General features: G+C 35.9%; 1 pseudogene across 1 annotated transcript; it reads right to left on the bottom strand.

The window, feature by feature from the left end:
* Nucleotides 1–36,245: 36,245 nt before the first annotated feature.
* LOC143597910 (elongation factor 2-like) lies at nt 36,246–39,123 on the bottom strand (annotated as a pseudogene). The gene is made up of 2 exons (XR_013147011.1): nt 39,057–39,123; nt 36,246–38,727 (listed from the first exon to the last, which is right to left on the bottom strand). The product of XR_013147011.1 is annotated as an elongation factor 2-like (transcript).
* Nucleotides 39,124–72,089: the final 32,966 nt, after the last annotated feature.

Genomic DNA, 72,089 nt, shown 5'->3' with positions numbered 1-72,089 from the left:
TGAGAAAACTTTATGCAAAATATGACGTTTATACCAAATCCTTCCGTTACTGTGAGATAAGCCCCATGCCATACATATACTCATATTTTTGTGGAACATTGAGTGAGTCATATGCTTCGTGTGATTTAGAACTTGTCTTGAACATCCTTTTCAAGAGCTCACGAGGCGTTGCTTAAAAAGGAAGCAAATATATTTTCAAACATAAACCACAACCAAAACCTATTCTTATCAAAAACAAATGCCAAACAAACCCAAAACTCTATCCTACCACATTATCCTTTTACTTGTAGACCCTAAAGAACTTGAATGCGTTCTTCAAATTTCAAATTTCTTTGTTGTATACAATTCGCAAAATCTAGTTTGCTTCCAGAACTTAGGGAGAGAATATTATTCTTTAGCAATGATGTGAGGGGAAAGTGGCTCCAAGATGAACAAATGCTACCATTTTGTTGGATCTCCAAAAGCGCAATGAAAATCAAAAAGATATGAATGATGCTTAGGATACGGAAACTGGTCCCACTAAGGAAGATGTAGAAAAAGTCAAACTCAGTCTCAATATGAATATACCGAACTAATGAGGGTGGGGGGATATTAGGCTCAAAGCCGAACGATCCATTAGAGTTGGGAGTTATGTTTAGAATAGGATTGAGGAAGAACTTATTCACATCCTCGACAAAACTGGTCTTGACTATCTGACTTTAAAATAGTTACTAGCTTTGTTTATAAAAAAAATTGCAATCGGGAGAAATGAGCTAACCATTGAAGACATCTTAAGGCTCCCGACAATCAGTAGAAGTTGTATTTACCATCCTCATCCTCATTAACCTAAACCCTTGAACCACCACAAAATACCAAATCCCTACTCACACAAAACCAACCCATATTACCTTCTGATCTATACAACCCTTCACAAAGGTGGAGATTTAAACTTGTTTCATGCTTATTTATCACAGGTCACATTTTGGATAAGAGTGTTCACATACATACATCACATGTATTATTAGATATAAAACCGAGTGTGAGTGACGTTTTGCATAAATGGAAGCTCATAAAAACTAATCACCATTTTATATATTACTACATATATTCCTATGATTTAAGGTTGGTTATGTTGTTTCCATTTTCTTGGAACTCTATTGGAGTTGTTTAAGATATGGTCATAACTTGCTATTTTTAGATAATATTTATAAGTAGCTTGCTTGAGGACAAACAAGGTTCAAGTGTGGGGATGATTGATGCATATAAAATTATACATCTTTTGAGCATCAAATAAACTTTAAATACTAAAACATTTATCAAATAATATAGTTCAAAAAGCTACTTATCATGTTAAAATGTAGTTTTAGATAAATCCAAGCCTCAAACAAAGAAACGAACGAAAAGCCAAAGAAAAATCAAAGAAAACCCAAGAATATAGTGAAACATGCCCCCATGCCTCATCTAACATTGGTTATAGTCGGTTTAGTTGTTGATTGTTCTTTCCAGACTGATTCCTTGCAACAGAATCACATGAAGTATCTGAGATTCAAATTGGATGATGCCGTCAATAAGGGGGAGATGGTAGAGTATTGGATGCAGATGCTGAAGTTGCTAATCATGTTCAAGTAAAGATTCTGAAGATTTTGAAAGCATCAGTCTAATGGGGAGATTGTTGGGTCATAAATTGGTTAGACCGACGCATATCAAAAGGCCACTACATGATAAAGACTAAAGTAAAATAAACAAAGACGAGTTGAAGAATTGCATTATGGTTGTGTTGGTGTAATAGCGAAATCCCTATGGCTTTCGCTTGGTCGAGTAACACCAAAATCCCTATGGATTTTGGTGAGGCTAGTTCAGGCTTAGTTGGGTTTGGTCCTTGAGCTTCTTGTATGGTAACCCTATAGATAGTTAACGTTTAGTCATTAGTTAGGGTAAGAAGTGGTGTGGAGCATTTTGATAGCCACCATAATTCTAGAGAGCAAAGTAGATATGTAAAGAACTTATGTAGCCGACGTTTGGTGATAATAAACGTGTGCATTGAAGTTCATCTTGTTCGTATTATTCATTCATATTGTTCTTGAATCACCACGGTGTTTGATTTCCACAAAAATATCGTGTTCGAGTTGATATCATACTGTAGTGATCAAGATTCGTGACTTACAATTGGTATCAGAGTCTATAGACCAATTCTAGGCTCGGTTAAGGTGATATCATTGATTCAAGGGGCATTTTTTATTGATATTTGCTTGAAGTTTTTCAGGATATCGAAGAACAACTACTCTTCGTGTTCATCGGGGTTGGTTGAGATTGTTTTGGATTTGATATGACTAGATCATTGGTTTAAATTCAAATCCCCACATTTTCGGAATCTGATTTTACTTTCCAAGTATACCAAGTAAATTATTTGCGTGTTCTCGGCCACTTTTGGGCATTCTCGGTAAAATTTTCAACGTTCTCGGTTGATTTTAAGGGTTCTCGGTTTACAATATGGGTTCTCTGTGAAGGAATAGTAAGTCAGTGTTCTCGGTGGACATCGGTTCTCGGTCAACATTTAGGGGTTATCGGCCAACATCCGAAGATCTCGGTCAATTCTTGAGTTCTCAGTCAAGTTATCGGGTTCTCAGTTATTGTTATCTGTCAGAGTTCTTTGGTCAAGGTTCTCTAGTTGAAAGGATTCTCGGCTACATGGGCTTTAGTGACTGTGTTGATTTGGGCCTGGTTTTTTGGGCCTTAGTGACTTGGGATCACACAGTAATTTGTTTTGGGCCTAAGTAATTTGGGCTTATGCTTTATGGGATCAATTAAAGAGTACATCCACTAATTCTACATTATATCGGTAGAGTTTCCGGGTTCTCAGTGTTAACATATCGGTTGAAAGTTCGTTCTCATTTTACAAGGGCAACCTACTGCATCATAAACAACATTCTTTGCATCATAATAAATAACGTATGTTATCAATCTTGTATTAATAAGGTGGATTTGTATAAATCTCACAATAGTAATCTGATTAGATAAATGGAAGGAATAAAACATGAAAACTTCACTCTTAAGAAATTAGAGAAAGCTTTAAAAGAAAAACTTGAGGCACAGAAAAGGGATTTCTCAAACTTCAATCCGAATTTAGCATAAAATGTTGTCACCACTTAGATGCTAAATAGAAAATTGTTGAATTAACCGCAGAATTAGAATCTTCTAAGTTGGAGATTGCTAAGTTAACTAACAAGTTTGACAATGCTGAATTTAATTTTAAGAAATTCGATGTCTCTAGTGCTGTTGTTGAGTCCATGATTAAAAAAAATTAAAATGGAAAGAAAACAAGGGTGAGGGCATTGAGTACAGTATGGTCCCCCCTCCTTATAATGACAACTACATTGGACTTCCTCTTACCAAAGAAGAGGAAGAAATGGAAAAGTTTATGAAATATGGTAAACATGTTCAATCTGAAATGGTTGGATCCAGATCCCGAGAGGTAATTAACCTTGTTTTTAAATGTGTGAACAATTTTGATGCTTCTACTTCATGTGCAGATATGGTAAATGTTGTTACTTATTATAGTGAAGAGGTTCAGGCTAGTGAAAATGAATCTTATTCCAGCGTGTCATCAAACTCAGATGACAACACAACACAAAATTGTACTAATAATAATACACAGAGTCGTGGCAACAAAGGGAAGGCACATAAGAAATCAGCACAACAAGGACAGTCTCGTACTCATAAGCCCTCCAGATCCTCATGTGTTGATAAATCATTGGGTGCTATTTATATTAAGAGACAAACATGTTACCATTGTGGCTCACCGGGACATATAGCCAGAAGTTGTGTTTATCATCTATATGTTCCCTATTATAAACAAAATCAGAAGGCTACACTAAGGGGCAAGAAGATTGGAAAAACCTTTCCTAAGAAGAAACTCGAATCAATTTTAACTTCACGTCCTTCTCAACATGAGGCAAGCGCCTTCATTGACGTTAGAAGAAGGACGAAGGCGTGTTTCGTCTGTGGGAATGGCGGGCATTGGAAAAGGTGTGTCACTACCGTCCTGTAGATAGACAAGCTCCTTAGGTGAAAGGTAATAAGTTACAGTCGAATCCAGTGGTTAAACAAAATTCATATTTTATAAAACCACAAGTATCTGTACAATGGGTCACAAATACTCAAGGATTCAAATTTAATATGACAGGTTTACTCCAAGGTCCGTTCTTTCAGAAATCAAAGAGTGTTGAAAGTTCTAAGAATTCTAATTCAAAATGTTCCACTTCAAGGTCTGTTCTTTCAAATTTCACTAAACCAAAACAGACTTGGAAACTTAAAACTCAACAAACAAAACCTGTAATAAAAAATGATTCTATTAAAGATGGGAAAGATATGAGTTGGCAAGAGGTCACATATGTTGATTCTCAAGGGAACCCCAAGACGTTTATAACTTGGGTTCCTATGTCCAACTGATCCCGCTATGCGTGTAGGAACAAACACAAATTCAATGTTTATTAAATGGGTTGTTCCATGCACATGACAGGACAAATATCCATTATTTTAAGTCTTTAAACCATAAAATGAATTATTTGTTGCCTGGACGGGATTTTAGGGTGATAGAACGTTTTAATTTGCTCTCTAAGTGTGTAGGAACAAATCAGGAAATTCATTGCATATTAAATGTTTGTTCCAGATATTCAACTCACAAGGATGCGAAATCTCAAAAACCAAGCTTATTCTTAGGGAAGATTCACTCAAATGAGAAAATGTTGTTTTGAAGATAAAAGTTTTTTGATAATGGTTATAGTTGGTTTAGCTGTTGATTGTTCTTTCAAGACTGATTCCTTGCAACGGAAGCATATGAAGTAGCTGAGAATCAAATTGGATGATGTTGTCAATAAGAGGGAGATGGTAGAGTACTGGATGTAGATGTTGAAGTTCTTGATCTGTTCAAGTAAAGATTCTAAAGGTTTTGAAAGCATCAGTCTAAGGGGGAGATTTTTGGGTCATAAATTGGTTAGACTGACGCATATCAAAAGGCCACGACATGATCAAGCCTAAAGTAAAATAAACAAAGACGAGTTGAAGAATTGCATTATGGTTGTAATGGTGTAATACCAAAATCCCTATGGATTTCGGTTGGTCGAGTAACACCAAAATCCCTATGAATTTTGGTTAGGCTAGTTCAACCTTAGTTGGGCTTGGCCTTTGGGCTTCTTGTATGGTAACCCTATATATAGTTAATGTTTAGTCATTAGTTAGGGTAAAAAGTGGTGTGGAGCATTTTGATAGCGACCATAATTCTAGAGAGCAAAGTAGAAATGTAAAGAACTTATGTACCCGACAGTTGGTGATAATTTACGTGTGCATTGAAGTTCATCTTGTTCGTATTATTCATTCATATTGTTCTTGAATCACCACAGTGTTTGATTTCCGCACAAATATCATGTTCAAGTTGATATCATACTATAGTGTTCAAGATTCGGGATTTACAACAAGACACCAAAAACACGGGGCCATGCCTCATGAAGCACGCCCCCGTGGGAGTCATCATGTACGATCTGACAGAGCATTAAATGCGAGAGGACATATGGACACAGGGGCGTGCCTCCTTTTACATGGGGTCGTTTCTGATCACCCAAACTGCCTATAAATAGTGGAGCATGTTGCATTCAACAAGTGTCCTTAAATAGTGTTCTATATGGTTTCTCTTATAAAAACACCCACTTTACACTCATATTGAAGGTCTTGTTGAGAGTTTGAAGGCTTGGAGGTTATCATCACCATCATCCATCATCATTGAAGAAGGAAGATTCATCCACATTTGGTTAGATTGTTCCAGTTTGATCATGTGTTTGTTTTCTTCATCTCTTTTGATGTTCATAATGATGCTCATTATGAGCCACACTCCATTTATCATCTAATTTCTATGAAGAAGCTTTGTTTTACTTGATGATTATATTAAATATGTGATTTAATTTTGCAAAGTACATGGTTATTTTGCAATTATCCTTTGATGAAAAATGTTTTATCATTTTAACTCAATAAATCATGGTTGATGATTAACAATCATTCATAATTCACTCATGTTTTTGGAGACTATAAATGGTAAAAAGAATACTTTGATAACTCATTCAAGATAAAACATGGATCCTTATATTGTACTTAGAAATGATGAGATATAAGTTACGATCTATTTCTCTTGTTTTGATAATTCTAAAATAACATTGTTAACACGATTGCTTAGGTTATCATGCTAGTTAAAGATATCATATGTTAAAGGAATGTGTAATTATAACCTACTTAAATCAACCAAGGGGAGGTTGTGTGACTAAACTATAACCACCCGAAGTTGTTAGAATTGGTATTTGAGAAATCGACGTCAATCCAAATGTTTCTACTTTACTAAACTACTTGCCTACTTAAATTGTTATTCTCGTGGTAGTATGAGATTAAGAAAGGGTGGCCTTGAAAATATGCATGCTACTTTATTTTATGCCATAGAATATGTTCATTTAGAAATGAGGGGCAACTCTATCATATATTATTATGGCAAGTTTATCACATATTTACGTTAATAATCATCAAGGAGGAATGTAGTGGATTCTTGATCTTAGATGGTAACCTTAATATTATTGATTTACTCATTTAGAATTTCTCTTCTTGTCACCTATATATTATATATAAGTATTTTTATTAAAGTTTGAAAATCAACTCCAAAATGATTAAACTCTCCGATTGAAGTAAAACGAAGATTTATTATTAGAAACATTTGTGTCCACGGATCGATACTTTGTTCTTACCAATACTATTCTTTATATACGATACGTACACTTGCCTATTTTGTATGTGTTTAGTCTTACTAGAATCACTTTTATAAATTTAAAACAGGATCCTATGTGAAAGCTAAATTTCCAATCATCCAATTTTATAACCGCACCACACGCACATCAAGTTTTTGGCACCGTTGCTGGGGATATTTAATGTTTCTAAGAACGATCCAAGTTTTTGGCGCCATTTCCGGAGATATTTAATGTTTCTATGAACGATCCAAGTTTTAATATAATCGTTGTTTATAAATTGTACAAATTTCTAACTTTTTTTACTAACTATTAGATTAGATTTTTCGTATTTTAAGGCTAGCCTAACCTTTGGTTTAATTTTAAATAGTTTAAATTTGATTTAACCCTATGTATGTCCTCTACATTCGGACCTGAGCTTGTTTCTCCAATTTCTGAACCCGAACAACTTTTTCGCCTAAGAAAACGCAAACGGGTGAAAGAAGCCACTGAAACAATCAAAGATGAATTAGTAGAAACCACGAAATCGAAAGAAAATCAAACCGAATAAATGATGGAAACACAAAACAATGAACCAAACATGAGCCAATATGCCAAGCCAACCCTCGAAGGCTATGGAAATGGAGTGGCACCACCCGAAATCACTAAAAATTTCGAAATCAAATCAAGCAACATTCATATGGTGGAAAATTCAGCTCAGTTTCATAGTCTCATCGACAAAGACCCCTTTCTCATATGTATCTCGAATCTTACGAATCTGCGGAACCTTTAAAATTCAAAACTGTTCAGAAGATCATATCAAACTCAAACTCTTTCCTTTCTCTCTAAGGGGACAAGCCTTAGAATTGATAGAATCTCTTCCTTCTGATTCCTTCACCCACTGGGACCAGATGGTTGAATAGTTTCTACACAAATATTTTTCGCCTGATAAAACTACTAAAATCGAGCCAGTATTACCGGATTCCTGACCGATAATGATGAGACGTTACACGCAGCATGGGAGAGATACAGTCTTCTGAGATGTGGGCTTCATTCCATAATTTGGAAGTTGATTATGTGTTACTTCGGAATCAAATATCTTGTCTTCCATAAAAATCCTTTATTTCATTCTTAAGAAAAAAAGACGGTCCATTATATTCCGGACCGATGATGATGAGACGTTACACGCAGCATGGGAGAGATAAAGTCTACTGAGAAGATGCCCACATCATGGACTGAGTGTATGGTTACAAGTACAAATTTTCTTTGACGCACAATCCAGTCAAAACAAACAGGCCATCGACCAAGTCGCTGGTAGAGACCTGGGATCCAAATCACCTAACGAAGCATTTGAAATCATGGAGAAGGCAGCAAAGAAGAGTTTCACTTATAACCCACCATGATCTACACCAACATATAAAGGAATTCACCACGTCGATTCCAACACCCTTGTCACCGCACAGCTTGAAGCACTCTTTAAAAAAATCAAACAGCTTCAGGCCGAACTATCAAAAACCAATATCACCTGTGACGCCTATGGAGGAACACATAAGACCAGTGACTGCAAACAAGTCCTTATGGCCATGTAAGAAGTTGACTTCATCGCCCGTTAAAACAACGCTTTCAGTAACAACTTCAATCTAGGATGGAGAAACCACCCGAACTTTAGTTGGAAGGATGGAGGTAACACTAAAACCCTACCCAGATTCGAAAAGAGGCTGATGAATCAATCTTTCCAACCTAAACCTCAATTTCAAGAACAAAGTTCCAGTAGCCACCAAAATCCGAGCAAATCAAAAATTGAAAAAATGTTGATCCAAATCATGACCATGACAAATGAAGCAAAGAAGAAGGCTGACTTAAGAGCCATTGATATCAGCGGAGCATTGTTAAAGCATGAAGCTGATCTAAAAAGTCAACAAGCATCATTGCAGAATCTAAAAAATCGGATCGAGCAGATTGCCCGACAATTGTCTGAAAGACCAGCTGGCGCTCTTCCAAGCAACACTATAACAAACCCTAATGCATCAGCCAAAGCTGTTACATTGAGAAGTGGCACAACCACTGTTGCCTCACCAATTTCAGAACCAGTTTTGTAGAAGGAATTCCCTGATAAGCCACAGGAGAGACTGATTCCAACAGGCACCATATAACCTAAGGAACTAGTCCGAACTTATGTTCCACCTATTCCATACCCTGGATGGCTAAAATAGGAGAGATTGGAAGATCAATACGGGAAAGAAATTCCACATCAACATCCCTTTTTTCGAAGCCATCGCCCAGATGCCAAAATATGCAAAGTTTCTTAAAGAAGTGTTGACCAACAAAAGGAAGTTGGAGGAGCTCTCGCATGTCACCTTGAGTGAAGAATGCTCAGCTATCCTCCAAAAAACGTTGTTGCTAAAAATGACCGATCCAGAGAGCTTTACTATCCCTTGTCTCATAGGAAATTTGTCTATTAGCAATGCACTGGCTAACCTAGGAGCTAGTATTAATTTAAAGCCTTATGCGGTTTTTGCAAAACTAGGGATAGCAAAACCAAATCCCACCCGCATGAGCATTTAGTTAGCTGACAGATCCGTTAAATATCCTCGGGGCATTGTTGAAAACTTGCTTGTCAAAATTGACAAATTTGTTTTTCCAGTAGATTTTATAATTCTAGACATGGAGGAAGACAAAAGTGTACCTATAATAATGGAAAGACCCTTTTTAGCCACCACAAATGCTATTATTGATGTTTGCACTGGCAAGCTCACTCTCAGGGTCAATGGCGAGGCAATCACTTTTAACATAGTAAAATATATGCAACATCCGCAACATCACGATGACATGTTATACTATGTTGACATCATCGATTCTATCATGAGTTGCTATGTGCGAGATTCTTCCATCACTAACAAACTAGAAACAAAGTCTTAATCGAAACCATCACCAAACTCATTTTGGAAAATGAAAATCTCGATGCTAACAACAACAATAAAGAAGCATCAGAAGTAGTATTTGAGATCACCGAATGTAATGAAAAAACAAAACTATCAATCGAAGAACCACCAGCCTTGGAATTAAAAGAACTCCCAAGCCATCTCGAATACGCCTTTCTAGAAAAAGACTCTCAACTTTTAGTAATTATTTCATCTCACATTTCTGAAGAAGAGAAAGATGAACTTCTTAAGGTTCTAAAAAACCATAAGAAGGCTATCGCATGGAAGTTATTAGATATCAAGGGCATCAATCCTTCCTTTCGTACTCACAAAATCCTCATGAAAGAAGAATACAAACCCGTGGTCCAACATTAAAGACGTCTCAATCCCAACATGCAAGATGTGATGAATAAAAAAGTAATCAAACTCCTTGATGCCGAATTAATCAACCCAATTTCAGATTCACCTTGGGTTAGTCCAGTTCAAGTATTACCCAAGAAGGGAGGAATAATTGTAGTAATGAACGAGAAGGACAAGCTAATACCAATGAGGACCATCACAGGCTGGCAAGTTTGCATTGACTACTGGAAGCTTAATGACGTCACAAGAAAATATCATTTTCCACTTCCTTTTATCTATCAAATGCTTGAAAGTTTATTTGGAAAAATTTTCTACTGCTTTTTATATAATGCTAAATATATAAGTTTCCTTTGTATATTTTATTTAATATTAAATTAGTTTTTGTTATTTTTTATTCATGATTTGTATACTACTAACATTATTATGTTTTGTATGTTCTGGGAGTTGATCGTGATCGAAAAGGATGAAAAACGAGTCAAAACGAGAAGCCAGAATGCGTCAAGAATGAACCAAAAGGAGAACTGGTCAGACCAGGCCAGTCAGACCGGCCCACTATACATGTGCACTGCGCCGCGCGGCCATGGGGGTCAGTCATGGTCGCGCAGCGCCTAGACCAAGAAATTCCAGACAGTTTTCGTTTTTTGTTCAGTATTGGGCCCTGTTTCAGTATATAAACACCCCTAACCTTTACCTATAGAATACCCTACAACCACCAGACGAATTTGGAGTTTAATTGACCTATTTTTCTAGATTCTTGGCGGTTTTGAAGGCAAGAGAGCATCCGATGAAGAGTTAGACATTCAAGAGTGAAGATTACGGGTTTTATCACCTTTGATTTTCCGTTCTTTATTATTTCACCATTTTTTCTTATTTTATTACTTTGTTTGATTTTGATTATATGATGCTAGGCTAAACTTATTAAACTATATAGGTCGTGATGAACCTTTGTTTGGTTTGATTTTGATTGGGATTATGTTCGTTATGGATTTTACGTTTTAAGTAAATTGTTTAGTTTGATTTGATTGATGCAAATGATTACTTGGTTTTATTTGCTTAGGTTTATTGTTTCACATTACCCTTGTAGATTGTTTCATAGGATAGGGTTTTGTTAGGTCGTTTTATGTGTGTTCTTGACTAGTTTGTGATTGATATGCATTAAAATCATAGAAACAATAAAACTAAGCAAATAAATAAAAGTGACCTACTAGCCTAGAAAGTTGTAAAGTGATAGGATTTTGATAGATCTTAGTTGGTTAGGATTGCTAGATTTAGTGCTTCGTAAGGAGTCCGTCTAGGTTTGATTGTCATCTTAGTCTATTAAGTCAATTAAGTTTGCTTAGCTATCTTTGATTTTCGCGCTCTAAGGTAGGATTTCGCTGTAAAGATACTTAAACATAAATAATTAAATAATCGTAAGGAAGTTTAATACATATAGCTGGTGTGTCTTAAAACTTGTTAGAAACTTATATGTGTAATATTGAAAGGGTCATGTTAGGATTTTCTTTCAAGGGTTTATCTTACGATCCCAGTTCCATAACTTAATTTTCCCAATTCAATTGATAGCCATAACTTAGGGATTCTAGCCTAGGTAGTTATTTTCATAATCTGAATTAATCTAAGTAATTTACTAGTTTATTCAATCTTTTAATTAATTAGGTTTTAAGAGTTTATTAATTAAATACTAAATTAGGGTTTAAGTAATCATTATAGTTTATTATTATTTAAATAATTAGGGTTAAGTTTTAGTTTAATATTAATTAACTTAACCCCCCCCCCCCATTTAATAAAAATATTTAAATATTCGGGTCATTTAGTTGAGTCTATTTAGCTAGTTACATAATTTAAAGAGTCTCGTGAGTTCGATATCAGGACTTACTTAGTTATACTAGAGTCGACCGGTACATTTGCCGGTTAGTAGTTTAAGTAAAGTTTAAGAGTCTAGAGTATTACTTAGTGTCTAGATAAGCATATTTTAGTTACTAAATTGTTTGACTACTTTTAGCACATCAAGTTTTTGGCGCCGTTTCCGGAGACTCTCGGCGATTGCATTAATAGCTTTGATTAGACTTTACTTACTACATTTGTGCTATTTGTTTTATTTTCGTTTGAGGTGTAGGAGTCTAATTTAATATTAGTTTATTTTTGTTTTAATTTTTTGTTTTAGTCTACTTACATGGTCTGTTTCGTTTTTCAGGTATATGACACATCTTCGTTCGCAAGGACCACCACCGGATAATCTTGGATTTTCTTCTTTGAAGAACGAGGCTAGTTCGCCAGCAGTGAAACAACCGTCAGAAGCTGGTTCTACACCAAAGTCATCACCACATAGTTCACCAACAAAAAGTCTGAGATGTCAACCAGAAGTTCAAATGGCCGAAGATAGAATAGTTTTTGCACAAGCTTTCAATGGTTTAACTGGAAAACAGTCGTGCATCATCATTCCCGAGATCAACAATCGAAACTCATGGCATATTCTTTCATACGTCATGAACTCTCTTGTTCAAACTAACCAATTTCATGGACGTGATGATGAGGATGCACCAGCACACATTAACCAACTTTATCGTGTTCTTAAAACTTTGAATTTACAATGTGCTACTGAAGATGCTATTTTCTTACATTTTTTCCCTTCTTCACTTGTAGGAAAGGCAACTCTTTGGCTTGACACTTGGCCACCTGCACGTTCACCACTTGGGAAGCACTGCATTCAGCTTTTATCAAGTAATACTTCCCACCTGCTAAAGCATCTCATCTTCATTATTAGATCCACTCTTTTCACATGGAGCCGGATGAACCATATTTTCATGCTTGGGAGCGCTTACAATATCTGATGTCTCGTTGTCCAGAGAATGGTCTCACACCATGGGCTCTCATGGAGAAGTTTTACAATGGGCTGAACTAAGAAACCCAAGTTCGTTTCGACACTGCTGCAGGAGGAAATCTAATGGCTAAGAAAAATGTCACCGAATGTAACGAGATGTTTGAAAGTTTTGCTCAATCAGAATACGCCAAAGGGCCACATCGCGAGAATTCCACTCCCGTCACTAGTAAGCCCTCATCTTCTCAAGGTGTGCACTAGATCAATCTGAATACTAGTGTGGCTGCTTCTTTGGAATCATTAACTAGAGAGGTGAAGGAACTTAATACAAAGGTGGATAAGTGTGAGTTTTGTAAGGGTGGACATCGTACTTTGGAGTGCCCGTTGATGAATCAATAGGTTGATTTTGTTGCTGGTCGGAATATGTTTCCCGACAATTACAACAACAACCAGACTTAGAATACCTACAATAGCTCCAATTGGCGTCCATCGGGCGCACCACTTGGCGTTCAAAATGCTTATAATCAAGGACAATGTCAGTATTTCAATAATAATAATAATAATAACAATGGTACTAATATTCAAAATAATGTGCAGGATTCGAATAGTGGAATAGAACGATTAGAAGACATGATGAAGCAAATCTTGGAGAGAGATCAAGCTACACAGAAAACGTTCGCCGAGCACGACTTACTCTTCAAGAATCAACAATCATCGTTACTTGACCTTCAATGGTCCGTGGGTGATATTCTCGGTGTCTCGACGAGAGACCTCATGGACAGTTTTTTGGTACTACTCAACCGAATCCGGCCGCTCAATTGGAAGCCATTACTACTCGTAGTGGAAGGGTTTTGGGTCCCGAGGTAGTTAGAGAAAGAGTTGAAATAAATGATGAGGAAGTTGTTGATGAAGAGATCGAGATGGAGGTTCCGGGTAAGATACAATGTAAAACACCAATTATTGAGCCACAAATTAAGAAAAAGTCGGTTGAAGTCCGGCCACCACACATAGTTGATCTTGCCCGTGTCCCGTATCCCGCTTGTCTAAAGAATCAAAAGTACACGAGGGAATACGGGCATTTTCTAGATATGTTCCGACAGTTGAAGATCAATCTTCCGATTATTAAAGCTCTCCAACACATGCCAAAGTATGCGAAATTTTTGAAAGATTTACTCAAGAGAAAAGATAGGTTGGGAGAGGTCTCATTTATTCCTCTTAGCGGGGAATGTTCGGCGGTAGTGCTGAATCGGGTTCCGAAAAAATTGTCGGATTTGGGTGTGTTTACGATCCCGTGTATGCTTGGGTGCTAGTATTGGTCTTATGTCATTTTCATTATATGAGAAGTTGAAGTTAGGTGAGATTAAACAGACTCGCATGTAGTTGTCATTGGTGGATCGTTCGGTTAAATATCCGCGAGGAATTATTGAGAATTTACTAGTTAAAGTGGATAAATATGTGTTTCTGGTGGATTTTGTGGTACTTGATATGGAGGCCGACGAAATGGCTCCCATTATTCTTAGTCGTCCGTTTTTGCGAACTGCGAAGGCTCTTATTGATGTGTATGATGGGAGGGTCACGCTTAGGGTTGGTGATGAGAACGTTACTTATGACATTGCAAAATCAATGAAGAACCCGGGTGATCATGATGATTTTAGTGGTCCATGCCATTCGGTTTATTTTCTTAACTCTTTTATTCCGGGTTTTGATACGTGTCCTGATTATATTTGTGGAGCCGATCTTGTTGGGATGGATGTGGATGAAGAGTTGAAGGAAGAGGTAGTGGGTGACGTTTCTTCCTTGGCGGAGATTATAGAGGTTAGTGAGGTTATGTGTGAGAAAGATGCAGAAAAACCCGCTCTGTTAGAATTAAAAGTTCTTTCGTCACATTTGGAGTATGCTTATCTTGAAAAGGGTTCGAATTTGCCCGTTATTGTTGCTTCCAAGTTGACGAATGAAGAAAAGTCAAAGTTGATAGATCTATTGAAGTTGAATTGGGGGGGGGGGGGGGGCGATTACATGGAGACTTTTGGATATTCAAGGTATTAGTCCCGCTTATTGTACCCACCGGATTTGATGGAAGATGAATATAAATCGGTGGTCCAACCCCAAAGGCGTATTAAGTTGATGGATGCCGGGATGATTTTCCTGATTTTGGGTTCTCCATGGGTAAGTCCGACCCAAGTTGTTCCAAAGAAACGGGGTATGACGGTTGTTATGAACGAAAAGAATGAATTTATCCCTTCGCGTACAGTTACTGGTTGGCGTGTGTATTGATTATCGGAGGTTGAATGATGCCACTCGGAACGACCATTTTCCTTTGCCGTTTATTGATCAAATGTTGGAGCGTCTTGCAGTTCAATAATTTTATTATTTTCTTGATGGTTTTTCGGGTTATTTTCATACTCCAATCGCACCAGAAGATCAAGAGAAAACAACTTTTACATGTCGGTATAGCACGTTTGCGTATCGTCACATGTATTTTGGGTTATGTAATGCTCCGGCTACTTTTCAGCGTTGTACGGTGCCCATTTTTCAGGATATGATAAAGACGTCCATGGAGGTATTTATGGATGATTTTTCGGTTTATGGTTGTTCTTTCGATCAGTGTTTGGGAAATCTTGAGAGGATGTTGAAAGGATGAATTGAAACGAAGTTGATGTTGAATTGGGAAAAGTGTCACTTTATGGTGACGGAATGGATTGTGTTGGGTCATAAAATTTTACGAGATGGTATAGAGGTGGATCGGTGAAAATTGATAAAATTTATTTGACTTCCTCCACCGACAAGTGTCAAGGCTTTACGGAGTTTTCTTGGTCATGTTGGTTTTTACCGGCGGTTTATTAAAGACTTTTCATAAATTACCTGCCCAATGACCCGACTATTATAGAAAGGTGTGCCCTTTTTGTTCGATGATGATTTTTTGAATGCGTTCAAGTTCTTGAAAGAGCAACTAGTGAGTGCCCCTATTCTCGTTTCACCCGATTGGGACTTGCCTTTTGAGCTCATGTGTGATGCGAGTGATTATGTTGTTGGGGAGGTTTTGGGGCAAAGGCGTGAGAAACATTTTCGTCCAATTTATTATGCAAGCAAGACATTGAATGACGCCCAAGAGAACTACACCACAACCAAAAAAGAACTTTTAGCCATTGTGTTTGTATATGACAAGTTTTGGTCCTATCTTGTGCTTTCGAAGACCACTGTTTTTACCGATCATGCAGCTTTGCGTTTTCTCTTTCAAAAGAAAAACGCGAAGCCTCGTCTTATACGGTGGATTCTTCTACTTCCAAGTTTGACATAGAAATCAAAGACAATAACGGGGCGGAGAATGTAGTGGCGGGACATCTATCCCGTTTAGAAGATCCAAAGAGAGAGGAGATTCGTGAAGAATATATTGGAGATAGATTCCTACATGAATTGATTGATTTTGTTTGCGACCGAAAAACAAGGTATGCCATAGTTCACCGATTTTGCTAATTATGTATCCACCGGTATTGTGTTGATGGGGATGACTACACAACAAAAGAAGAAGTTTTACCGGGATGTTGCTAGGTATCTTTGGGATGATTCTTTTCTTTTCGAGATTGATGGTGATCGGATTCTTATAAGATGTGTGACGAAAGAAGAAGGTTTGGATATTCTGAAATATGTTCATAAAAGTTTAACGGGAGGTCATCATGGAGCGCATGCGACGGCTTAGACAGTATTTAATAGTGGTTTTTATTGGTTATCGGTTGTGAAAGATGCGATGGAGTTTGTTAAGACGTGTGATGCTTGTCAACGCACCGGTAATATTTCATCTAAGAATGAGATGCCCCAAAACCCCATACAAACTCTTGAAATTTTTGATGTTTCGGCATCAATTTTATGGGACCATTTCCTGTTTCCGGTGGTTACAAGTATATTTTAGTGGCGATAGACTATGTTTCCAAGTGGGTTGATGACCAAGCATGGGCCACAAATGATGTAAGAGTTTTTGTGAAGTTTCTCAAAAAGTTGTTTACTCGTTTCGGCACTCCAAGGGCAATTATTAGTGATCGAAGTACTCAATTTTGTAACGCCGTCATTGAGAAAGCATTAAGTCGATATGGAGTTACTCATCGCACCTCTACCGCTTACCATCCTCAAACGAATGGTCAAGTCGAGAATGCAAATAGAGGGGTGAAGAGAAATTTAGAGAAGACGGTTGGAATAAGTTGGAAATGTTGGTCGGAGAAATTGGATGACGCACTATGGGCATTCAGAACCGCGTATAAGACACCGTTGGGTACTACTCCGTTAATGCTAGTTTACGATAACGCTTGTCATCTTCCCGTTGAGTTACACCACCGAGCATTTTGGGCATTAAAGATGGTTAATCTTATCTCATTGAGCCCGTAAGGAAGAGATATTTTCAAATTCATGAGTTTGAGTAACTTCGTGATGCGGCATATTCTCGATCGTTGGATATCAATGAAAAGACGAAAGTGTTGCACGATCGACGTTTGAAGGGAGGTAAAGAATTCAAGAAAGGTGATGAGCTATTATTATTTAACACTCTTTTGAAGTTATTCGCAGGTAAATTGAGATCGAAGTGGACGGGACCATATTTGATGAAAGAAGTTTTCCTGTATGGAGCGGTGGAGCTAGAGAATCCGGACAACGGAACGTCATGGAAAGTGAATGACTATCGTTTAAATCATTATCTTGGAGGGCTAGAGGATTCAACCGAAGTGGAGGAAACTCCCCTCGATCCCTCGAACTAATCATCGAAGACGTTCTTGAGTTAAAACTCAAGTGTAGAGTTTGTATAGTTTATTTAAATTTTTTTTATTTTCTTTGAGTCACTAACAATAGTTTTTGTAGTTTGTTTGTGTCGTTTCAAGGAATCATCACCATCATGGAGAGAGAATTTGATGAGAATTCAGAGGTTCCAGGTAAGTTTTACACGTAAAAATGACATAAAATGGGCATAAAAAGACTTGATAATTTTTGGAAAATTTTTCTAAGGCATTTAGGCTTCAAAAATTCGTAACTTTCCGAAAAAAACCATCTCGTCGCGCCGGGCGACGAGCTACAAACACCCCCCCCCCCTCCCCCGCGCGCGACGAGGGAAATAAATAGGCACCAAGAGGGCGCCGCGCAGCTCGGCCAGGTGCCATCCCTGGACGCGCGGCGCGGCCATGGTGGTTAGATCCAGATTTTTTTTTGTTTTTACACCACATTATACCACTTTTTTCCATTTTTTTCAAAAAACCCTTTCTCCCTCACCCAAAACCCATGAACCTTAACTCATTTCTTCACCAAATCCACCATTTTTGCACCCTTTTTCACCAAATAAAACCATAAAATCATCATAATATCATTACAGTATCATAACCCACCATAAATTCTAACCCATTCTTCCCCATTCAAGCCACTTGCACCGCACTAAATTTCCAAATTTTTGCAACTTTAATCCTTGTTTGCTTCACTCAAAGGTATGATTTCTTGTATTTTTAGTGTTCGTCTTTTTGCTTTGATTTGGTTAGTTAGTTGTTGGGTTGGGTTAAAAATTAGTTGTAGGAGTTAGTTTATGGGTGCGGGTTGGTAAGGTTTGGTACATTGTTTCAGTTTATTGGGTGCGGTTGGTTGGGTTGGAAAATTTTGGAAGATTGTTTCGTGGTTGCGGTTGGGTCGGTTTGGGTTTAACCGAGTGTATCTAGTGTTGGGGTTTTGGTTTTGGGATGTTAGACATAAAAGTTTTTAATGGTTGAAATGGGATGGAAAACGATTTTATAAACTATACATTTTGCCAAATATTAGTTTCCCACTCATTTTTGACTCAATGTTCGGTTTGTTGGCACTTAGGCTTAATTAGGACAATTAATTGCAGGGAGGAGGTAGTGTACATTGAGTCTATGTTGTAATTTCGGGTTTTGCAAATTAACTTGGCCTTTAAATTTGGTTTTCCTTTAGCTTTATTTGAAAATAAACCGTTTGTTCGTACTCAATTTCCATTCGGATGAGTTCGGTTTGAAATATTTTGTAACCCGTATTTCCAAAATTTTATTTATTTTTAGTTTTTATATTTAATTTATATACAAAAAAATCCAAAAAATATAAAAATATATATATTTAACTTTTACTTTTTAATTTACCCACTCCCATTGTTTGTTTGCTTGTCTAATTTTGTTCTTAGGATGTCATATATGGACGTGTCTAAAGAAACGGGAAAGCGAAAGCGAGGTCCGGCTCCGAGGCCACGAGGCGGGCCGACCGAGGTGGTTATTGATAAATCAAAATATCGTCATATTGAGTATCAAAATAAACCGATCGAGACGAGAAGAAAAAGTAAAAATCTCCACGATAGTTCGTTACTTCAATTTGCGGAAGATTCGGCGGAATATATTCGGATGGAAAATCTCATTAGTTCGGATCTTCTCAATTTCAAAACTATTGATTGGAATTTTTTGGATAATACTGGGCGAAGAGACCAAGTGGAGGAGTTGTTGGGTCCAAAGTTTAAGGTGATGTTATATCTTGACGATCCGTAATACAAAGAATTGACTTTTGAGTTTTTAAGTACTTTTAAATACAAGGATGGTATTTTTGATTAACCGAATGCGGTTACATTTGCTCTCAGTAGGAAGACGTATGAGATGGATATGTTTGAGTTTGGGATAGCGATTGGTTTTTACTTGGTTGCCGAGGTTCAGTTGCCGGAATTTAAGATAAGTTTGAGGGGTGCTTTCGCGAAACACAGACCGGTAAGTTTTACTAATTTACAATTGGCTAGGTTTTGGGAGAAAATTGTGATTTCTTCATTTTCGGGTAGCATGGTGAGTTCGGATATACGAGACCCTGTACTTCGTTATATTCATCGCATGTTGGTGAACACACTTATTGTCTAGGGTTTGGGTGAGAAAATACTGAATTGGTTGGATTTGTTTTGTTTATTGGCGATGGTGGAAAAGTGCCGGTTAATTATGCTAGTATTTTGGCGTGTTCATTTCACCTCGAGAGATGAGGGGGAACAAAGAAAATGTCAAAGATTGACATGGGCCCATATATCACGGTTATCGCTCGAAATTTGGTATTTTTCTGACTTTTAAATCAGATTATATGAGAAAGGGGCTCGGAAGGGAGTTTGTTGGAATTAATGATTTAAGAAATGCGGGGATTTTAAAGCTTAGTGACTTGTTAGGATGGGAAGATATTAAAGCGGGTCCACAAGTTCATCCACCGCCGGATACGGAGGCAGTTGTGGCTATGAGAGCTGGTTTACCCACACGACATCAGAGGCCGTTAAATAGGTCTAAGAGACTGCCTATAAAGTTTCCGGTTAAGGAGCGTCACCCCGAGACGATTACTATGGAGACATTGTATGACTGGATGGAGTCCGGTTTTGATCAGATGATGGGGTATATACTGAACAATGTGATTATTTGAGGCGGATTATGAGAGAAAATCATTAGAGGTAGGATGACACGTTGAGACACTTGATGACCGGGCTGCACATTGGTTTACCTGACTATCTCCGACAGCCGGATGTTGCGGGTCCGAGTGGTTCGAGTGCCCTGAATGGTTCGAGTTATGGTTATAGGGCACCATTCTACATGACGGGTAACTGAAAGTTTGATAATGTGGAGCCGTTTTGGAAGTATAAGCAGAGTTTATAGGAGGAAGAGGAAGAAGATGGCGAAAACTAAGTGTGGGGACGGCGTACCATCTTTGGGAGTTTGTATCTTTTAGTTATCTATTTGTCTTTTTATGATGTTTATATTTTTATTTGGTCTGTACAGATATTATTCTAAACTAGTTGGTTGGGTAGGAGGGTTGGAGTATGGTGACTATTTTCAACTTATGAGTAACTTTTATTTTCTAGATATTGTGTTTGATGTCACTTAGGTACGTCGAGATGAGTGGTCGTATCCGTTCAGAATGAGAGAATGAGTTGTTAAATCTTGGTGAGCGGTTAGTAACGAGAGCACCCATGGAAATAGACTGGCACATTGACAATCTCGAATATTACCATCTAATTTTTTTCCATTGTACTTGTTTTTCTATTTTTATGTTTTTACTTTTTAGGTTTTTGCTTTTACTTTTATATTTTTAGGTTTTTGTTTTTAATTTTATTAAGTCGTGTTTCCGGCATGTATTAGGGACAATGCAAAATTTAAGTGTGGGGATGGGACACAAGTGTTTAACTAACTTTAGTTTGATTTAAAAAATATAATAAAAAATGTTTTAAAAAAATGTCCCTTGATTTTTGTTTTCTGCGTGAAAGTGGGACATAATGATACTTATCGGAAATTGGTTTTTCAAACTACTAATAATATGAGATAATATAAAAGAAAACGCAATTAACCTGGGATGTGTCGGTAGGTTCAGCCTTGAAAATAAAAAGGCAATTTGATAAAATGGGTAAACGGAAATCTTTTGTGGGTAAAACGTTTTGTCCGTGGAAAATAAGTAATGAAAGGTCGGGCCATACTCAAGCCTCTATTTTTGGTATGAAATATGAATGTATTATAAAATTTTAAATTAGAATACTTTATCATATGATTCTTGGGTAGGTTTAACGTTGGAGTATGCCAAGTAGCCAGTGATATAAATCTTAAACTGCTTAGTTTTAGTGTTTTAAACTTCATTGACATATGGTTTTATAACCTTAAATCTTGTATTTATGGGATGCCTTGGGTCTAGAGACTATGGGTCTATATGCAGTTTATTCTTCTGGGTATTCTCAAAGTGGGGTTGTGAATATGTAAATAAAGCTAAAAGAGCAAACCCGCAGTTATCTGCCACATAAGTCATTAAACTATGATCACTACGTAATTAAAGTACAAATACACTACTAACTTGATCATCCACGTTGTTAGCCATGTGGGGTCCCCTTGCTCGCGTCTCATTACTATTAAGAAACGGAGCACAAGGGACACGCCACATGTAAACCCTACAGATGAAATTGTGCATACTTACCTATGGTGATGGGTTCGGGGTATTGCTTGATAACGGGGGTATGTCATGTTGTGGGGAACACTAGCTAATTAATTAGTTATACCTTAATCATTTCTAATGGATGCTTGGTAGACTTTGATGCTTAATCTTAGGTAACAATACCCTTGATCGTCTTACCTATTCATGAAAAAAAGAGCAACAAAAATTTTAAATCTGCTACTTTTGAGGTTTAAGTCAAGTTAGGGTGGTCTGGTCCGGTAAAAGCTGAAAATAAGCGGGTCTTAATTGTGTAAACCGCAGAGTATATAATTGTTGGATCTTATTTGTCCCAGTAAGGATTAAGGCATAGGTTTAAGTGGACAACAATATCGTTGATCGCGGTTTTCGCGTTATTCTGAACCTTAAATTAATCGATATGTTTTTAAGACTGTATTTTCTGATTCTGATTCCACTTCATTAGACTTTTTCAGGGACGAAAAAAGAATAAGTGTGGGGATATATGATATAATGCTAAATATATATGTTTCCCTTGTATATTTATTTAATATTAAATTAGTTTTGTTCGTTTTTAGTCAAGATTTGTATACTAACAACATTATTATGTTTTGTAGGAACCGGGAGTTGATCGTGATCGAAAAGGGCGAAAAACAAGTCAAAACGAGCCAAAACGAGATGCCAGAACGCGTCAGGAAGAAACCAAAAGGAGAACTGGTCGGACCAGGCTGGTCAGACCGGCCCCCTATACATGTGCGCAACGCCGCGCGGCCATGGGGGTCAGTCATGGTCGCGCGGCGCCTAGACCATGAAATTCCAAACATTTTTCGTTTTTTGTTCAGTAATGGGCCCTGTTTGAGAAATAAACACCCCTAACCTTAACCTGAAGAATACCCTACAGCAACCAGATGAATTTGGAGTTTACTTGAGCTATTGTTCGAGATTCTTGGCGGTTTTGAATGCAAGAGAGCATCCGGTGAAGAGTTAGACACTAAACAGTGAAGATTACGGGTTTTATCACATTTGATTTTTCGTTCTTTATTATTTCACCATGTTTTCATATTTTATTACTTTGTTTGATTTTGATTACATGATGCTAGGCTAAATTTATTAAACTACCTAGGTCGTGATGAACCTTTGTTTGGTTTGATTTTTATTGGGATTATGTTCATTATAGATTTTACGTTTTAAGTAAATTGTTGAGTTTGATATGATTGATGCATATGATTACTTGGTTTTACTTGCTTAGGTTTATTGTTTCACATTACCCTTGTAGATTGATTCATAGGATAGGGTTTTGTTAGGTCATTTCCCGTGTGTTCTTGACTAGTTTGTGATTGATATGTATTAAAATCATAGAAACAATAAAACTAATCAAATAAATAAAAGTGACATGCTAGCCTAGAAAGTTGTAAGGTGATAGGCTATTGATAGATCTTAGTTGGTCAGGATTGCTAGATTTAGTTCTTCGTAAGGAGTCCGTCTAGGTTTGATTGTCAACTTAGTATATTAAGTCAACTAAGTCAATTAAGTTTGCTTAGTTATCTTTGATTTCCGCGCTGTAAGGTAGGATTTCGCTATAAAGATACTTAAACATAAATAATTAAATAACCGTAAGGAAGTTTAATACATATAAATGGTGTGTCTTAAATTTTTTTAGAAACTCATAGGTGTCTTCTTGAAAGTCAAGGGTCATGTTCGGGTTTTCTTTCAAGGGTTTATCTTACGATCCAAGTTCCATAACTTAATTTTCCTAGTTCAATTGATAGCCATAACTTAGAGGATTCTAGCCTAGGTAGTTACTTTCATCATCTGAATTAATCTAAGTAATTTACTAGTTTATTCACTCTTTTAATTAATTAGGTTTTAAGAATTTATTAATTAAATAATTAATTAGGGTTTAAGTAATCATTATAGTTTATTGTTATATAAATAATTAGGGTTAAGTTTTAGTTTAATATTAACTAATTTAACCCCCCCCTTTAATAATAATATTTAAATAATCGTATCATTTAGTTGAGTCTAATTAGCTATTTACGTAATTTAAAGAGTCTTGTGGGTTCGAAGTTCGTGTTCAGGTTGTGTGAGGTACAGTTTCTAGGTTACCTAATCTGTCCTTAAGGGATTAAGATTGAAGCGATAATGAATTGGAAGACTTCGCAAAACCCGACCGATATACGAAGCTTCTTAGGGTTGGCCGGCTATTATAAGAGATTCATTAAAGGCTTCTCCAAGATAGCGGCATCGTTGACCGGAATGACCCGAAAGTCTGTAGTATTCAATTGGGGTAAGTTCCAGGAGTAGGCTTTTGAGGAATTGAAGAAAAGACTCACACAAGCTCCAATCTTTCTCTACCCGATGTTGATGAGGATTTGGTTATTTGTACTGATGCCTTGCATCGTAGGTTAGGTTGCATGTTAGTGCAACGAGGAAAGGTGATAGCTTATGCGTCTAGACAGTTGAAATTTCATGAGAGTACCTACCCAACGATGACTTAGAGCTAGCAGCAATAGTGCATGCTCTCAAGATATGGCGGCGTTATCTTTTTGGTACTAAGTGTACTATTTATACAGATCATAAGAGTTTGAAGTACTTCTTCGAGCAGAAAGACTTGAATAAGAGACAGAGGATATGGTTAGAGTTGATAAAGGACTACGACTGTGATATCAAATACTACCCCGGTAAGGCTAACGTGGTTCGCCGACGCACTAAGTCGTAAGAATGAAGAAGTCATCGCAACAGTGAAGTCGTATAAGTTGATCATTAACTCAGAACTCTTTGGAGAAATCATCACGGTGCAGTCTGAGGTGCTTATAGATAAAGAGTTAATGAAAAAGGAAAGAGTTTTCGGATAGCAAGACGAGCTGATGGACAACACTCATGGTGTGAAGACTAGGTTTGACCGTATGTGGATTCCACGCAGTGGAGATCTTCGAGGTCGAATCCTAGATGAAGCTCATAAGTCAAGATACTCGATTCATTTGGGATCCACCAAGATGTATCAATATCTGAAAAGAGACTACTGGTGGTCAGGTATGAAGAATGATGTGGTAGATTATGTTGGTAATTGCTTAACGTGTTTGCAAGTCAAAGTATAACACCAGAAACTGTAAGGGAAGATGCAGCCGTTAGAGATACCAGAATGGAAATGGGAACACGTCACCATGGATTCATAACTAAGCTACCGCATACAGCTAAGCGTCATGATACCATTTGGGTGATAGTGGACCATTTAACAAAGAGTGCTCACTTTATGCCTATACGAGAGGCTATCTCGTCAGATTCATTAGCAAAGGTATTCATAAAAGAGGTTGTGACTAAGCATGGAGTGCCGTTGTTGATCGTGTCTAATAGAGATACTCGCTTTACTTCGAGATTCTGAAAGAAATTCCATGAAGCTATGGGAACAAGACTAAACATCAGTACGACGTATCATCCTCAAGCAGATGAGCAGTCTGAAAGGACTATCCAAACCCTTGAGTATATGCTACGTACTTGTGTTTTGGATTTTGGAGGAAGTTGGGATGATCATCTGCATCTTGTAGAATTCTTTTATAACAACAGCTACCATTCGAGTACTGGTATGCCACCGTTTGAGATTTTGTATGGTAGACATTGTAGAACCCACGTATGTTGTGGAGAGATTTGTTAGAAAGAGATTGGAAGTTGTGCAAAAAACCTCTTCAAGGTTTGATCAAATCAAGGAAAGAATGAAAGCTGCTCAGGGTCGCCAGAAATTCTATGCTGACAAGCGACGACAAAGATCGATTGAGTTTAGCATTGGTGACAATGTGATGCTCAAGGTCTCACCTTAGAAGTTGATTATTCGTTTCAGAAAGAGAGGAAATTTGAGTCCAAGGTACATTGGATCGTTTAGAATTGTAGATCGTGTTGGCGAAGTGGTTTACAAACTAGATTTTCCTTAAGAATTGGATGGAATTCACTCTGCCTTTCACGTTTCTCACTTGAGAAAATGTCTAGCTTATGACATGTCTCATGTGCCATTGGTAGACATCGAGGTTGATGAACAGTTAAACTATATTGAACTGCCTGTAGAGATAGTTGACCATAAGGAAATACAGCTTCGTCATAAAGTTATTCCTTTGGTGAAAGTGATATGGAAACATCGCAAGGGATCAGATGCTACTTAGGAAGTTAAAGAATAGATGCGCAAGTATTGCCCAGAATTGTTTAAGTGATAGTTAGGTTTCGGGGACGAAACCTCTTTTATGGAGGGTAGACTTGTAACATCCTACTTTTGATAATAATAAATAAAAAGAAATTTCGTTTACTTAAGGGTGTGTAAATACTTAGTTAAGTTAAATAAAATAATAAAATGTGAGCTTGGTCAATAAAAGATGGAGTAAGGGATGGTAATGGGCCTTAGGTCTATAAGTTTAAGGATATATAAACCCTTACACCTCCCTAAAACCCTAAAACCCTCATTCCATCTTCTAGCCTCCATAAACACTCAAAAACATACACAAACACTCCTCTTATCTTTGGATCCTAACGAAGAAGGGTTTGTGCTAGATCTTCATCATATAAACAAGAAAAACGTCCATAATCACGTATCGAGCCAAACCGTAGCTAGAAGTAAACCCAAAAGGTTACGTTTTAGATTAAAGGTTACGACTTTAAGTCGGTTTACCTTGAGATTTGAGACTATGGCAAATCGGGCATTTTTATGCAAGAAAAATATGAACTTGGACGTAAACGAGGTGTTTTAAAATGAAATGGGACAAACAAGTAACGTTTAGACCAAGTTATTGGAAGAAAACGATGTCGTTATAGACCAAGGCTCGTTCCTTATGCAAGATGGGCAAAACAAGTCGAAAAGAAAGGCTGGAAAGTGATAAGAATGGAAACCATATATGAATCGAGTCCTTAAGAAACCTAGTTCAGTAAAGTAATCGAATCGAGTTGTAAAGTAATTGAATTGAGTTGATAAAGTAATCGAATCGAGTTGATAAGTAATCGAATAGAGTTGACAAGTAATCGAATCGAGTTGATAAGTAATCGAATCGAGTTGACAGAAAAGTGATCGAATCATAAGGCAAAGTAATCGAATAGAATGGTCATTCTAATAGAATTTCCATTCGATTAGAATTTTCTTCATTCGATTAGAATTCCATTCGATTAGTTCAAACTTAAGTTTTCTGATGATTTTTTAGTAAATAACTATTAATGAAAATAAAATTTTTTCAAACTGATCTGGCAGCTTGACCCCAACCAGGGCTCTGCCCCTTGGACCCTTCTAGGGGCTGCTGCCCCTAGACCCCGTTACCAGGGGCGCTTTTTCGTGTAATAAGGATATTTTCAATGTTTGTCATTCTTGTCAAATTTCTAACAGTAAATGATTAACTTTTAATAAATCTCATTCTGTTATTGTTGCTCTGTTTGATATTGTTAATTGTGATATATGGACCTCTCGGTCCTTATTAAATCTAACTACAAATACTACATGGTCATTATTGATAACTTTACTAATTACGTATGGGTTTATCCCCTCAAAATCAAATACGAAACTTTTATAAATTTCACTAAATTATATAGATTTGTCCAAACCTAATGTCAGTGTAATATTAAAACGGTTAAATTTGATTTGGGTGCTGAGTTCGACAACCAAAATTTCCATAACTTTGCCTCCGCCCATGGACTCGTTTTTCGTCTCTTGTATCCCCAAACTAGCCCACAAAATGGGCGCACCGAACGCATCATTCGGCGTATTAATGACATCATCCGTCCACTTCTAATGCATGCTACCCCTCCTTTTGGGCTGAGGCACTTCAAACTGTTGTTTACTTACATAATATACTTTCTACTAGAAGACTTGACTATTTTACCCCATCTATGCTGTCAACAACTCTTCTTTGGGTGAAAAAAAGATCAAATGTCCAATGTTTGAAATGGTACGGTTGATGTAATTTTAACCTTGTCTTTTGATTCACTAGCTTGTATTATTGTATTGTTCGTCTGTCTCTTTAACTTATTGCTAATCTTGTTATATACACACATGGTGGTTGCATGAAAAAGGTAAAGAGAAGTAAAAGTAACTCAAAAAAGCAAGGAAGTGGCCAAAATCAGACAAAACATTAATGAAGTCATAATTGGAATCATGTAGTGGTCCTTGTACTTTTAATATCTTACCACCTTTCTTTCTTGCTTTTATGTAAAACGATAAATGAATCATGAATGCTGAGGAAAAGGAGTTAGGAGTCCCACTATTACTATATGCCGATGAGGATGAGGGTGACCCGATAACATGTGACCACCTGTCTACCCATCTTTCTATGTCTTCCGATGTGTCACTAATGTCGATGGTGCCACAACACGCATCTTCTTTTTATTTTAAATCATTTCATTGCTTTAGCTTTAGGGACTGTTTGTTTGATGTTTAATAAGACCATTTAGATGTGCAAATCTGATTCTGACAGATATAAGAGTGTTTTGCTTGTTTCTAAAAAAACGTCTATGAATGGATGTTTGAATGTCTGATTCGGTAAGTGGGGTTTTGTCGTTGAATGGGAAATGGGCTTGTTCAAATAAGACTCAGTCTAGATATAAATGCCCTTTAGTTTTACACGGTCACATGATTTATTATTGTGGTTAAGTTGTGGCTAATAACTTCAGTACTTATTTGTTAGAAGATTTCGAGTTTATACATTTGACACTCATTGAAGGATTAACGTTACTTGGACCAGTGGATTCGAAGTAGTTCTTTCGTGTTGAACGCTATCGTCAAAAGGTGGAATTGTTTCATTATAACACAATGATTCATAAGACTATGGGGAGTATATCAGCTCATTATTGGTGAATCGGTATCCATATAGTGTAGTCTAATAATTAAATGTATACACGTGAATTTAGATAAGAGAAAATACAAAAGAATACCTAGAACGTATACACGTAAAGGTCCTTGTGAGGCAGTTGCTTTGTTTAATCAAGTACACTTATTACATGTATTGATTTAGAGCAAGAAAACTGAGTGACTAGGACAATTCTCATACTTAGTTTTCAATCCTTTTCTTTCTTTTCTTTGCTTAGGGTCATAAACTACCATATGGTTGGTACTTCTTGCAATTTGTTGCACTTTAAAAACAATTCAATTTGATAGAGGTGGTCCGTAGTTCACATGTTATTTAAACGTTTTACCTTCTAATGCATGTGCAATAATATATTAGTGAAAGAAAAAGTTTAGTTTCCTAAATCTCATCTTGATCTTTTGATTTATGAGACTAGTACCGCTTCCATCCATTGATCGGTGCAGATAGTACAAAGGGAAGTATTTGGTCCTTAACAGTTAAGGTTATGTGTTGTTAAATTCAGAGGATGAATTTATCCAATTATATTATGTCATACAGTGCTGACTAGACACTCGCTGAAGCCACCTGAGTCTATTGTTGTTTAGGCGAACAGTGCTTAAGCTAATTTTTTTGATTTAATTTATTTTTTCTTCTATATTTGAAACTAAGTAATCTACATATACTATTAAAGCAAGATAATTACACATGTCATTCAATTAGACATTTCATATATAGGAAGTCAAGTGTAAAAGTTTCCACTTTCACAATTTTCCTTTCATGAATGGTAGAATGAAAAATATTTTGTTGGTGGAAAGTAATCGAACTCACTACGTTGTTTTTAAAATATTTGTGGCTTACGAACTCAACTATGTTGAATTAATGTTAGTTTTCTCTTTTTCTTAATTGGTATATATTCACAACATTTAATTTTGATTTCTTTTAAAATACAAATACAAATTATTTTTACTAATTTATGTATTTTAGGAAAGTATTTATATCTTATGAATCCATAAGATATGTTATCTACCTAAACTAATAAAAGAAAATAATTCTAACACATGACATTCTGAGGTTAATTTTCACTATCAAATTTCCGTCAAAATTACTTCTCTTCTATTGATGGAAAAGAAAAAAAATCTTTGTTCTAAATTTAGTGTTAATTATTAATTCAACATACCGTATTAATTGGCCAATCTTAATTGATTGAATTATTAATGCCATAAATTATATTTTAAACATACTTAATATTAATATAATAGTTACGTATCATTAATATATTTTCTTTAAAATTGAAATGTATATATAAAAGAATTTATGTTTAAAGAGTATATTAATATTTAATTTTTTGAGACATCTTCATACTGAAAAAAACTATAATATTTTTTTTTAATTTTTTTACAAATATTCATTTTTAAATATTATGGACAAATTTTCCATTTTTTATATATATTATAAGACCATTATGATAGTTGAACAACAGTATATAAGGACAACATGAAAGTTGTTCAAAAAGAAAAATCTGGTGTTTTTTTTATCTATGACTAGGTATGAAATGCATAATATTTTTGTGAAAGACTTTAGTTACATCTTTCACAATGAAAGACCTCATTGTTTTAAATGTTGCTACCAGTAACATTGCTTAATTATTATACACCAACTCATTCTCAACTTAAGGATTGAAGAAATTACATCTTCGACAAAAAAATATTGTTTTGTATATTTCAGAAGACCAGGGTGTTATATCCCTCCATCAACAGGTAGAGATGGGCAGTCAATAGTTCTACATGCCCCTTATTGTTTTATCCACTCAAATATATTTATTGATATAAAACGACAATATTTTTAATACATTTTTTTTACATAATATAAAGAGACTTAATTATCTTTTTTTTTTATATTAAATTATTCATTGTAATTCATACATTAATTTATTCCGTGTAACACAGGGGTTTCTAAAGCTAGTTATGTATATTATTAAATTTAATTTTTTTTATTTAATTTTTTAACCACATGCATATTACAACGGACATTATCCTAACATTACATTAAACTAAAGCGGTTTTGGCTGACGTGACCCACGCCAGACCACTTGCAGCTGGGGTGGCGTGCCACAATGGATAGTCTAAAGCAGTAAAGACTATAGGCTTTACATGATTCTTACAATTTGGCTTTTGCGATGGCTCTTAATCTCTTAGGCTGAGGGGTGTGGGGGGCGCGAGAGGGGGCGCGAGTGGGGGCTCCAGCCAATAATATTGTGACGTGTGGCAGAGAGAGAAACTTGATAAGATGGGTGTTGGTTGTGGTGCTCGCGCCCCGGGCCCTGGTGTGGAGGGGCGCGAGAGGGGGCGCGAGCGGTTTTTTTTTTATTTTTTTATAAATGTATTAAAAAAACGTAATATTAAAAAAACAAGAAATTATTTAAAAAAACACACATTTTTTTGAAAATTCATAATAAAAAAAACATACTAAAAATTAAACAAACAATAATATTTAATAATAAAACTAATCTAATACAAGATCATCTGGTCGCCTCGCCCACAAATGTTCAACCAACTCATGTCGAAGATCCCCGTGTATCTCACGGCTCTTGATATTTGCTATGTTATGAAGTTTTTGTTGATCACTGATTGTGGACGGTTGTGGCGGAATGTCACCTTGGTAGTTTTGGCATATAGCTTTGCCCTCGTCTTCTAACGTCATGTTGTGTAGGATAAGACACGTGTAGACGACGTCCATTATCCTCTCCCGAGTCCAATAACGTATTGGGTTTGCCAGAACATAATATTGTTTTTTTATAGCTCCAAAAGCTCTTTCAATATCTTTTCTAGCAGACTCTTGCTTCTTCGTAAAATACTTCCGTTTGTCGGCGATTGGATCTGTAAAAGCTTGAACTAACACAGCCCATTCGTTGTAAATACCATCGACCAGATAGTACCCGTACTTGAAGAGTTCTCCATTTGCAAGAAAATATTGAGGTGGTTCAACCCCGTCGATAAGGTCGTTGATCAAATGTGACTGATCGATAACATTAAGGTCGTTATTTGACCCAGCAACACCAAAAAAAGCATGCCAAAACCAAAGATCCTGTGACACCGCCGCCTCAAGTATGAGGGTCGGCCCTTCATGATCACCACGGTGGAACTGACCTCGCCAGGCCGTTGGACACATAGCCCATCCAACATGCGTACAATCGATGCTACCTAGCATCCCAGGAAAACCATGTTTTTCTGCGTGCACCTCATATATGCGTTGGATGTCATACGTTGTAGGTTTACGCAGATATCTCCGAGCGTAAGTCGATATGACTCCTACGTACAATATATATTACAAAATGTAATAAATATTTAATAAAAAGTAAAATTAATGTTTTTTACCTTGGCAGAAAAAATGAAGGGATTCACGTGCAACCCTTTTCGACATCTGTAAATACTCATCCAAAGCGTCCGACGAGATGCCGTACGCTAATTGACGGATAGCAGCCGTGCATTTTTGAAGAGGGGTAAAACCGGGAAGACCCCTAGCATCCTCCCTTTGTTGAAAAAAGGGATACCGTGCCTCTAAATCACTCGCTATACGCGTGAACAATTGCCTGCTCATTCGAAAACGAGTTCGAAAATCCGACTCCGCGTATACCGGTTGAGGGCTAAAATAATGCCTCATCAAAGTATCGTTAGCACCCGATCGATCACGATCACGAGGTGGTGCTCTAACCCTCGGGAGTCGGGGTTGATGGGCTTGATTTTGCAAGAGATTGACCACGGTTGCGGTCAAAACTCCCCCTACATGAAGAAGCAAATCATCCTCTTCGGAGGAGTCGGAATCAGACGAGTACGACGACATTATTTTAAAAAAAAAATTGGGACGATGGGTTGTTTTTGGATTTTTATATGAAATGGGTTATATATAGGAAAAAAATTTTGGGTTTTATAAAGGAGTTTGGGATATTATATATGAGTTTGGAGATTGAAGTTGTGTTTGATATGGTTAAAATGGGTTGATGGTATGTGATATTGGTATGTGATATTGGTTTTATAGAGAAAAAAAAAATTTTTTTTTTAATAAACAAAGAGCCCAACGGCTCTATTTACGCAACCCAAGACTCCTTCACGCGTATTCCCAGCCGCTACCCCTCTTGCGCCTGCCTCTTTTTCCGCCCTCGCGCCCCTCTCGCGCCCCTCTCGCGCCTCGGTGGTGTGGTGCTCGCGCCCCGGGGCGTGAGCGGATGGGCTCACGCGCCCCCTGTCGCGCTCCACACCCCTCAGCCTTATAGGTTATCGTGAAACGGTTCAAAAGGGATGTATCAACCTCCGCTAGAGGTGGAAAAATCAGTAAAAAGTAAAAGTTTTGAATGCGTATAATAATCGAAAGACGTTAGAAAAATGATGGATGGTGACGTTACGGCCATAAGAGTACGTACGTGTTTGGAAATTGGAATTGATTTTGTCAAGAATGGGTCCATGTGATTAATTTTGTATCCAAATCTCAACTTGCATCATTTTGTATGCTATTATTATTCATTTGACGTTGATGCACTGTCACATATGCCCAATTTAGGCATGCTACAACACAACCATGTGGACTTTGTAATGGTAGGTGCTTCTTTCTCTTTAATAGCGACTTCATTATATCTCCTCACACCTACTAAAATCCAAAAGAAAAAAAAATTAATGTCTTAAATATATATTTTCAAATAGGATTAAATAAATACTTTTCTTAACAAATAAGCTATTTTTAAATTTACATTAATATTAAAAATAATGTCATGTCAAGAGGGCATAACATATATGTTTTATTAGTCAATTTAAGGGGATATTTACATCTTTTATTATTTTCAACATTTGCATAACAAGCACCTTATTACTAGCGTGTGGTTTGGTATTTATCGTTTCAAGATCTTATATAATCTTTATCGTGACCATTCCTTTAACATTTACGAAAAATCCTTTGAAAGCCTAGTACAACCAAATATTGAAGCACCACAGAGGAAGTGTTTGTCACATGAACATCGGCTTGGCAGGTACTTCATGTGCATATCATTAATACTGGCGACAAGAAACCACCCGTTACGTGTATATGCTAAACAATACTCTTTTTGCCACATGGTGGTACTCTTTCACCACATGATATAACTACATCATATAATGGATCCAAGTTCATTGATAGTGTATTTACTATCAATGCATTCCGTAGTTTCCTTTCTTTATATTCTTTTATCATGTGTCAAAATCATATGTAGCCCTACCATCCACATTTGTTACTAGTATGAATCATGTGTCAACTTAGCTCATTTTACACATAATATAGTTCATACAAAAACATGGTAAGACATACAAGTCACTAGAACGTCATAAAATTCAACCACCCCATTAAACCTTGACGAGTATATAAAAAAAGTTAACCTTTGTACCCCACATAAGTCATGATTATCATCTAATGTATGTAAACAAGATAAAACCTTGAATATATTTTGTATGTAAATATTTCGAAAATGTTATCCTATCTTAAGTACACAAGTATGCTAACAAGTAACAAGCACCTAAACAAAAGGTGTCCTCTAATTGTTATGAAATTCTTCTAAAAACTGAACCAAGATGTTAACTATATTCAAAACCCTTGAACAAGATGTTAACTATTTATTTATAAGGGTAAAGTTAAAATACAAATGACAACAAAAATGAGAAGGTTGAGAAGGATTACAGTCCATTGATCTTATATTTGAATTGCTGAAATTAATTTAATAAATAAAAATCGATGAAAGGGTTGGAAGGTAATAAACCACCTTTGTTGACTTTCCCTCTCTACATGCAAGGCACATGTCAATTCCTTCCATCATTTTAAAATGTCCATAACTTTTTCATACGACATTATTTTAAAAAAAATTCACCATAATAATAAGCGTTTTTTTATCTTTAATATGAGTATAATATTGTTATATAAAATTTTTAAAAAAAATTAATGGGTTTTTTAATTGTGTTTTTTTATTGTTCATTGTGTCATTGTGCAATATGTTGTTTCCATTGTGTTTTACGTTTTAAGTCATTGTGTTATATATATTTACCATTGTGTTATATGTATTCACCATTGTGTCTTACGTTTTAGGTCATTGTGTTATACGTATTCACCATTGTGTTTTATGTTTCAAGTTATTGTGTAACATGTATTAATCATTGTGTTTTATGTATTAGAAAATTTGTTGTTATTTTATCATTATTTTTACATATTATTTTACACAATGGTGTTATTAGTATTTAAAAAAACATAATGATGAGTTGAAATACACAATGACGAAAAAAAACAAGGACGAAAAAAGGCACAATGATAAGCGAAAAGACCCAATGGTGTACGAAAAGACACAATGGTGTGCGAAAAAAGACACAATGGTGTGCGAAAAGACACAATGACGAAAAAAGACACAATGATAAGCGAAAAGACACAATAGTGTGCGAAAAGACACAATGACGAAAAAAAGACATGATGATAAGCGAAAAGACACAATGGTGTGTGAAAAGACACAATGACGAAAAAAAACACAATTATAAGCGAAAAGACACAATGGTGTGCGAAAAGACACAATGACGAAAATAAACACAATGATAAACGAAAAAACACAACGGTGTGTGAAAATACACAATGACGAAAAAAGACACAATGACGAAAAAAACACAATGATAAGCGAAAAGACACAATGACGAAAAAAGACACAATGATAAACGAAATGACACAATAGTGTGCGAAAAGACACAATGATAAGCGAAAATACACAATGACGTGATTTTTGTTTTATATTTTATATAACAAAAATCATACTCATATTAAAGAAAAAAAACGCTTATTATTATGATGAATTTTTTTTTAAAAAAAAATATCATACGAAAAAGTTATAAACGTTCTAAAATGATGGGGGTATTAACATGTGCCTTGCATGTGGAGATAGAAAATGTGTACAATTATATTTATACTCTTTTTTTTGTCCTCGCTGAACATTTTATATACATTTTGTTTTAGCAAGTGTATATATGTTTAATTAGAGAGAAAAAAAAGTGAGTGGATGACACATGACATTTACTGGTTGGTCAATTGCCCACCGCCACAAGTAAAAATACAGGAACTATTCATCAAGCTTTAAAAGTTATATTAGTGTCTTCAGACCGTAAACTGCTATAACCGCTACACTCAAAACTCGACAGCCAATCTCAACAAAAGGCTCCTCACTGGTACCGACTGAACATATTCATTGGTGGTGGTGATATGCTCAAATCAACAAACCCAAACAATCATTGTTTCCATCAAACACACGTACATTTGGCAAAGTTTGGCGAACTAAATTGATTCGGTTTCACGACACTGAATTCCATTCTTCGTACCAAATTGCTTGCCGCCGATGTTACCGTAACCGAAGATACCATCATATTATCATATGCCCTAGGCCCATGTTTTCTTTGGGATTTGTTATTTTGTTGATCATATTATCATATGCCCTGGCAAGGCCCATGTTTTACTTGGGATTTGTTATTTTTGTATACCTTCCTATCCTGCCTCTGCTACTTTGTTAAAAACTTAAAACATCACAAAAACTTTTATAAAGGGCATAGACAGGACATCGATTTTTAATAAACCTATTCTAACAAAATTTATTATTTAGAACCCAATAGACAAAAATTTCAAAACCAACAAAAAGCATAACCAAGTAGTAGCAAAAGTAGTAAAACCAAGAAAACCAATAACACTTTGGTGACTCAAAGTTTGTCCTCAAACTCAGAAAGTGGTGTCATCTGCTCCTTCAAACCCTTCCTCTTCCGAATCTGGGTCACGAGCACACTCGCCTGCGACCCCGCTTCCAACGGGTCAGCCGACATCATATCCCAATGGTCAAACACACATTGAGGAAATGCTTGACCCGAAGTAGCAGCCCTCAACGCACCTGAAAACCCAAACGACTCCACCACAGGCAAATAAGCTTTAATGTTATACAAATGCGTCCCGGGACGCTGCATTTCCTCAAACACGTACCCACGCTTCTGGTTCAATACACTGTAGATCCCACCTAAAGCTTGTTCCGGCGCCTGAATCTCAACCAAGTAAACTGGCTCGAGTAACCGAGGTTTAGCAGTGAGCTGGGACGCGTAGATCACCCGCCTTGCGGTTGGGATCACTTGACCACCACCGCGATGAATAGCATCAGCGTGCAGGACCACATCACACACTTCAAAACAAATCCCCCTCATATTCTCTTCTGCTAATGCACCTTCTTTTGAAGCCCATTGAAAACCCGCAACAACTGAATCTTTTATCTCATTCAAATACTGAACACCCTTACACATATCCACCACCATGTTCGGGCCCGTTGTTTCTGGCCCAAAACACCAGATTTTCTTAGCTAGATCTTTATCCCAACCAAACTCTTCTGATAATATCTTCCCACGTACTTTTGGGTCATCTATTGGACCGATTCGCCCATCATCTATAGCCTCGGCTAGCCCGTCTTCCAAAGGTCTAGCTTCCATGTACAGCCGGTTATGTTTGTTTGGTGACTTGCTCATCACAGTTCGTGACGATTTTTCCAAAACAGTTTCACGGAACGATACAACCGGGTCCGAAACGACAATCTCTGCACCGCCCATGAAATCGTCTTGTAAATCTTTTAAACAGATTTCAAGATGAAGCTCACCCGCACCCGCGATAATATGTTCACCCAACTCTTCAATAGTGCAAACAACCATCGGGTCTGATTTCGCTAACCGTTTCAAACCTTCGACTAGCTTTGGGAGGTCAGACGCGACCTTACACTGGACTGCGACACGAACCACAGGCGAAACAGAGAACTTCATGGCTCGAATCGGATGTGCATCGGTTTCTTTCTCGTTCGTTAAGGTTGCGTTTTTGGTGATAAACTGATCTAACCCGACCACAGCAACCGTGTTTCCACACGTGACGTCTTCAACCGTTTCTTGTTTCTTTCCCATCCAAATAACGGTTCGTTGAACACTTTTCACATACAAGTCTTTCTTCTCACCCGGAACATAATTCGGGCCCATTATCCGAACCTTCAACCCCGTTGAAACCTTACCCGCAAACACACGACCAAAAGCAAAAAACCGTTCTTTATCCGAAGCAGGAATCATTTTCGACACATACAACATAAGCGGGCCATTAGGGTCACAATTCCTAATCGCATTCGCATAAACATCATCTAACGGGCCTTCGTATAAATTCTCGACACGGTATCTTTGAGCCGTGTGAGGAGACGGCAAATGAAATATCATCATTTCAAGTAACGCGGTTGCAGCCGGGAGCCAGGTTTGCATGACCCGTTTCATCAATGCCTTACCCATCAACTCTTTCTCTTCCGACTTCATGTTGACTCCGAGTTTGGCCAACATAGGCCACAGCTCGTCTTTCCGGTCATTCATACACGTATTGATAACCCGCTTGATCGGCACGTAACAGAACTGAACGAACCCACGTTGGCACGACGCAGACCCCGTGCTCTTTGTGGTCCATTTTCTGGTTTTGTGGTCAAAGTAGTTTTCACCCCAGAGTCTTTCCATCATCTTTGACTCGTCAACACCGAACTTCGAAGCGTACATTTTTGCGAAATTGGTCAAAGTAAACGCCCAACCGTGTAAACCAGCAGAAAACGCGACTGTACCTTTCTCAGGGTATACCATGACATCACCGAGAAGTGGGTCTTCATAAGTGGCCATAATAACATTAGCATTTTCAATAACCCTTTGAAATGTTTGGTATGCTTCTTCCCCATCCACTTGAAGTTCAAGGAAACACCGGTCCATTTTGTTGACGGTCAACACGGGCCGGATCCTTTCACCGAGGGCTTGCCTGAGGACGGTCTCGGTCTGCACACAAACACCTTCAATACAATCAACAACCACCAATGCACCATCGGTAATACGTAGAGCAGCAGTGACTTCAGAAGAAAAGTCAACGTGCCCGGGCGAGTCAATGAGACTGATAAGGTACTCGTTCCCGTCCCGTTCGCCTTTAAAACTCTTGAGATCTTGGTCATGCATTTCATAGTAGAGTGAGATCCCGGTTGACTTGATAGTGATACCGCGCTCTGCCTTGTCAGCACGTGTCGGTCATCCGTACATCACCAGCAACTTCTGCTGCAATGATACCGGCAGCAGCAACAAGCGAGTCGGTCAATGTTGACTTCCCTGTTACCAGAAACAAAAATTAGGGATCATATATAATAACTAGCATGCCTGATTTCTAATGCATGATTATGGATGCAAACGAGCATGTGGGCTACTCGAGATTGAATCGATAAGAAGATCAAAACAAACAAGCCAGTATGCATGATTAGGCTCGTTTTAGGGTTTCTTTTCCCCACAATATGTATGAAATAATTAAAAACGTATTATGTATAAAAACTAAACAACTCACGAGCCAAGCCAGAATAAGTCAAAAACGAGTTGAACTCAAGCTCAGACCCCATCCATGATGGTAAGCAAAATGATAAATAAACAATAAATAAAACACGTACCATGATCGACATGAGCGATAACAGACATGTTACGGATGTTATGCTTGCGGTCCATGATCTCGCGAAGCTCCTCGGGCGATTTGTTCACCTGTTGATAAGATTACAATAGATAAAAAGAACAACATTCAATATGAAAAACAGATTCAATGTTCAAAGAAGGTTTTACCATTTTGACTAGCTTTCAATCACAATTCCTGTAAACAAAAAACAGATACGCATATTAGCTAAAGAACATAAAACCACCAATTTTAATACCATAAATTTTGATCACCAAAACCCATAGGACCAGGTAAACAATAATAAATAACAGATCAATAAACTAAAAAAATGATTACTGCATGCATGAAACTGATTAACGACGACAAGAATCACCGATCAAGCACAGATCTACAACGATGAAAATGAAAACAATTACAGCAGTTAGGATGCGGTGAAATGCTTACCGATTACAAGGATTGTGTGAAAGGAGGAGGCAGAGTTTGATGGTCGGTCAGTAAAAGGTTATATAGTAAAACCCTATTTACCACAAGGGTTGGTTTTAATGGGCTCATTATCAATTAGGTTAATAAGTTTACTGATGGCCCTTTATAAAACCGTCACTCCACAATTGATCATTGAAACATACGGAATATATTTATCGTTAAAATATATCTTATTAACATGTTATTTTTTAAAATATAAACTTTTGACTGAAATATATAAAAATGAACATAAGATAACTCTAGTTGTAAATTATTTTATAGTAATATTTATTTATATATACAATTACTAACTTGGTTATTCATAACCATGTGTACATTGTGCAGTCTACTTTTATTCTTTTTCTCATATATATGTTTGTCTTTCAGAATTATAATAGAAAACCTATCGTTGTAGTTATACTCTGAGTAGTGGGTATCTCGTAGGACCTTGACCCGCCTACTCGGGTCTTGTATGGATATGTAGGAAGGGGTGCTCCTAGGTGCCCCTCGCCTAGCCTAATTTCGCTCTAGGATTGCTCACAAATGTATTGCTCAATTTCGTTTGGTCTTATTTATGACAACCGATATTTTCTAGTCAATATCCGTGCATACCCTAAACGTAATCACGTGTCATAACTTCGTATTTGGTTTTCTTGTACTAAATGTGGCTTATAAAGTCTAGCAAGGCCATGCATACGCGATCATAAGTTAGCTAAGTTAAGGAATTCGTACACAAACTACCTGATAAATATGAACGTTGGTGATCAAGTACGAGAATCCAAAACAAAGTTCAAGAGATATATGAACTCCAAACAACATGCTATACTCTAAAAACCCACTTATTAATGTTAAAACATAGGATAAACGGCTCACATGATCGTGAATTCACAGACTTACGTCTAAACACGATCTGCACATGAACGAGCTTATACAATATATGTTTATAAGCTATGTATCTAAGACACATTAAACATATACTAGTAGAAGAGCCCGCGTGTTGCGGCAGGTACGCAACGGGATTCAGTTGTTAGCAATTTCCTTATGGGACCGGCATTTGCTATAGCAAAATTAGTATTCGTTATAGTTTACAATACCAATAATAAAAAAAACTATATAACATAAGAAAAAATAATATATTAAACACAATTGTGGATTAAGTATGTTCTTTATATGTTAACGGACATAATTGATGCATAGCGTTTTAACGTTAATACATAAGTTTTTTGAATGAATCAAAAAACAATGGTGTTCATGTTTCGAGTCAACCCTACTATGATTCACCTAAAAAGTTGCCATTTTGACTTGATACTAAATCTTGGCTCAGTTAGCTTTCCCTCGACCTGCAACATTTCTTCTATATTGTAAGCTCATACCTATCAAAACAAAATGCATAGTTTTGACTTCCGGAGATGTCAAAATGAAATCTGTTTTATTTGACGTACATTCTAATTCATACTTGTGTGTGGGAGAGATACCGAATGTGCCAAATCCAAAATTAATCACAGATCAAAGCTATACATGAAACAGATCAATCCATCTAAATCAATTTAGTAAATAAACATATTGTTTATAAAACTGTGCATGCCCATGAAAAATCAGACCCTACCCAATTTGACCCAACACGAACCGGTTTGACCAGACTCAACCCGTTTTCATAACTCATTGAGGGAGGGCGTGTTGATGTTGTGGAACTATAGGGGACGAAGGTCTAGGTAATGTTGTGGAGCTATGAGGGGGAAAAACCCGTGCTTCACAAGGGGTCGTAGGATTCTCATTGGTAATCTAGTATGCAAGTTAATGAACCATAATAGTTCAGAAATTAAAATATACAAATGACAGCCTAATCATATTAAACATATTTAACTCTTTAGAAGTTGACTTTCTGAGCATTGATGCAGCGTACGATGAGAATCTGAAGGCTAATCACGCTGGTTCTTGGAATACCCGTGAAGATCCTTCCCAAACCCCTAAATTCGACCCAAAAGTCAAGAACTTGAAAAGCCAAAAGTTTTTTTTATTAATTCTGATCAATGATCAGTTAAGTTACAATCATATCATATTAATAGAGAAGCCAAAATAGGTTTGGGCCGAAACAAACAACCAAAGGCCCAACACTAGCCCAAAACAAAACACAAAAAGTAGACGAAAAACACAAAAGTGGCCCAAAAGTGTATCTAGAGGCCTTATTTTGGAAAAATAAACGAGATAACCCGCCTAAGGTTGGTTACCACAACATGGCCCACGTTCCAACGGTCATTTTAACTGGTAGAACGCCTAAAACGGAGGCCCGTAGCCCAAGTTAAGCCCACTTTCGTGTAGCCCCTTTTGAAGCGCGATCTTAGGCCTCCATACACATAATGGCCCGGTCTTCTATACTTGCGCCCACATCATTCCCCCTGGATAGAAAAAGTTTGACCTCGAATCAGTAGCACCCTCATCATCAGAAGTGTCCCCGTATTAAGGTAGTAAATGTTTCACATTAAATACTTTAGAACAACGAATGTGACTCAGCAGCTTTAGACGATAAGCATTTGAGTTTATCTTCTCCACAAATTCCATGGGTCCAATCTTCTTAGCTGATAACTTGTTGTATTCCCCAACAAAAAAACGATATTTTGTCAAAACAGCCCAGACAAAATCACCTTCTTCAAATTCAACATGTCGTAGCTTCGAATTAGAAGCCTGTTTGTACATTGAATTGGCTCGAACCAGGTTGTCATGCACATCTTTATGAATCTCATGTAGCCCTTCAACAAAATCTTTCACCTTCTTGGGAACAGAACTAGGATCGGGAAGTGACATTAGGTCAAGGGGTCCCGTGGCTGAGCAGAATAAACCACTTGAGGACTAAACCTGGTACTTCGATTGACAGCATGATTATGAGCAAACTCAACTTGACATAGCTTTTGATCCCAGGCCTTGACATGTTCACCCACAAGGCACCGCAGTAAATTTCCAAGTGAATGATTAACCACTTCAGTCTGCCCATCTGTCTGAGGGTGGTAGGCACCACTGAAATTGAGCTGAGTATTCACCATCTTCCACAGTTTATGCCAAAAAGGACTTAAAACGAGTGTCCCGGTCAAACACAATAAAAGTGGATAACCCATGCAACCGGTAGATATCTCGAAAGAACAATTGAGCTACATTAACTGCATCTGTCGTCTTCCTGCAAGGAACAAAGTGAGCCATTTTAGAAAACCGATCAACAACAAATATCGAATCATGACCACACTAAGTACGCGGAAATCCCAACACGAAATCCATGCTAATATCAATCCAAGGCTGTGAATGAACGGGTAAAGGCATATAGAGCCCATCACTAGTAGCGGTTCCCTTTAACACTTGACAGACCCTACAACGCTTCATAAACCGGTCTATTTCCTTGAGCATAGTGGGCCAAAAGTAGGAAACTTTCACCAACTGTAAAGTATGGTCCCTTCCAACATGCCCTTAACCATGTAACTCTTGAATGATTTGAAGGCGAAGACTTGAATCTGGAATACATAATTGATTTCCCTTGAAAACGAAACCGTCATGCACTAGAAAATCTGACCTTTTCCCAGATGGCACATCCTGCAAAACAACAGAAAAATAAGGGTCCACCATTAGCTGTTCAATGAAGGTGTCTACACCCGGCACACCAACCCTCATACAGACAAGCAAATTACTCCTCCTACTTAAAGCATCTGCCACCCGATTCGAAACCCCAGACTTGTGTTTCACCACAAAAGTAAATTTTTCCAAGAAAGCCATCCATCTTGCGTGCTTATGAGACACCTTGTCCTGACTACGAATATGCCTCAAGGAATCATGATCCGTGAAAAGAACAAACTCCTTATGGAACAAGTAGTGGTGCTAATGTTTCACAGTCTGGACCACTGCATAAAACTCTATATCATAAGTGCTATAACTAAGCTTAGCACCTGTCAACTTTTCACTGAAATAGGAAGCGGGCCGCCCCCTTGGCTTAGAACTGCCCCAATTCCACCCTGCGAGGCATCTGTATGTAGCTCAAAAGCTTGAGAAAATTCTGGTAATACTAGAATCGAAGCCGTTGTAAGTTTTTCTTTGATTAACTGAAATGCTGACTCAACATCTTCACTCCACATAAAGGTTTTCCCTTTCATATAGTGTGTCACTGGTGGCATGATGGAACTAAAATTTCGTATGAATCGCCTATAGAATGAAGAAAGACCATGGAAACCCCGTACTTCATTTATTGAGTTTGGGGTTGGCCACTACTTAATGGCTACAACTTTAGACTCGTCTACATGTATTCCTTCCCCCGAAACAACATATCCCTAAAAGAGAACTTCTGGGGCCATGAAGACACACTTCTTCTTGGCTGCATGCAAACTGTCTTTGCGGAGTAATGTCAAAACCTGTCGTATATGGCTAACATGCTCACCAATATTAGCACTATAAATGAGAACATCATCAAAATATACCACCACAAATTTACCGATAAAGGGCCTAAACAATTGGTTCATGACTAGCATAAAAGTCCTGGGGGCATTAGATTAACCAAAAGGCATCACCAACCACTCATACAACCCTTCACGAGTCTTGAAGGCGGTTTTCCAACTCATCACTTGGTCTAAGGCGAATCTGATGGTACCCGCTCTTTCAATCTAGTTTCGTGAAAATAGTGGCACCACTTATCTGGTCAAGCAAATCATCAAGTCGAGGAATTGGAAATCTATACCTGACAGTAATCTTGTTTCATCCTTCTTGGGGGGGTTAACAGGGCAGGGACAACACAGAGACTCATGCTTTCCCGAACAAACCCTTTAGAAATCAAGTCTTCAACCTGCCTGCACAACTCCTCATGCTCATTAGGACTCATTCTGTAGTGTGGCTTATTAGGCAGTTAGGCACCTGGCTCCAAATCAATTTGGTGTTGGATGTCACGCAACGTGGGCAAACCATCCAGTAATTCATCAGGAAAGACATCAACAAATTCATAAAATAATGGAGCCATAGCTTCAGGAATTTCAGACTCCTCAGACACTTCCATCCCTATCAATATGAAACCGTTTCTACATATTTTAACTCCTCTTCAAACTGACTAATAGTCAGATAATTATCGGAAGACTTCGTGGCCAACTCTTTTGGCTTGCTAGGAACAAGAGTTAGCTTCACACCACCAAACATAAAACTGTAAGTACTTGAACGCGCGTTATGTTCAACGCTACGGTCAAATTCCCAAGGCCTACCCAATAACAAATGACACGCATCCATAGCAACCACATCACACCAAATATCATCTTTATATGTTGTACCAACAGAAAAAGAAACAAGAGCTCGCTTGGATACCGTTACCTCGCCTCCCTTCTTAAGCCATTGCAGCTTATACGGTTTGGAACGACTCTTTGTTTTTAAAGCAAGCTTACGAACTGCCTCTTCTGAGATCAAGTTATCACAACTTCCTGAATCAATAACAAATGTGCAAACCTTCCCCAAGATAATACACGTGGAGTGAAATATTTTATGCTTTAGCCAATCATCACCATCCGCCTTTGGGGTATCGAAAGAACGCCTAACCACCAAGTTCACTCCCGCATCACCGGTCACAACCTCTTCCTCGTATTCGGGTTCGTCATCATACTCTGGGGCCTTCTCATACACTTCATACTGTTCATCCTCAGACTCAACAAGCAAATGTCTCTTACCCGCTTGTTTACAGTCAACTTGCCGATGACCTGTCTCACCACATTTGAAACACTTCACCCTGCTACTACTACTAATCACGTTGTTTTTGGAATACCCGTGAAGATCCTTCCCAAACCCCCCAAATTCGACCCAAAAGTCAAGAATTTGAAAAGCCAAAAGTTTTTTTTATTAATTCTGATCAATGATCAGTTAGGTTACAATCATAGCGTATTAATAGAGAAGCCAAAATAGGTTTGGGACGAAACAAACAACCAAATGCCCAACACCAGCCCAAAACAAAACACAAAAAGTAGACAAAAAACACAAAAGTGGCCCAAAAGTGTATCTAGAGGCCTTATTTTGGAAAAATAACGTGATAACCTGCCTAAGGTTGGTTACCACAACGTGGCCCACGTTCCAACAGTCGTTTTGACTGGTAGAATGCCTGAAACGAAGGCCCGTAGCCCAAGTTAAGCGCATTTTCGTGTAGTCCCTTTTGAAGCGCGATCTTGGGCCTCTAGAGACATAATGGCCCGGTCTTCTATACTTGGGCCCACATCAATTGACCTTTTTAAATTGACTACAATCAAGATTTGAGATATCATGCTAAACAATGGCTGAGAAAAACACCTCAAATTAATCATCATGTTAATGGATACCGTAATATGAACCGATATAATTGTGAGTTCTGACAAACCTGGGTTACTGTCATGTGCGTGTAGCAACATCAATAGCCTCCTTATGCAAGTGACATAATTTTAGAGATAAGACTTGTTTTGTTGATAGTGAAACAAATAACATGATTAATAATAATAAGTTCATCTTACAAGCTGATTGAGGTGTAAGAATAGTCGGGTTCGCATGTTCAGAAGATGTTTTACTTTCAATTGGATGAATGGCAATAATAATAAAAAACAAAAAAACATTGTAGGATTAGTCACAAAAACCATCTCATGTTTAAGTGAAATTTTCAATGCAAAACTAATTCGTTAACTTACCAATTTCACAACAAAGTTAATGCAATGGACGGTATTCGTTAACTTCTACTTTGGTGTAGGCTCAGCTCGCCGAACATTTCCAAGTCTCGGCTTTTTTAACTTACAAGAGCTCGAGCTTAAAGGTCCAGCTCAGCCCTTTAATAGTTGTTTAGGCTTGATCCTGGCTCATTTCACGCGCTATTTCTAAAAGAATAAATACATAATATAATAAAATACTTACTCTAAACCTGTAAGCTCTAACGTGGCACTTAACACCAAGAAAACCAAGGCTAACACCAAGAAAACCAAGGCAGGTCTCATTCTCTTTCGACCCACACTTCGGCCGACACCAAAGTTCGTTTATATTCGTTTATTTAATAAACGAACGAACATGAACACATGTTTCATTTTATTTATGTTCATGAAAAAATATTCTTTTGAAATAATTTATGTTCATTCATTTGTGTTCATTTAAATTGTTAAATATTTTCCTCGTCTCCCATTTCAAGTAAATATTTAATCAAGTTATGAAACTAATTCGTGTATCATGAAACATACCTGCAACCAATCCAACAACATAATTTCGGCTCTAAAGATAAGGATTATTAAATGATGAAATCAATTTCATTATCCATTTTGGTAGATTTTTATGTTTAACTAGTTCAGATGAGTCAGGTGTTTCTCTAGGTTTCGGGTAAAACAAGTTGGGGTCGAGTTGTTTCTTTTCAAGTTCGGTAGTCAATTACAGTTAAAAACCACAATGGGTCGAATTGTTAGGTTTTCAAGTGTTGTTCATTCGGGTTTCAAGTTGCTTAAATTTGTGGCTAGCAGTTAATTTTCATACTACAACAATTGACAGGTAGGTATTGAAAATTAAGGGCATGCCTCATTTGATTTGGTGAAAATTGTTAATAGAATTCGTTTCACTGTTTGCTAACTCGTTAACTAAAAATTAGTTAAAGCAACATAACAGGGATTAATTTCGACCCAATAACTTATGAATGGGTCGTTTTGGTTATTTTAATCTCAAACGAGTGAGTTTAGTTATGTAATATACTTCTATGTTAAGCAACTATTTATTTATTAAAAATTTTTAAAAACAATAAACATTTCCTAGTCACCACAACCCTAACCGCATTTAAAGTACCTAGGATGCCAGTGCCCACAAGAAATCACGGAGCCACCCATTAATAGTAATAGAACTCTGCGCAAAGTTTCCTCCCGTGATATGAGTTACTGCTCCTTGATCACTTATACTGCCCCAAATATCTGACTGCATTTTCCAACTAAAATGAAATATGACCACTGAAATTAAACTGTACATCCAGAATAGTCCTAAGCCGGTAAATTTGAGTCAAAACAATCAAACATTATTTGTTAGATGATATATATTAATCTATGCAACTTTTTTTTACATTTTTATCATGTTGACTCATCAAAATAATCTTAACTCAAATCACCCTATTTCCAAAAATTTACCAAGTTGGTAGCAGAATCTCTGCCACTAACATATACTTATTAACCAACAAGTTGTTACACTATCACAATAACTTGGTTTAAAAAATCATACCTGAGTAAATGAATGTTTTGGTTGTAAGAATAAATATATGAATATGTATACTTATATGTGACCATCATTATATTTTATATAATAAGTAGATCAAAATGTTAGATTATACCTTATTATTATATTAGCTAGGTAATTGTTGATAAACCAAATTACCCTTTCTTTCTAATCAAAGGTTTCCCCTAGGGTGTATATAAATATACAGAGATGCTAATTAACATCACATAACATAAACCCTAAACCTCACATAACTCTCTCTATATATTATTTGGTTTATCAAGAAACCTAATCCCCATCACTAATATACATCCTAAAGGGGAACTCGACAAAGATGACTGTCATGTCTTCTGGATCATTCTCATCAGCCGTGACTTCTATCTACTGTGACATATATGTTTTAGTCATAGGTTTATCATAATATTCATGTTTTCCATTACCAATGTGAAGAACTGATCAACATGTGGTATCAGAGCGATGTTGATTAATCAGTTCTTCATGTTTTCCATAAAATCAAGATCTAATTAAGGAGACATGGACTAAAACATGATAAATCCTAAGTTAATTTTCGATTTTATTATTAATTAAGTTTTATATATTGAAAACTGAAATCGATATAGCCTCTACAAGATTGTAAACAATTGAATACAGTTAATGTCATTATCACATATGGTTTTTTCTCTAATTGGGAACCACGTAGACCCCAGAAACAAATATTTGTTAACTCACAAGCCATAAGTTAAATTTACGGTATTATTTATGGAGTTATTTATAGATATATATCAAATTAAGATACGTTTGTCATGTAATTTTTTGTAAGAATTATTTTCAAAAATAAATAAATCTTGAATAAATTAACAATCTTTAAGAATTCAGATCAAAACTTATCACGTAACTGTTTATGAACTTATGGGTGTATGCGTTTACGGTTAAAATATTTACCAGAAAATACTAATTTTCCTAAAACACTAAATCCCGAAAACACATCAAACCAGAAAACTCAAGTTCGATATGCGCTAACAATTGTTTTGTAGTTAACTAATTAATGTTTTGTAAACACTTAATATATATATATATATATATATATATATATATACACAAAACATATAACGCTTAACTAGAATGAACTTTTGATGTACACTTCTGCCCAAAGGTGATTTATTTTTTATTTAAGTATAACTTTTAATTAATATAGTCTATTAGTTTGATGTTAATAATAAGCGTATCACATCTTCAATAAAATATAATAGTTCTCACATTAATGATCATTTATTAATCTAATGATAATAAAATTTAATTTTTCTTACTTTAATATCACATTAGATTACTCATTATTATTTTCTCCCTAGAAATTACCATCTCATCCAAATCATCCACTCAAATATCAAACCTAATATGTATTGTTTCATAAAGAGTTTCATTAACTTTTAGCTCTTCTCATTTTTTATTATCCCTCAAGAGATGACCATCCCGTTGCTCCTTCTAATAATAGCAATAAAGAAGAAATCTAGAGCATGACAAATGAGATGAGTCAAACAGAATGTTTCTTATGATAATCAATAAACTCATGCTATCAAATAGAGTTATTCTAGATTTAGTTTTCCCTAAAACTAATCTAATATCTAGAAAATAATCAAAATAACTCTTAAGATGCATATATTCCTTCTAAATTCTAACTATAAGGTTAAATTGTATTACTGAATACATCATAATATACATTATCATGACCTATAAAATTAAGGGCTGACACATGAAAATAAGTACAATTTTCCGGCACATTATATACTAAATTTTCAATAGTACAATTGATGTCTTAAGAATCAACTATAACACTCAAAGTATCAAAGGAAAATGAGTGTGTTGATCCACAACAAATGTACAAGAAAAGAAATGTTTTGTACTAGAAAATAAGAGGTTATTCAACTCACTACCATTTAATAAAACCTAAAAGAGGATACTACTAAGGTTCATGGACAAAATACAAATATTACTTTCAGCTTTAAGTTCTTTAAAGAGAAGCCTCACTACAAATATAAGCCATTATACTATGCATAAGCAACGAGACTATTCATAATTTAAAAGAACAGCTGGATAAAATAGGTAGTCACATACTCATGACATTTAAGTATGCTAATTCTAATATTTCAACTAACACATGATAGGTTGAGTCTAGTTCTATACGTTTCTTACCAAAATTCAACAAATAACTAACATGAGGGTTAGTGACAAATTTAAATGTTAAGGCATTAGAACCATAATTAACTGTCTTTTAGGTACGCTTTATGATACCTTATAAAATCTGGAGATTATTCAGAATTCAGTATCAATACTTAAGCTACATTATGACAATTGTGAGGTTTGCATAGCCAACATGAAGTCACTCTTACCATAAACTCTCATATTATTTGTTATTCATAATTGGATAGAAACATTTATAAGATAGAACTAGATTATACTATACACCTTCACTACTTTTGTTATCTTATAAATGAGAATTTAACAAAAGACAAATGAGACCTAAAATTTTTATCTATTAAATAAATAAATAAATCATGAGAAATCATGATATGGTAGATGAGGATAATTTTCATCTAGTCTCATTCTCAGTGATTTTAAATCATGTGATGCCCTAAACATTACTTAGCTTGAGGAATAAGTATGGGTCCACTAGAAATATTCAGACAAAATTCAATTATCATTTGTAGACTATCTACTTGTATCTAATTTCTCTTCTATGGTCCATGGTATTAAAGAAATATATTCATTCAAATATATACTTAATATGATTTCTTCTAATTTATGCCATCTGGATGTTAAGGAAATCAAATCAAGTCTAACGTATGTATGACAAATTCCCACATCATGTACATCATTGAAACTTCACATATAGCTTTCCAAGAGATTTGAAGATTAGTGGGAGCCTCAAGTGTCTTAATCATAATTTGAAAGATTTTCAAGAGGTGGGGAGTGAAAACTTAATATCATATCAATTAACATATCTTGTACACGACACTGCTCCATCACGACACTGTTCCATCAAAACTTATCTCCTTAGAATCTAATGCTATTCTTACAAAAGTTTCATTGTTAATTAAATGTGGAATCAGATTTCTTACCAAAACTTAAGTACTCCTCAAAACAAGAGAAACTACAACGGCTAAAGTTATTAACTTGTTTCTCTATCAGAATCTATTGGTCTTTAGATATTGACACTAAGCATGCTAATTTTCTAATGGTTTCTAAGGTTAGTGGGAGCAGTAAAAGTCCTTATAATGACTTGTTAGAAGTACAAGAGGCGGGGGGAAGAGTATCATTAATTTGACTCAATCTTTAACTCCAAATACACCTCTTGTACATTATACTGCACCAACTCTTACACGTAGAATCCTGAAAATGGTAGCAACCTAACCAAGAGCTAATCCATAAAACTGAAACTTCTAATAAACCCAATAATCAACTCAGGAGATCATCTAGGTTTTAAAGACCTACTAACTTCGATGATTAACCTTCTTAACTAAACTTGAAATTGATAAATGGAATGTTTATTGATCCTACCTCTTCTAATTAAACCATTAATATCAATCAATCATCTTAATGGAATAAAGCTATTATTAGCAATCTAAATTAAATTCTATAAGTCAAAATAGTGTTTGGGTTTTAGTTGAATAACATAAGAGTGTTCATAACTCAACTAAATCCTAATACAAATGTTAAGACACTAAGAAGCACGATTGATTATAAAAGGTTAAATTCAAGAGGGAATAAACCATCAAAGAGCCTTCTTACCTATATTACAAGGATTTCTTTGAGGATCATCATTGTTCAAATAGATTATAATATTTAAAAGTCACATTACATGAACATTTAAAACAACTTTCCCTAACAAGTGATTTGAATATTTATATGTTCATAAAACAACCTAAAAGTTTTAAACTGAAGGTCAAAGAACACTTAGTCTGTAAGTCAATATAAATCATGTATGGGTTAATGCAAACATCAAAATGTGATGAAGTCTTTATACAATAATTTTCATAAAGAACTAAGTGGATGTATATACCTCAAGAAAAGTGAGAGCAACTAAAAACAAACTTGTCCTTATATAGATGACATTCTTTTGACAAGCATATGTTGCATAAGTCTAAGTATTGTTTATACATACTTTGATATGATAGATCTCAAGAGATATCCCTTACGTGATAGATATTATAACATACCGATATACACCCGAATGGACATTAGTTTTGTTCTATAAGTATTAACTTGTAAGGGTCCTTATACTTGTAACAAACAATATCGCTCTCTTTTAGAGGATAATAGGATCACTGGGATTATTTCATTATGCTTCATTAAGTAGAAGCCTTATATAGGTTCAAGTCTATACTCGTTCAGATATTACTCAAAATTGCAACACACTGGATATGTCTAGATTAATGTGAAGATCAAAAAGGGTATTAAAATATCTTTAAATTGAAACGAGAGACGATAATTTAAAATGAAGAAGTGAGAACTCAAACCGATTGATTACTCTAGACTTTGTTCATTCAAAGATAACACAATGTAATTTTTGAGATATATTCTTATGTCAGCAGATAAATTTATCTCATGGAGGAGTCATAATGAACGGATAACAACAATCTAAGTTATAATGACATAATGTGTTGATTAATCACAACTCAATTAGCAATAAATGTTGAAAATTTATCGTTGGACTCATAAGTTTTATTAAACTCCATATAAATTATATATTGAAGACTTATTGTGATAAAACCAGTTACCATGTTTTCTCAAACAGTAACAATTCGAGAGGTGTTGCATTAAATTTCGATATGAAATACATTATTTGTTTATGAACGAATTGAGGAAACTATATTTCCATATCGAATACATTCATGATATGCTTAAGGATCATATAACTAAAGGTCTGTCACCCGTAAGTCTTATGAAAGCGCTTATAATAAAGACGAGATTATTAATGACCATGTAACTGTATATCGTTATATGAATGCCTAATTATTAACTTTCCTCGTCAAATTTTGATTTTGTATGTCTCTTAATATGTTCTGCATGCGTAATGACATATAGACAAATTAGTGTACAAATCAAATATTTGAAGGGCTTACTTATAAAATTTCGATCATAACTACTTAGGTTTTAAATAAGGACTGTAGTATGATTAATGGGGGGTCTTGAGCTGATGTTCTATTCAATTACTGTATTTCTGTACTCCAGTTTAAATTTAAAGCTAAAATGAGTGTTAAAATCTGCAGCCTAATTCTAATGTTCATAATAAATGATTACCCGGCCAAGTGGGAGAATGTAAGAATAAATATATGGATATGTATATTTATATGTGGCCATCATTATCATTTATATAATAATTAGATCAAGATGTTAAATTATACCTTATTATTATATTAGCAATGTAATTGTTGATGGACCAAATTACCCTTACTTGCTAATAAAGGGTTTCCCCTTGGGTGTATATAAATATACGGAGAGGCTAATTAACATCACATAACATAATCCCTAAACCTCACATAACTCTCTCTCTCTATATATATTATTTGGTTTATCAAGAACCCTGATCCCCGTCACTAATATACATCCTAAAGGGGAACTCGACAAAATGGACTATCATGTCGTCTGGATCATTCTCATCAGCCGTGACTTCTCTCTACTGTGACATGTATGTTTTAGTAATAGGTTTATCATAATATTCATGTTTTCCATTACCAATGTGAAGAACTGATCAACATTGGTTGAATAATGCATACAAAAACCGATACATGAACAACATCACAAGAACTCTCAACAACTTCATCTTTACTTTATCCATGCTCTCAATAATCTGTAGAAACCAAATTTAATGTCATGGACCGGCGCAAATTCATTAAAAAAAAGTAACCATACCATGCGGATAAAATCCATATGAACTTCAAAGTTAAAATAAAAAACAATACTCATAATTCTAACATCAAAATTGCAGTCCATGTAAAGACATTGTAGCATTAGAGCATTCCCAACCCATCCCATAAATTGATGTGAGAAGAGTTTATAAATTATAGGGTGGAGTTTTGTGTGGTTGTTAGTATAAATTATAATGCGGAGATAGAAAATGTAGTGATTTTTGTAAATTTGGAAAACTTTGTTTGTCCATACTATTTTTTAATATTTGTTGAATTGGTTGTGTGTAGAGAAGAGAGAAAACTATAATGATTAAAGTATAAAAAATGTTATTTAATTGAACATGAAAGAGAACTGTAATTTTTGTAGTGTAATTATAGAGATGATGATGTGGGACGGACCGGGAATGGTCTTATCATTTTAATACCGGGATCATCTTCTCCCCTAAAAATTATCATTAGAATATTTTGTGTCCATAACCGGAAGGTATACAACTAACAATAAGCTTATAAGTAGAAAGCATACAATTAACAAGCAGTTTTGTACACACATAATTAAAGTACCTAAATAGATGATTTGCACCTTTAGAATTATGATATTGATTTTCAATGTCAGACTAGTCGAATCCATAATCCTCCATGTTTGCTGCATTTTGATGAATTAAAGAAAAAACAAAATCCATTATCAATAAACACGGTGAGGGATTTTGCAAAGATAACTGCAATTGAAACCCTAGAGTACGAAATTAGGAAATAAAACCTCACCTAAAACCATGTTTGAGTGTCGAAGAGTAAGAGTGGATGAAACAGTGGAGGATTCGGGATACATATGGATAACGGAGAAAGGTTTTAATGGCCATTTACGATTGTTAATATCAATTAATGGAAAATTGATGGTTTCTATATTAATTATAACCCTATTTAAAATTCATGTGTTTCATTGAAGAGTCGGGGGTTAGGATTAATGTCGCCGGAGATTGTATGTTTGGGATAGTTTCATTAGACAGTCAAGGGTCGCTGGAGAGAAGTGAGTTAATTTAGCGGCGCCTCCAGAATAAATTTTAGCGGCGTCTCTAAACTACAAAATTACCATCTTGTCCATCTAAAATGTTTTATATGTTATAGATATTAGTCCACTAGTTACATATTGCTACATCTAGTGATTAATTCACCCTATATATGGTGTTCATTCCATCCTACACATGTTGTAACACAAAAACACTTATAACTATCAAACACTTAACCTAAGCATCAACAACATATAACCATAACCAAACTAAACCCAAACCACCCCATTTCTCCCTCTTTGGTCGTGAATACCCCCCCCCCCCCCCCTCCCTCTTTCTATTGTCTTTCAACCAACAACCTGAACACATTGGTTCCTTACATATCAACACATCTTACATCTTATCATCTCATTTCACCAACACTAGTCACAAAAACTCTTTTCATTCCCTCTACTTCCAAATCACAAATTTCCACTTGAAAATGACGATAATACTTCACCTTTAAAATATACATTGGATTTACTTGATTTGGACAAGATTTCGACCCCTAAATCAGCTCCATGGAAAACCGCGTAGATCTGAAGTTGGTGCTCGACTTGATGTTTAGTGCTTGATTTGATGTATCCAAAATTCATAGGCATTGGATACCGTTTGCACAATCAAACCGGCCTCAACCTGTATGCCTTTCTATGTAAGTTTAACTCCTCCATGTCGGGTTGAGCAAGGGAGGGTCAAGCTAGGAGAGTAGAAGACTCAAGATCTAGTCTATTCTTCTTATTATTTTTTATTACTTCATATATCCTTTGCCTAGGTGAGTCTCTACAACATAATATTTCATTTTCTTGTAAATATACAAGTTTTGAAAGCTTGTATAATGAATCACCCAAAGATGTTACACAAAGGTTTTCTCTAACAAATCACTTGAAAATCTAAACACATCTCATATATTAAGCCTTAGATGAAATAAGATCTGGATATTGGGATCCAGAATATGTAAACTATAAGGTTAAACATGCTTATAAATAATTAACCAAAGGATAATACCATTGCACACGTAGGAAATATATAAAAGTGGTTAAAAGGCACATATAAAACTAAACAAGGAGCTGCCAGCTTATGTACCCCGGTTTCACAAGGTCATAGAATGGTCAATAATTAACAAAAAAGTTTGATTCTTGAGTCTAAATTATACTACTCCAAGTCTAGTTTCCAACCCAACCAGTTTCATGCAATTTGGGCCAGATTTGATACTTTAAAATGCATTTAAAAAACTATATATCTAATGTGAACTTTTTAGCAGATTTTGTGTCCTACAAAATGAACCATAACTTACTCATGAAAATCCAAATACCATGATTCTTTTTAAAAAAGACGAGCCTGTGACTATGGTTTAAAGGTTGTACTTACAATTCAGTTTAAAATAAGTTTAAGTCAATCAACTATAGGTTTTCACATAGACTATTTAGAAATTTCGTTGTACGGCCTTAGTGTACTAATAAATAGGTTTGTACCTCTTAAACACCTACAAAAAATATGTATGCTAGTTTTATGTAAACCTAAGACACGTGATAAAAATTCGAAATCAAAAACATGCCGTCTGATATGGGAAAACAAGGTCCCTTTACACCCTAAAATCGCTAAAAACACACACAGTTAAGGATTCAAGTTCACATAAAATAGGGAAAACTAGATTTAAGCCTTCCAACTTTAATACAAAACATACATGAGAACTTATGGACTAATTATATCACGTTTGCTGTTTGTTTATGTGACAGATATCAATCGAGTCCCCGAGTGACTCATCTAGCGGCTGTTATGCGTATTTTCCACTATTTTAGAGGTAATCCTGACATCGGGTTATGGTATCCCAAGGATAATAGTTTCAATCTTACGGCTTATACAGATTCTGTCACACCCCGACTAGGATAGTGGAAGCGTAATACGGGAATGTAACAGACACCTCTGGTATTAACCACATTGTTTATAAAGAAACATTAACAAACTAATTTACATTGTATCACATCATAATAACTTTATTTACAAACTAGGCGTTACACAACATTAACCAGTTTGCAGCTCCTTGATTCTTTATTAATATATTTGCTTCTATCTATAGTTGTCTTATCTACTTATAGCACATGCATCACATAAACACATTACTCCAATTTTGGTATACATGATAATTAAATGTTAAAATGGGTCAACTACGAATAGTTGGTGAGTTTCACAAGTTTAAATGAAACTAGTATACGTAATCATAGTATTCATGTTATGTATGTATACGATGTAATTATACTAAGTCAAAAGTGAACCCTTGACATGCTTTTACCATGTGGCCCCTCACTGCCCACGCACCCCCCGTGGCCACATCTGCCACATGCCCCAAGTACTATGTCTAACATCAAATAGTATGTATGCATAGTTATACGGTCATGTACAATTGTGTAATGTTCTGGTACTCTCCACCGACTCTGTTAATTGGGTATATTAAACCAATAGTACTATCACGTGCCACCGGCTCATGGTTAATCACTTATGTTTGTGGGTGTTGGGAAAAACGACCACCTAGCCACGAACGGTAAACAAAAAGTACGGAATTAATCTTCGTTTGGCTAAACCTTTTCCCGACCCGAATGAACCAATGAGGATGCAAACAAATAGTGTATTTAAAAGTAAATAGAACACAATAATTTTAGCGTGGAAAACCTATCAAGGCGAGAGTAAAAACCACGGGACTACTAGAGCCGCTTCAAATCCACTATCACCAATAATAGCAATACAAAGTCTTCTCTAGGTAAAACTAGAGGCATACACAAATCATCATATACTTGGTACAAACTAACATCAAGTATATGAAAGAAAAACTATAAAAGAGTAAGAGGTACCACCAAGGAGAAAATACCCGGTCTCTAAAACATCTCTTATCTCTTCACAGAACACCAAAAGAATGAAGCACTAAAACCTTCACTTCGTCTCTGCTTTTAATTTTGACAACAAAGGAATACTTAATTCTTCTGTTTCGTAAGATGTCGGCAACAATAACAAAACCCTTTAATTGCTTCTTTCTTTACGTAAGGCCCACACAAGGCTTTGACCAAAGCCCGCATAAAACAAAAGAAAACCAAACCACCAATTTGAATTGGTGTGTAAGCAGGGGAAGTAAATATATATATATATGTATTTTCTTTTCTTTTCTTTTTTTCTTATTATTAAATAATAATACTATTAATAAAACCCATGTAGGATTAAATTGTTGGGTTTTCTCATGGGAAAAAAATACCCCAACAAATCTCCCCCTTTTTGTCTATGAGAAAGAACTCACCATCCCAGCGAGCGAGCAACAAATCTTTAGTTTCTCCCTTGCCAAAGCTTTGGTCAACATATCGGAACAATTATCATCGGTATGAACCTTATCAAGTTCAAACAACTTATCTTCAATAGCGTCTCTAATCCAATGATACCTCACATTAATATGTTTTGTTCTCTTATGATACATAGAGTTCTTAGCAAGGTGAATAGCACTTTGATTATCAAAAAGAACCAAGTAGCGTTGTTGCATAAATCCAAGCTCTTGCATAAATCTTTTCAACCACAATAATTCTTTGCATGCTTCTATTGCTGCCATATACTCTGCCTCGGTAGTAGACAAAGCAACACACTTTTGCAGTCTTGACTGCCATGACACGGCTCCCCATGCAATCAACATCAAATATCCAAAAGTGGATTTCATGTTGTCTTTATTTCCTGCCATATCAGAATCCGTGTAACCAACAAGCATCGACTCCCCATTTCCAAATGTTATACCCAATTTGGAAGTACCCCATAGATATCTAAGGATCCACTTAACTGCTTCCCAATGCTTTTTACCCGGATTTTACAAGAACCAACTAACAACACCAACTGCATGGGAAATATCAGGCCGTGTACATACCATTGCATACATAAAGCTTCCAACCGCTGATGCATATGGAACACCATCCATCTATTCAATCTCTTTCTTAGAAATAGGGCAATCTTTTTCAGTTAACTTAAAGTTGGGAGTAAGAGGTGTACTAACCACATTAACTTTAGACATCTTGAATCTGCTAACCACCTTTTCAACGTATTGCTCTTGTGACATGTGTAACTTCTTTGAAGCTCTATCTCTAGTAATCCAAATGACAAGAATATTCTTAGCTGGCACCAAGTCTTTCATGGAAAACGACTTGCTTAACTCTTTCTTCAGCTGGACAATTCTTTTTGCATTCTTGCCAACAATCAACATATCATCAACATAAAGCAATAAAATGATGAAATCATCATCACTAAACCTCTTAAAGAAAACACAGTGGTCAGACGCAGTCTTTCGGTAGCCTTGCTTCCCCATAACTGACTCAAATTTCTTGTACCACTGTCTTGGTGCTTACTTCAACCCATAAAGACTTTTATGAAGTTTACAAACATAATTTTCTTTACCTCTAACCTGAAAACGTACAGGTTGCTCCATATATATTTCTTTATCCAGATCACCATGAAGGAATGCTGTCTTGACATCCATTTGCTCAACCTTAAGATCAAGACTAGCAGCTAAACTAAGGATCACCCTGATGGAACTCATCTTCACAACTGGAGAAAAAATCTCATCAAAATCAATACCCTCTCTTTGATTGAACTCTTTGACCACCAATCTTGCCTTGTACCTAGGTCGTGAGGTATGTTATTCAGTCTTCAATTTATAGACCCGCTTGTTCTTCAAAGCTCTTTTGCCCTTAGGAAACTTCACTAACTCAAAGGTATTTTTCTCATACAAGGAATTCATCTCATCTTGCATGGCTTCAAACCACTCTCTTTTATGCTTATGTTCCATGACCTCTTTATAATACTCGGGCTCCCCCCCATCAGTGAGTAAGACGTACTCACCAGTCGAATAACGAGTAGAAGGTTGACGGTCTATGGTAGACCGACTGAGTGGGACAAATGCAGGCATATCTACAGGTAACTCAGGATGAATATCCTCATCCAACTCATCCTACTCTTGATTATCAATATTATCGGTACCATGTTGTTCGTCATTTTGAATACCATCTTTGTGATGTGGCTCAGATTGCTGAGTAGGAATAGGATCCAAATCAATGAGATCATCGGTGTACTGAGGAACTACCTGTGTCTTCTCAATATCTTTCAAACTCTGATCTTCCACAAACACAACATCACGACTTCTAACAAGCTTCTTTGAAACCGGAACATATAACCTGTATCCAAACTCATCTTGCCCATAACAAAGGAATATACACTGTCTGGACTTCACATCAAGCTTTGATCTTTCATCTTTGGGAATATGCACAAATGCTTTGCATCCAAAGACCCGCAAATGACGATACGAAACATCTTTGCCATTCCAAACCCTGTCTGGAACATCATTATGCAAAGGAATACAAGGAGTATTTAAAGATTCTCCCCAAAAAGAATTAGGCAACCCTGCATGTGAGAGCAAACACTTAAACCTTTCAACCAAAGTTCTGTTCATCCGTTCTGCTAAACCATTCAACTGTGGTGTCTTAGGAGGTGGGCTTTGGTGTCTAATACCTTTCTCTCTACAATAAGCATTAAAAGGACCAATATATTCACCTCCGTTATCTGTACGAATACACTTGAGCTTCTTCCCAGTCTGTCTCTCAAGCAGGGCATTAAACTGCTTAAACACGTCAAATACTTGATCTTTAGACTTTAAAGTATAAACCCATACCTTTCTCGAATGATCGTCTATAAATGTGACAAAATATAAGCAGCCCCCAAGCGTTCTAGTCTTCATAGGACCACATACGTCTGAATGCACCAATTCAAGTATACTTTCTTTTCTATGAGGCGGATGACTATGAAAAGAAACTCTCTTTTGCTTACCATTCATACAATGAGAACACTTCTTCAAATGAACAAATTTCACGCCGGACAAGGCATCTTTCTTCAATAAAATAGACATCCCTTTTTCATGTGAGCAAGTCTCTTAGGCCACATATCAGTCACATCATAATTCGTCAATGAATTAATCGAGTCTCTGGAAATCTTTGGATGTGCCATGTATAACTTTGAAGTTCTTTCACCTCTTGCCACGATCAACGAACCACGAGTGAGTTTCCAAATTCCACCACCAAAGGTACTGTGGAAACCATCATCATCTAATGTGCCTGTGTAGATCAAATTAAGTTTATTATCCGGAACATGTTTCACATTGTGTAAAACAAAATCCACCCCAGTACCAAACTTCAAACAAACGTCCCCAACACCAATGATATTTGATAGCCCATTATTACCCATCTTGACATTCCCAAAATCACCAGGAGTATAAGATGAATAAAAATCCCTTTGTTATGTCACATGACAAGTAGCACCACTGTCAACAACCCAACTCGAATCATCACGTGCAATGTTCACCCTATCATAATCACAACAAATATGAAACTCTTTGGTGGCAGTGTTAGTTTCAGAAGTACCTTCATCACTGTCGTCTTTCTTATGGTTGTTCTTTTTATTGTTGTAATTAGCCTTCTTGTTCTCCCTTTTCAATTGTTTGCAATATTTTATTGTGTGTCCTTTTCTACCACAATGATTACACTCATAATCTTCAAACTTCCCTCAAGACTTATTGCGGTGCTTTGCTTTATTACTCGGACCTCTGCGATGGCTTCCCTCTATTTTCGGTAACTAAGGCATCTGAATGTGAAGAGTAACCTTGTGACTTTCTTCTCATCTCTTCATTTATAATATTACCTTTAGCCAATTCCATAGTAATAATACCGTTAGCTGCGGAGTTGGACAACGATGTCCTAAAAGTCTCCCAAGAATCCGGTAAAGTACCAAGAAGCCATCAACCTTGTATCTCGTCTTCAAACTTAATACCCATACCTGCAAGCTGATTAATAACACCGTGAAAAACATTCAAATGATCAGTAACAGGAGTTCCATCACGGTATTTCAAGTTTATCAATTGTTTAAGCAAGAACAACTAATTGTTACCGGTCTTCCGAGCATACAAATCTTCAAGCTTGGTCCATAGAGTACGAGCATGACTCTCCCCGCTAATATGGTTCAAAACATTATCATCAACCCATTGCCGAATATACCCACAAACCTTCCTATGAAAAATATTCCACTCTTCAACAGTTTTATCTTCAGGTTTATCGGTACTAAAAATAGGCAAATAATGATCCTTCACATAAAGAAGGTCTTCCATCTTGCCTTTCCAAACATGATAATTAGAACCATTCAAACTCACCATCCTACCTGTATTAGCTTCCATCGTTCAAACAAGCCTTAACCCGAGAACAAGAGCCGAAGCTTTGATACCACTCTGTTGGAAAAAACGACCACCTAGCCACGAATGGTAAACAAAAAGTGTGGAATTAATCTTCGTTTGGCTAAACCTTTTCCCGACCCGAATGAACCAATGAGGATGAAAAAAAATAGGGTATTTAAAAATAAATATAACACAATAATTTTAGCATGGAAAACCTCTCAAGGCAAGAGTAAAAACCACGGGACTACTAAAGCCACTTCAAATACACTATCACCCATAATAGCAATACAAAGTCTTCTCTAGGTAAAACTAGAGGTATAAACAAATCATCATATAATTGGTACAAACTAACATCAAGTATATGGAATAAAAACTATAAAAGAGTAAGAAGTACCACCAAGGAAAAAATACCCGGTCTCTAAAACGTCTCCTACCTCTTCACAAAACACCAAAAGAATGAAGCACTAAAACCTTCACTTCGTCTCTGCTTTTAATTTTGACAGCAAAGGAATACTCAATTCTTAGGTTTCGTAAGATGTCGGCAACAATAACAAAACCCTTTAATTGCTTCTTCCACACAAGGCTTTGACCAAAGCCCACATAAAACAAAAGAAAACCAAACCACCAATTTGATTTGGTGTGTAAGAAGGGGACGTATATATATATATGTATTTTCTTTTCTTTTATTTTTTTCTTACTATTAAATAATAATACTATTAATAAAACCCATGTAGGATTAAATTTTTGGGTTTTCTCATGGGCAAAAAATACCCCAACAGTGGGGTCTTTCTAATGTTAGCACTTAGATAATTCACATCATAACACGTTTCCAGATAGATAGATAGATAGATAGATAGATATATGTAATCATGATTTTCACCCTAAAAGTTCATAAAACAGTTTAAAAGAGGAGGTCATGAAACTCACCTTATAGTATCAGCAATATACTTTAATAGATAATATGCCTCGATTATAGCTCGATCCCTATAATCGGTATTGTATTGTTAATACTAGTATAGTCGTTAAACCGAATTGGGCTGTATATCTAGTCTGGGTACGGCTGTTACGCCTAGATCGTGTTAGTAGTCTTAGATTGTGATGTTGTACATTGTTTAATATTCAAATCGGTTTTGGATCAGTTTTACCGTTTTACGCGCCAGGCCAAGTTGGCCGTTCACGCTTTTCGAAAATAGGTAAGATCACACAGACTTGAGTAAACATGCTGTTTTATAAAATGATTCCAGATATAAAAGAAAATTAGAGTTTAGGTGTCTGGATTCGCTTCTGGGTTCGTTTACATTTTTATACGAACTGGATTGTAAAAAATGCACACAATTCACCCGAATTGTCCGAAAATCTCGAAAAAAATTTGTTTTTACTAAATTTATTCCAAACTACGATAATTGACCACTTTTGATGTTTTGATATACCAACCAGTTCGTTAAACATAACGCTGCCGGTTTTATTAAAATTTGTATTTATTAAATCTTTAAATTATTATAACATTTAATACAAAAGATATTAAATCTTGAGAATTTTTATACTTATTAAAATGTGCATATTTATTTAAGAATATTTTCATAATTACTAAACTTACTTATTTATTTATAAAAAATCATTTTATTTGTTGTATTTAATTGATAAATCTTCCGTTTATACTAAACGATACCTGAAAATTCCAATAATTATTTTGAACTGTCAAAATATATTCATATATACCCTGAAAAATTCCCAGAAACTAACACTTTAGCTAGAATACCTTTTTGCGCATAATTCATTTGTTAAAACTCGATTAAACGAGAATCCAGAAACCATAGCTAAACTTCTCCAACTGACCCTACGTGTGATCTTACAATGACTTTCCTAAGTTCTACACAAAATTTCATATTTTCCCAAACCGTTTGAAAATTTTTCAAAATAAATCGTCAATAAATAGTAATAAAATCGTCAAATATTCTTCGTTTATCGAGAATTTACCAAATTTGAACAATATGATCCCTAATGTCCCTGCAAAGTTTCATAGACTAACAACAAGCACGCCACAATCAAATCCTAAACAACCCCTAAACTAGGGTCCTTGGTTAATACCTTTGCGATTTTCGATCGGTTAAGCCCTCTTTTCAAGTTTCTGGGTCCTTGGTTAGCTATATAAAGTATCTATAGATCAAGTACAACAAAACCAAGCACATAACATCAATCATCTAGCCTTGTAACATGGGGTTTCGATTAGGGTTTGAAATCGAGTTTTTAAACCATAAAAACGTGAAATAAACATCCTAATCCGTTTTTTTGAAAAAATAAAAGTGTATGCTTATGATTTGTAACCACTTTTAGGATTAAAACATGTTTTTGGATCATTTTAGAAGGTTAAACATGGTTTTCATTAATCAAAAAAAAGTCTAATGATGAAAACAAGTTTAAAACAATGAAAAATCATGATTATACCTCACTTTTTAGCCGATTTTTAGAGAAAAACAGAAGGAGCAGAAGTTTGGTTTAGTAAAATATCTATTATGATGCTTAAGGAAGCTTAAAAGGGAAGGAACACACAAGGGGGTCCCACACTTTGCGGCCGCCACCAGGGGGGGCCTTAGGCCCCTCTTTTTGCCACCAATGCCTCGTTTTGCATGCCCAATGTGAAATACCGTATCCAAATTTAGTTCGGGTTCAGTTTTTGATTAGAAAAATATTTTGGGTTTGACAAACAGCACAACAACGAGTGTTTTCGGCTAATTTACTGACTCGTTGTAAAATTTGAAAATATTTTCATGAGTTGCTTAAAACATCTTAAATAAGTGTATAGTAAGTCTTTTTTGGCTTAAGGGATGATACAATGCTTGTTTCGATACTTTCTGTAAGGCCTCGGTTCCGGTGCCCTACATTGGACATCGGATTTACTCATAAACACGGTTCTACAAATCAGAGTTAATTAAAACTTTTCGCGAAATATAAAACATCAATCATTCATTACAATTCTTTTCAAGTCTTGTCTTTAAATATAACATAGAAAATCTTATCACTTCTTCTTAGATGCCAGTCTTTTAAGTTCATGCCATGTGTCCCTCTCTCAAGCCAGCCGTTTCATTCTATGCACCTGCGTGCATACTAAAATTCAGCTACGCTGAGTGAGTTCTAGTTAATTAGGTAACATACATTACATTCTCATACTTTCTTTCACATATCCGAAGACACGTATTAATACCTTAACCTAGTATACATATCCATAAGAGGAACGTCACGTAATATCTATTAATAAAACATTACTATTGCCGATACTATATATTCTCCATAGAAGGAACAATCTTTATATATTATCTATAGAAGGAACACTCTATATATTATCGGAACACTCTATATATTATCCATAGAAGGAACACTATTCATTATCCATAGAAGGAACGAATCGCATTATCCATAGAAGGAACTCTATATATTATCCATAGAAGAAACACTATATATTATCCATAGAAGGAACAATATTCATTATCCATAAAAGGAACACTATATATATTATTATTTAATATCCATTTAAGGAACACATATAATGTCCACAGTCCTTATCTACATTATCACTTTCTAGGCCTATGTCTAATAGGAGTTAGAGGGATTTGCCATCCTAACTTACTATATCAGACATAGAGCCCACATATCATTCATACACATGCTTCCACATACCATACATACAACTATAATCACCTTCCTTGGCGATACGTGCAATATCCGAAGATCGTTCACGCACCGACAAGCATTCATCCATAACCTCAATATAATATTTATCACATAAATCATCTATGGCATACACTTACCACTTAAGGTAAGTGTATTAACATCTCATTGAGTATGCCCACAGTCCCGAAAACATAACAAGGAAATGGGGCTAGAAACTCACCTGGATTCTGTTACGTTCTTCGTTCACAGTTAATCCTTTCATTAACTGAGCTCAGCTAACTACATCTTGATTACGTGTATTAGTATTTGTCCTAATCACAGTATTCATATTTCAGCCAAAATGGCTAAGTCTGGTTTATTCTAATGGTCTTGCATTAGAATACAATTTACTTAGAATATAATTTTACCCTCAAACACTAATGTATTCAAATACTTTGTATTTGAATACAATGTGTTCCTTTCTTTCTTTCTTTCCTTTTGTAATCAAATACTTAACACTCGCTTAATCTTTCTTTCTCCTTTTCTGCATTTAAATGCAGGTTACTTAGAATACAATTTTGTATTAGAAACATATGGGGTTTAAAGGACATGCAAGCACCTAACATACCATGTATTCGAATGCATTGGTGTATTCGAATTCATGATGTATTCAAACCATCCATTAATTCGAGCATGGACATGTATGCGAGTGCATGTATAAGTATTCGAATGTACTGCATGTATGCGAGTCATAATGTAATCGAGTCACTGTATTCGAACGTTCCTATTGTATGCGAGTTACTTGTTGGATTCGAATGACTCATTGTATGTGAGTCCATATGTTGTAATCGGAATACTCAATGTATTCAAATGAGTACATGTAATCGAACCTATACATTGTATTCGAAACCCGCATTGTATGCGAATGTGTATATGTATTCGAATATCACTATTGTATTCGAATGACCTGTAGGTTTCCTTGAATTCAAATGGCTTTTGCAATACAATGTATTCGAGTATTATATGTAATCGAATGGCTGCTACTGTTCACTTCTTTTTTCCCATATTCCTACATCTCACAATATTAACACTTCTATTATGGCCCCGTATTAACCATTACACGTTTTCATAACACTGTTCGGCTAAGACTTAGCCCGTTTTTCCATAAAGCTTGAACCTTCATAGGTTTAAAACATTCAAAGGCTAGATCTAGGGTTTCTTTATGAGCCGTATATATATGCATGATTTCGTTAAGTTCATTTTAAACATCAAGCTTGTAACTTTATGGTTCATTTTGACCCAATCTACTCTAGGGCTAAGTTTTAGGCCAAACCGTTCATAAAAACATAACCTTTATATGTAAAAAACATACCTTTTGACGTTTCTAGGCTACGTTTAGCTTCGGTTATGAACAATAATCTTGTATCTTGTTTGTATAGTTAAGATTTATCAAAATTTAGTAAAATTTAGCTTGGTTTTGGTCTTGGATCTTCTTTCCTTGCTCGCGGCCGTGAATAAGGAAGTCTATGTGTATGTGTTTTGAGTGTGTAGGGTGGCTATGGTGTAGAGATGGATAGAAATAGAAAGGATTAGGGTTTAAGGGGTATTTATACTCCCTTAAGCCCATGGACTTAAGACTCATCTTTCCTTTTTGGTCCATAATTAATTCCACCTAATAGCCTACTTATCCTTCCATCTTTATTATTTTTTTATATTATTATTTCTCTATCAATTCGAGTAAACTATTACTCTATAAATAAATAATATATTAAATATTATTCTTTGAAATTTCGGGATGTTACACTTGCGTTTGATTTTAAGATTACAACATATTGTTAAATGAAAAAGACGTTTAAATGGTTTTACACATACGAGGGCTATAATATCAATATATTAGTTAATATAATACCTATATCACTTGTATATGATCGCTCGATATATCCGGGTTATAATCAGTATCGTTTGGTTAATCGTTTACTCGATACGAAATAACCGCTTAACTGTATACTCGCTACGCAATAAATAAGGTATATCTTGTTTTGTCACGAATGTTAAACATTTTGACAACAGTCTCTAATTCAACCCCCGAAGCTGAATATGTGGCAGCCTTGAGTTGTTGTTCACAAGTTTTGTGGATCAAGCAACATCTGCGAGATTACAGTTTGAAGTTTCTTACTACTCTCATATTTATAGATAATTTTGTTGTGATAAGTATAACGAAAAACCCCGTTCATCACTCGAAAACAAAAGATATTGAATTTCATAATCATTTATCCGTGAATGTTATGAAAACAAACTAATCAATCTTGAAAAGATTCACACGGATTTTCAAAAATCTGAACTTTTTACCCAAGCATTCGACAAAAAAAGATTTACTTATTTGCTTGGTTTAAAAACTTTACAAGAAATTCAATTGCCCGGTTAATTTTTTTTATTTTTGTCCAATTTTTTGTTTATTTTCTTTCTCTATGTTTTGTTTTTAGGGAGAGAAAATTGGAAAATTACAAAGATATATAAAATCTGTTTGTTTAAATAAAATCCAAAAATATTCATATATGTGAAAAAAATTCAAAAACATTTTAAAATTTGCTCCTCAAAATGAGTTTTTGAAGCAAAAACGAAAAATAATAGTACATCGATCATGAATATCCTATATCTAATAAGAAATAGGCTAAAAAGACTGTGTGCTTAATTGTATTAGTGCATTGGCAGGTCTTAAACAAACGAGTATGAAGGAGTATGTGATATAAACATAAAAATTTCCAAATTGAAAGATGTGTTAGTCTCTAGAAAAATCTTGATGATGAAGGCAGAAATGTAATAGCTTGTCATACTCAAGCTTAAAGTCAGTTTGATCACCAATTTTTTTTTACAAATTAAACTATTTATGCTTCTAGTTAATGGTTAACACTTCAATGATGTATGGTCTTATGGACTTAAATCCTGTATTGATGGGATGCTTCGAAGTTCCGAACTTCATTGGGTCTTTATGAGATTTCTCATCTGGGTATTCAGTTTAGTGAATATTATTATGCTTAAAAGGAGAGCCCACTGTTTATCTGCCAATATAAGTCATTAAACTTGACCGCATATGTACTTTATTGTACAAATTCACTGCCGACTTGTTCAAACTACGAAGTGAGTCATACATTGTCTCCTTGCTCGCGTCTTATTACCATTAAGAAACGAACGATAAGGGACACAATGTATGTAAGTCATACAGATGAAATCGTGTATACTCATCCATGGGATAATAGAGGTATATCTTGCAGTGGGGATTATTTGCTAGTTTGCTATTGTAAAAACCGAATTCAAAATATTTTGGTATGCTGATTCTAAGGTTTAAGTCAAGTTGTGGTGACATGGAAAAATTTAAAATAAACCTGAATCAAGATTAGAGGCTGATCGTTTATGATATTATGTGCCCTAATTGAAACTTAAAGCACATCACAGAAATTTATGAAAAATTTGTTGTAAGGCTTAGTTGGACAACAATATCAATGATTGACTTAACATCCGTCATAATAAAGCCAAAATATAAAACTATGATGGACGCAAATCTTGGTCAATATGATTCCCTACTCGAACTCACAAAAATATGTACTGCTTTTGTAATTTACTTTTAGTTTTATTTTGGTTTGAATATTTGAAAATTTTCAAAAATATTTTTGGTGTGTTTTGATATAAACTCAGGAAAATCCAAAAGGGTTTTAATTTTTCTGCTTTATTTACGATTACCAAGCTATGAGAATTTAAAATTTTAAAAAGAAAAATTTCCCCCACAAAGTTTTAAGTTAAAAAGGTTAATTTAAGAGCTTTAAGGTAATTTTTAAGGTAATATTTATGAAAAATGACATCAAAAGTTGTTTTTGATTGTAAATGTAAAGTGTTTGAATGGTAAAATCTCCATTCGTGAAAATTAACGTTCATTCATTACTAAAGTGTAACGAATGAGTGTTCACATTCGTTATCCTTTCAGATTCGTTTTCGCTCATAGCTAACGTATGAATGCTTATTCGTTATACTGTTAACGAATGAAGAACTAATGAGAGGTTATTCGTTAATTTCTTAACGAATGAAGTGTCATTCGTTAAATAAATTAAACGAATGAGAGATTCGTTTGTCTTGGGAAATGTGCCAAATGTGTATGGAGTACTTAAACCCTAATAGACGAATGGAGTCCATTCGTCTAACCACTGTAACTCTAGAAAAACCCAGAACACATGCAAAACTCTTGCAAAAAATTTTCAGATCATTCGGTGCTCATTATTTGAGTGTTTCAGTATCAGTATGCATTTCTAAGGTATAAACGATCATAATGAAGGCTTTGATTTAAGTTTTGTTTCAGTTTTGATTAAGTTTGACTTTAAATCTCTTAGGCAATAAATGAATCAAATGGACCTTAAAACAAATCTTAAAATCAAGTTAAGTGTTATAGGTGTGTTATCGATATACCATCGATGATTTAGAAACAAGTTTTAAAGTTTATAGACTTGTTTTGATTAAAATCAGATTTTAAAATTGCATGATTGACTTTTTGAGTTCATCTTAATTTTGACTTTGACTCCTACAGTCAAAGGAGTGCATTCGTTAGGTTAATTTGTGCATTCGTTACGTTAATTCGTTTATCCAGTAACGAACGAGTTCATTCATTTATTGTTGATGACAAATGACCACATTCGTTGATGTGTTTCACGAATAACCTCATTCGTTGGTTATAATAACGAATGAGTGTCCATTTTACATAACGAATGTGCATCAAGTTAATGAATGTTTTTATTCGTTATAAGTTTTTAATGAATGTGCTTATTCGTTAATGAGCCTTAACGAATGAGTTGTGTTTTCATTCGTTATTTCTTATGTATAATGAATGAGGATATATTGGTCATTTTTAATGTATATTTCAAGTATTAATGTATTCATTTTTGCAAAACTGGCTAATATTCCGTAGATAAACGTTCTTGAGGGTGAATAAGAACAACTTGTTGTACAAGAAGCTCAATTAATGCAAGCACAACATGTTGATCAACCTGTTGTGAATCCTGAAGCTCAACAAGAGGAAGAAGCACCTGCAACAAATTTTTTAGTGTCTGACAAAAAGCACAACATTTGTGCTTATTTGGAAGACGATTTATTTGGCAAAGCTATGCTTGGTGCGGTTATTACTTTTATGCGAAGATCAAGAATCTATCATGCTATATCTACTAATCTTCCAGTTCATTATCGCATTATTAGATCATTATGGGAGACGACCAAGTATGTGTTTGACGAGAATCACATCGTTCCTAAGGTGCAAGAGAAGAAGACAACAATTGATGTTGATGTGATCTTTAAAGTTTAGGTTTAATGACACAACTGATGATAGATGTGAGTTTGATAGGGACTTGATTAAAGGGTTGTTCATGAGGTTAAGGTATAATGGAGATTTGAACAAATCCATGTACAACAAGGTGAACTTTTGTGAACATTATAAGTATTTGTTACATGCTCTTATTCAATGCCTTGGAGGAAGGAAGGGAGGTTATGATGAGTGTAGAGTGATGTTGCGGTCGGCGTTTGTTGCCCTTGTATTGAACAAGCCGTTCAATTTCTTAGAGATGGTGTTCTATCACTTGAAGAAGAACTGCACAACACGAAAGAATTAGAGTTTAATGTATCCGCGATTCCTCCAGATGGTAATTAATCACTTAGAACCAAACCTTGTCAAAGACTAGCGGTTCGAGCTGATCGTATTGCCTTAGAGCATACTCATGAAGATTCGATGAGGAGAATCAGAGTTTACATTGGTCAGACAGATCAGATTATGCCAAGGTTGATGGTAATGGTAATGGTGGGAATGATGATGATGATGGTGGTCCAGGAGCTTATGGTGATGGTTCAGCGGTGGCAGCTCATAAGTGTAAAGGAAAAGGAAAGGATGTTGCTATTGACAAGCCTGAGAAAGAGAACCCGGGGAGGTTTTGGTGTGGATATACCTGAGTCACAACCACAAGTTCTTGTGGTTTTAATATATCGACTCCACCAACATTGGTAACAACTACTTCACCTAGTACATCGGTGTTTACACTTATGATAACAACATCAGCAGATCCACGCTTCCTGTCAATTCCAAGATCTGTGTTGTCTTCAATGCCTTCTCCATAACACATACTGGCTACTACAACTCCGTCAGTATATGCATGTCCGGTGCACAGGCCAGACTTCTCTTTCATGTCATTTAACATACCAGCCGACCCAATGTAGTTGATACATCCGAATTTTATAACCTGCCAGTACAACATCAGATGTTCTAGTTGATGAATTTGATACATCTCTAAGAAAATCAGATTGCTGCCGACAGACACTTTCAAGAGCATATGTGGGCTGAGCAGAGGCAGATGATTAGATATGTACAGTTTGTACAATGAGAGAACCGGGAATTGAGGGCCCTGCTCAGGAGGAGTGATTGGAAAAACAAGACGAATTGAAAATTCAATTGACTTGTAAGGAAGATATATTGAAGAAATTGAAGGATGATGATGATAAGGATCCCAAGGAGGGTGGAT

The sequence above is a fragment of the Bidens hawaiensis genome, unplaced genomic scaffold, assembly GCF_021521415.1.
Source record: "Bidens hawaiensis isolate Kalapana, Puna unplaced genomic scaffold, B.hawaiensis_p1.1 tig00001842_1, whole genome shotgun sequence".
NCBI lineage: Eukaryota > Viridiplantae > Streptophyta > Magnoliopsida > Asterales > Asteraceae > Bidens > Bidens hawaiensis.
This window is presented reverse-complemented; position numbering and strand designations above follow the sequence as displayed.